This window comes from Xiphophorus hellerii, chromosome 3 (genome assembly GCF_003331165.1).
Source record: "Xiphophorus hellerii strain 12219 chromosome 3, Xiphophorus_hellerii-4.1, whole genome shotgun sequence".
Taxonomy (NCBI): domain Eukaryota; kingdom Metazoa; phylum Chordata; class Actinopteri; order Cyprinodontiformes; family Poeciliidae; genus Xiphophorus; species Xiphophorus hellerii.
The window spans coordinates 839,340-902,057 of NC_045674.1; the positions used below are offsets into that span (position 1 = coordinate 839,340).

A 62,718-nucleotide genomic window follows, 5' to 3' on the forward strand; every position below is an offset into this window, starting at 1 on the left:
CCAATGAGAACTAGCAGTTTGATCAACTATGTGGGCGTCCAGCTCTGTTTCTCCATCAGTGCAGGACGGAGAACGGCATCATGTCGGTTCATCCTGCAGTCAGAGAGCAGCCACAGGTCCAGCAGCAGCTGCAGCAGCAGCAGGTCCAGCAGCAGCAGCAGCTGCAGCAGCAGGTCCAGCAGCAGCAGCTGCAGCAGCAGGTCCAGCAGCAGCAGGTCCAGCAGCAGGTCCAGCTGCAGCAGGTCCAGCAGCAGCAGCAGGTCCAGCAGCAGGTCCAGCAGCAGCAGCAGGTCCAGCAGCAGCAGGTCCAGCAGCAGGTCCAGCTGCAGCAGGTCCAGCAGCAGCAGCAGGTCCAGCTGCAGCAGCAGGTCCAGCTGCAGCAGCAGGTCCAGCAGCAGCAGCAGGTCCAGCAGCAGGCTGCTTTGGCTTCAGCTGTATTCAGGGATCCATTCAATAAGTTTAGTTTATTATGTTGCAAAAGCATAATTGTAGTCGGTGTGATAATTTGTGCAGCATCCAGAATGAGCTCATCAGTTCATCCGTTCCTCTCTGCTGTCTGGGATGATGTTCTGTTTTTGTTCTTGTAATTCTGCATTAGACACAGAGTCAATATTAGTGTGAACCAGGGGTCTCAAACTCCAGTCCTGGAGGCCCGCTGTCCTGCAACGTTTAGATGAGCCTCTGCTGCAGCACCTGAACAGGATAATTAGGTCATTAAGGTTCTGGAGAACCGACCCACACCAGGAGGAGGTGATGAAGCCGTTTCATTCCAGTGTTTTGTACCTGTGGCTCATCTAAAACCTGCAGGACAGCGACTGGAGGCCTGGAGTTTGATGCCCCTGAAGACATAAAGCCTGTTGCTGTTAAGCATTTTTGCTTACGTTTCTAAACTCTGTCAACTTTTATCATGTTGATGTCAACTTTAGAGCAACATGAACTCGTATAACCCTTATCATCCCGGCGTCGCATGAAACCAGTTCGATGTGAAAACTGTTTCCAGGGGAACGTTTACTGTGCCACACCGAGGACGCGGTCGGAAAAATGGATCCTTGCGCGAACATGGAAGTATGACTGAGTATGTTGAGAAAATGAACCAAAAATTTAGCTATAAAAAAATCTCTATTCCCATACAGGCGTTCTGACCTTTGACCCCCAGAATATTCTCAGACTTAATGACTGGGGCCTTTTTCCCTCCTCAGATTTTATTTCAGACAAACAAAAATATCAAATCCCAAGCAGGAGAAATGATCCGAGTTGTTCCTCAGACGGACTCAGTGAACCCTTCAGACTGAAACATGGACGCCGTCTGCTCCCTCCTCTGCTTCGCTAAAAGATCTGATTACTTTCTCAGGCGGTGATGTATGATGAAGGCTTCATTCTTCTGCCCCCTGCTGGTTGTCCTGACAGCTGCGTCCAGCCCTGTGGTTCCACCCTGCAGGTGAACTCGGCCTCCGGTTCGTCACGATGGCGAATTAAGACGGAACAGTTAAATCCTGGCAGCGCTCATCTGGAATCATGCAACTCAGTTTTCTCCAGAATTTCCAGGGAAGCATTCCTCTGAGGTTCTGCTCATCATCATGTGAGCAAACACACTTTTCACTTCTTTTATCCAGAAACCACAGATGTGCTGCGGCTGCCAGCATCCAGCCTCTCTGCCCAGAAACTGCTTGTGATGTTTCCAACTACAACGAAGTGAAAGCAGAATCATCTGGGTGCAGGAGGAAACCTGATCAACGTCTCTGGGATTTACATCCAAAACCTCCTGCAGACAGAACCGACTGATCAGAGGAAGTGAAGCCGCCATGACGCCTCGCTACGGAGCCGTCCAATCAGGACGTTTGGAGCCGTTTCTGTCCAGTCTCATTAACCGCAGGCGGCCCGCTGCAGGATCCCTGGGGGTTCAGAACGGAGCCTAGGCCCAGAAGCCTGGACCCAGGAGCCTGGACCCGCCCAGAAGCCTGGACCCGCCCAGAAGCCTGGGCCCTGCGCCTCCTTCATCCTCCTCCTCCTCCTGTGACCCAGTCTCAGTCCTGCAGCTCTGCGCAGGAGGAAAGCAGCTGGTCCTGATGCAGCATCACGACTGTGAGTAACTTCTGTCTGTGTCAGGATTGGGTTTTTTCTGTTGATTTGAGTTTTCTGTGTGTTTATTTTTGGGATTCTGTGTCTTGAGTCTCCATGTTTCCTGTCTTCCCCTCGATTGTTCCCAGCTGTGTCTCGTTCCTTGATCACCCTCTGTGTATCTAATGCAGTGCTTCTCAATTCCAGTCCTCAGTCCTGCTCTGTATGTTTTAGATGTGCCTCTATACCAGAACAGCTGATTCAAATTATTGCATGACGTCTTCTGCAGCCGCCAAGTTCTGCAGAAGCCTGTGAATCACCCAAAGATTCAAACCAGGTGTGTGGCAGCAGGGAAACACCTAAAACATGCAGGGCAGGGGGGCCTGAGGACCGGAACTGAGAAACCCTGATCTAATGCCACCTGTGTCTCTGTGTCTCTGCCGGGTTCTTGTCGTACCGTTCTGTCAGTTCTGTTCGTGTCGCTTTTGATGTTACCTGTTGCTACCAGTGTGAGCATTTGCCTCCCGCTCCTCTCTGCTGCCTGGATTATTGTGGTTTTTTTGGTTTATTAAATCATAATTTTCACTCTGCAACCTGGGTTCATCGCATTGTCCTCACCACCTCACGCCGCAATTCATGACAGTCTGACCTTTGACCTGCAGGATGAGTTTGTTGTTGAGGGAGAAAGTTGCTTCCATCTGGCAGATAACTGATTGGTTTGCAGGTTTCATTTGATGACCAGTCAGATCAGCGTTTTGTGTCGTTCTTCCTCTCTGCTGGTCACATTGAAATGTTTCCTGTGTTTGGTTTTGGGGCGTTTTATTTCTGCTAATGTGGACTGACTGCAATCAGAAGTCTGATGATCAGGTCCTTCATTCACCTGCTATGAACTTATTGCTTCTCTGGCAGCGTTGCTTACATCATATCCTGAATGCCTGCATCGTATCGGACACATTTATCGGCGCTGATTTCCTGAGCTTTGGGGGATCGGAGATCTGTCGATGCTTCCATGTGAAGCCGATCTCATCCACTGATCTCATCTTCCTCTGCAAAGGGTTAAAGGTCAGCTGCTGTCCTAAGACGTTGGACCGACCCACCGGGTCAGGTCTGAAAGTTTTCAGGTAACATTATTCTGTTACCAACTCAGCAACTTTCTTGCTACATTTAAAAAATCTGCCAATCAGAATCGGCAGGTCAGGCTTTTCACAGATCGGCCAGAAAACTGCGATCGGTGCAGCCATACTGCAGATGGAAAACATGCACACATATTCATGACATCCTATTAAATTCATTTCTCTCAGGTGTAATTACAAGAGCTAAAAATTTTATTTATACCAGGTGAGTCTTTCTCACCTGAGAATGTGGACCGGTACCGGTACCAGGCTGATTCTGAGCCTTCAGATAATTTTAAAAGAAGTTTCACATAACTTAGATGTTGATGTAAAAATAATGTTTGTTTTAGACACAAATTATCTGCAGCTTAGAGCCGCTCATGATGTGTTAATGCAGCCTGATGGAAAACATCTTACAATGTCAAACATTGAGAAGTTTTAATTATTGTCAAACGTCATGAAGCCAAAAAACCTCAGAAACATTTCGGGCCGACCGGGAGAATCAACACAAAGAACCGGACCGGTCATGTCGCTGCCAAGCTAAGTTTCTGTTAGCAGCTCCACGATAATCTTTCTGATGAACATTAGCAAGAGAAAACAAACCTTTATCTTGACTTTTAAAGTCTTACTCCTCCCTTTCTCTCTCTCTGAAGAATAAGTTCTTTGTGTGACATCGTTTTGCTAACTTTTCTTCCACCGGAGCTTTGGAGGTTTGAAGGTTTGGAGGTTTGGATGCAGCTCATGTGAACAGGGAAGCCTGACCTACCACGGCCACCAGGGGGAACCCAAGAACAATTAATTTTTGTCCATATACAGAATGATTTCATTATCAAATATATATTGTAAGAAAATCAAAACTTAATAATGAAGTCGTGTGTTTTTGTTAATATAGTCAGAAAGAAATCATTACTAAAAAAATAAGAATCAGTTCCCCCCAGTGACCCTGAGCCCTAAGTGGCCGCTTGGTTTGCTTATCCCTTGGGCCGGCCCTGCCTCCCAGGCTCTGGCTGCAGGAGACATGGAGCAGCCCAGCATGGAGAGGCAGATGCAGACATTTAGCGTAAATGTTCTTCTTAGTGCTGATTTTACTTTCACCAGGATTAAACGGAGATTCAGGAAGTTCTCTTCCTGATGATGGATGTGGTTTGCTTCATTGCTCTTATTTTGAAAAGATTTTATGTTTTCACTGAACTTTGCTTCCTGTCTGTTTGATAAATCCTGACTTGGTAACAAGTTCATAGAAACTTTAAGATCTAAATTAGAGATGATTAACAACACGATGCAGACACCTCAGTTCAGGAGACACCAAACACCTGGGCCAGGTGACCTGGTGTTTCCCTCCTGATGGTCCGGTCGACCCGGTTCTATTAGAACCAGAACATCTGCTCCATCTTCAGCTGCTGTGGTTCTCTTTCTCTCTGCTCTGAGTCAAACCAACCTGCTGGCTGTCCGACCCGTCAGAACCAGTGTCCAGAAACCACCCACTGAAATCTCCTGAACAGAAACACTGAGGCTCCCTGCAGGACAGAAACATCCTGCTGAGGCGAAGCGGGAAACGCTACGACTAGAAACAGAATTAAAATACCACAACCGCCATGATTTATATAGATGTTTAAAAACAAAGAAATGAGGATTGAAGACAATGGAAACCGAAAGCCGGGTCGTCTAAAGGTCGATGAGCAGAAGATCTCAGATCTGACCAGAAGTTATTTTCTGGTTTTTGATAGAAACTGTTGATCCGTTCTTCAGTCCAGATCCTCACTTACTCTGTTTTCTGCAGGAAGTGAAACCACCAAGCATCCAACATGAAGGGGGCCGTGGTCCTCATCATCATCATCATCACCACCACCGCCGGGTTCTGGGCTGTCTCTGCTCAGCCGACACTTGAAATTAAAAAAGAACTTTCTGGTGAGGAAGATGACCTTTGACCTGATCGACTGTCCTCCAGCGCTGCTCTGAAAGGCCTGCCGGAGCGGTGCCGGCTGGCGGAGGTTTTCCTCGCCGTCAGTTTTCTGTGAAGCTGCTGCTATTTTAAAAATGTCTGAGGAGATTCTCCTCCCGGTCGTGGTGATGTTGTACGCGATATTCCAGCTCCTAAAGCGGAAATCCAAGCTGATTCCAGACATAAACCTAGAGTTGAGCTTTGTTTCTTTAAATCAACCATTTTTCATCACATTGATCTTTCTTTCTAGAGTGTGAAAACGCCACATTGGGGGACATCGTCTTCCTAGTTGACAGCTCCACTAGCATCGGCGAGGAAAACTTTAGGATAGTCCGCACCTTTCTCAGAAATGTCATCCAGAACCTCGACATTGGCCCTGATAAAGTACGGGTCGGCTTGGCGCTGTACGGAGACCGTCCCCAGAAGGAGTTCCTGCTTAAAGACCACATGGACAAGACGGCCATGTTGGACGCAGTGGAGCAAATTGCTTTCCTTCGCGGTGGCACAAAAACGGGCAAGGCCATGGACTTCATCCGGGAGGAATACTTCACACCTGAAGCCGGGAGCAGAGCCAGGAAGCATGTTCCTCAGATCGCTGTGCTCTTGACTGATGGAAACTCCAACGACGATGTGTCCTTACCTGCCAAGCGTCTCCGGGACCTCAACGTCTTTATGTTTGTCATCGGAGTGTCTCAGTACAATTATGATCAGCTGAAGATCATCGCTAACCACCCACCAGAAGACTACATCCTGACCACCGACAGCTTCCAGACTCTGCAGAGTTTAAGAAACACTCTGCTGAAAACCGTGTGCTCCTCCCTGGAGATCCAGAAAATAGGTAAGGTGTCGTCCATCTGAGGGTTCGGTTCATTTCAGCTCCTCTCCCTCCACCATATCTACACTGGAACAAGAAAAGCATCACATCTTTGAAATCTATCAGTTGTCCTAATGAAAACGGACCGGTCATCCTCTGAGCCCAGTTGCTGGGACCCTAATAGAACTGTGGTTGTACCAGCATGATTTTTTGCAGTGAACTTTTCTGAATATACAACCATTTAATTTCCCTTTGGGATTAATGAAATATTTTGGAATTTGAACTGAATTTTCTGGATTTGGTTTTCAGCTGATTTTCTTTCTGTCTTCTTCCAGCATTGGCCAATAAATTTGCAGACATCTTTCTCCTGATGGACAGCACCTTAGGGCCGCGACAGTTCATCTTTTTCAGGAATGAGCTGATCAGATTTATCGACCAGATAGACGCTGGACAGTCAAGCTACCGTGTCGGTTTGGCTCAGTATCGCCAGAATGTACAGACTGAGTTCTATCTAAACGCTCATAAAACTAAACAACAGTACACAAAAGCATTGAAAAGCATCCAACAGCTGCCACAAACTGGCCAAGCACCGAACCTGGGAGATGCTCTCAAGTACGCAGGTCAAAACTTTTTCCTGCCTGAAAATGGCGGCCGTGCAAACCAAGGAGCTCAACAGTTTTTGGTTGTTGTTCTTGGAGAAAAGCCTAAGGAACTCTTATATTTGGCCGGTCAAGATGTCAGATCCCAAGGGGTATCTGTTGTAGGCATGAGTTCGGCTGTGCTGGTGGGTGACATGCTAAGCTTTGCGGACAGTGCCTTTAACACTCTGAGGATCACTCAGCTGAAGGATTTCTTCACCACCCAGGAAGTGGAAACAGCCATTGAAGGTAGGAGCCATCGGCCTGTAACAAAGTATCTCAGGTGAACAGAAATAGTGAACTGAATCAGATCACCAACTCTTCCAACAATAGAGACTGATAACTAGGGCTGTAAGCAAACTCAGTTTTTAAGTCATGGTTCATTGACTTGTCTCTACATTATAATTGTAGAAACAAGCAAGCTAATCTTGCTAGCTAACATCAGTTGGCCACATGTATACGACTTTAAAACAATATACTTATTCTCTACACGTGTGGAACCAAAGCAGGATTTACTGATGATATTGAGTATATTTACACATTCTGTAACACCTCCACTAATGACACACAAGCATCATATAGATAAAATTACCTTTGGACTATCCACTGCTTGTCTCACTGACATGTACATCTCTGTGGTGTAATGTGAGTAAATTACAGGATTTACAATGAATCAATGTCCATTTGATGTTAGTTGATCTGTTTGTGGTAATTTAACAAGCTGTTGATTAAAACTTTGTGAATCTTAAGAAGACAATCTAATAAACTTCCTGCATCGTTTCCACAGACTGTCAGAGAGTCAACACTGCAGACGTTGTCTTCATCATCGATGAGTCAGGAGGCATCGGGAACAACAACTTCCAGCTCATCCGGAGCTTTGTGCAGTCACTTATCGGCAGCCTGAACGTCAATCAGACGGGAGTCAGAGTGGGAATTGTTACCTACAATGAGGCTCCCAAAGTCCACGCTTATCTCAACAGCTTCCAGGACCGAACAGAAGCTCAGCAGTTCATCAAGTTGCTCCCTTACCGCGGCGGTGGCTCCAACACTGGAGCTGCTCTGAGGTTCTCTCTGGAGTCAGTCTTCAAAGGGAGGGGCAAAAGGAAGGATGTGCAGAAGGTAGCTATCGTGGTCACAGACAGTAAATCCCAGGATAGCGTGAAGGAAGCTGTGGCAGAGCTACATCGGTTTCCAGTCAGAGTTTTTGCGATAGGAGTAAATGAGAAGACACCAGACCTGTACAACATGGCGTCTTATCCCATCAACAAGCATGTTTTTGCTGTGGACAATTTCATGCAACTAAAACCCTTGAGGAAAATCATGCAGAAGAGTATCTGCAGTGCCATCATTCAGGGCTCCGTCAACTCCTTTAAAAACAGCGCCGACACCAAGGAAGGTGGGAACTTTCACAATATTTAAGGTCAAGCTTACAGGAAAGTCTGTAGATTCCTGTTGAAATGTCTGTGAAGTAAAAAGTTAGACCATGATAAATAATTTATGATATTTTCTACCTCTAATGGTATCTTACTAAAGCCTCACTGAATTGTGTTCACGTCCTTTAAATTAATACTTTGTTGAAGCACCTTTTTATTTAATTTCATCACTTAGTTTTCTTTGGTAAATATTTTCACACTCTGACTTGCAGAGGTTCTCCAAGTCCGTTTGAGCGGACAAGCCTTGGCATCGCGCTCTGCAGTTGTCTCCACAGTTTTATGACTTGTATCAGATCATGCGTCCCCCCATCCAAATTTTAAATTTTCTTCAGTTGAAGATGTTTTGTAGATTTGTACATCTCTCTAGCAAATGGGGCGCTAAGTTTCTCCAAAGAAATACCTCTAGTCAGGTTCTGTCAGTTGTAGGTAGAGTTAGGGTCGATCTAGTGGCGTCACACAACTCAGTCCACTGACTGAAGGACAGACAAACATCACTGCTTACCACAAACACAAGACAAACACTAACCTGTAGCATTTCTGTTTCCAGCATGCTATCAGAAGGATGAAGCAGACATCATCTTCCTCATTGACGACTCAGACAACATCGATTCCTCTGACCTCTCTGACACAAAGAAGTTCATCACTAACTTTCTTGGAGAATTTCGTGACAGACTCGATCATATTCGCATCGGGCTTGTGAAATACTCCAACTTACCTCAGTTGAAGTTTGACCGGATGGCACTCTCAGGCGTGAGCAAAGCTCTGAATGACGTTAATCATGAGGGGGGTCGGACCAACACAGGGAGAGCGCTCACATTCATGGAAAGATATTTCAAGACGGTACCCTACAGTCAGGGTTCGACGTATCTGATCGTCATCACTGCAGGAGAGTCCGAAGACAGCGTCACACGTCCAGCAGAGAAAATAAGGGCGCAAGGCGTCATGGTCTTTGCTGTTGGAGTAAAGAGGTCAAACAAAGCTCAACTGCAGGAGATCTCTGGTGATCCAGACAGGACCTTTAAAGTCAGAGATTACTATTTCCTTCAGTGGATCAAAAACGATATTCTAACACCAATCTGTGGACCTGCAGGTGAGGAAACTAGCAAAGACATTTCTCTAAAAGTAAATGCACTACATATGGCACATTGTTTTTATCAACATGTTAGATTACATAACTTTAGCGGCTTACCTCCAGTACAAGCTGTTATGGAATATAAAGTCTCAAAAAGGACTTAAACAAACATTTTGATTTACCTTTTGCTTTTCTGTCATATTTAAATATTTCAAATCCTAAAAAAATGTTAATATTGGACAAAGATGAGTAAATACCAATGCTAATCAACGCAGATTTCTGTTATCGTGATTAATATGTCTTAATGCACAGGCTTCCATACTTTTTAGAAATTGCTTTCTTTGCCATAAAAAATAAGAGAATCTGATTTGTGTTCATATTTTCCTTTAAACGGAAAATGTCTAATGACTCAGGAGAACAATAACTTCCATGACTCTGTAGGTCAGTTTCCTCTGTAAAGTCAGATTTTGTTATCCAAGTGCAACATGTGAAACAGAACAAAACTAAAACTTATTCCAGCAGCACTTTATAGGATGAGTTCCAGTTCTAGATTACACGCCCCCTTGTTACATTTAAATAATTAGACTTTAAAATCTTTGTCTTTGTTAATTTTTACCATAAGAGGAAAAATATAATGGTATCTTGTGTGGGAGTATATGCATAAGAGCACTTCTAGCTAATCTTTCAGAGAATGTGATAACTTGATTGAGTTTTCTGTTGCGAGAAGCAGAGAACTGTTTAGCTGGACTCTGCAGTTACATTTGGACCGGATCGTACTAACTGATGTTCTTGTGTTCTGTCTCCAGTTTGTGAGGACGCTCCTAGCGACGTCATCTTCTTAACCGAGAGCTCAGAGAGAATCTCTGCAGGAAACTTTAGGAAAATGAAAGAATTTATGAAATCTGTTGTTACCAAGTCTATTGTGGGCATGAATGACATGCGTGTGGGTGTCATGCAATTCAGCACTAAGACAAAACTAGAGTTTCGTCTGAACCGGTACTTCAGGAAAGATGAAATACTGGGAGCCATCGATAACATGGAGCAGCAAAATGGCGGGGTTGAAACAGGAAAGGCCCTCACCGAAGTTTCACAGTTGTTCAAAGAGACTGAAGGAGGACGTCCTACACTGAGGCAGAACCTGGTGCTGATCACCTTCAACAAAGCAACCGATGAATTCAAAGGTCCAGCAGAGGCTCTGAGGCAAAAAGGAGTGTTAATCTTTTCAATCGGAGTGGTGAACAGTAACTACAGCCAGCTGTACGAAATCAGTAGCTCTTCAGACAAAGTCATCAATGAAGCAAATGTTGATCTAATAAGTGAACTGGACGGCATGTTGGCCTTGAAGTTCTGCGATCCACACAGAGGTGAGATTGAACAATGACTATCTGCTTAAGTATTTAATTTTTTCTATTGTTTATAATTTTTTTAATCTTAGATAAAGAATAAAAGATGGTGAGGATCCCTCTTCAACCACACTGTTTGGATCATTGTTGTTTGACGTAGCTGTCATGAAATGTTTCCAGGAACGACTTGCTGTCTTCAGCCCCATCAGGTTGAAAGCTTGGGTTTCACAGCAGTCATACAAGTTGATGTTGTCTTCACTTTTTCTACTCACAGATTGTAAGAAGATTGAAAAGGCTGATATAATATTCCTGGTGGACGGCTCAGGAAGCATAGAAAACCGCTTCGGAAGCATGCAAGTGTTTATGGAGTCTGTAGTGAGCCGGAGCATAGTCAGTAGGGACTCTACCCGTTTTGGAGCCATTCTTTTCTCCAACGAACCTAAAATCAAGTTTACTCTGGAAACCTACAACTCCAAAGGAGAAATTCGTAATGCTATAAGAGCTCTGGTGCCGCCAAAAGATGACACATACACCAGCGAAGCTTTGGACTATTCATTGCAGTTCTTTAACGAGGAACACGGTGGCAGGAGACGTTTCCGCGTTCCTCAGATTCTCATGGTGATCACAGATGGGGCAGCAACAAACCCTGCTAACCTAGGAAAAAATTCAGATGCATTGCGAGCCAATAACATTACTGTCTTCAGTATAGGTGTAGAGAACGCAAACAAGGATGAGCTGCTGATCATGGCGGGAAATAATCAATCCAATGTCTTCTATGTGGATAAATTTGACCAGCTGGAGACTCTGTACAGACAGATATCTGGAGTCGTCTGCAGTATCACCAAACATCGTAAGTATGGAGAATGAATGTGTGGTGTTCAGATACACAACTTACGCTGTCTACATGTATACATACTAAGAAAAGGTTTTGGATATTCCACTTTCAGGTGAAATTGATGAAAAATATTAAAAGTTCACTCTATATTGACATAGTGGTGGTTCCTTTATCTCAAACACTGCAACCTACAGCAGTGGTGGTCATGTCAATGTCTAATGTGACATTGAGCATCAACTCCAGTTTGACAATGACGTCTCCTGCTGTCCACAACTCGTCTTATTGTCTGCTGAGGCGTGGCGTCCCTCTCTTGTTGAAAGACGGACCTTGGGTCATTAAGGTTTTGGGGTCCAGCGTTACAAGCCTCTACAGCAGTGGCCTCAAACTTCATTCCTCAAGGGGCAGAGTCCTGCAACTTTTACATGTGTCCCTGTACTTGAAATAAGTGGTGAAACTATCTCACTAGCATGTAGTCAGGCTCTACGGAGCTTTGCTAATGAGCTAATATTTGAGTTAGGTGTGCTGAAGCCAAGAGATATGGGGAGTTTTTCAGCCATAATTCGAGAGCACACATTTTCATTTTGAAAGCAGGACTTCATGTCTTTCTTCTCTCGATAGTAGCCTGTGTAGCTACTATCGAGAGAGAAACAACGGCCTCAGCTTTCTGCTCCGAATTACAATAAATATCTGAAAGCAGTGTGCTACTGATTGCTAACAGCCTTCTGATCAACCGTGTTACAACATAGTCACAACATGATATTTGTCTGTTTGTCTAATTTAACCTATTTTAGCTAATCAATCCATCTGGGGTGGCGCAGGTTGCTGCAATCGATAGCAGTCACACAGGCACAACCACTAGAAGAAAACAAGCTTACCAAGTACAACACTTTCATTCTATTGGCTGAGAGGTTGCCAGGCAACTGTACATTTCTGTTCCAAGCAGGAGCAGAAAATGTTTTGCAAGCCAGCAGAGAGGTTTGCAAGCAGAGATTTGATCTGAGCAGAGACGAGTTTTGAGTGTGAGGAGAAAGGTTTGAGAAAGCACAGAGAATATTTGACAGAGAGCAGAAGTTTTGAGTACAAGCATTACAAGTTTTCAGAAGAAAGACATGAAGTCCTGCTTTCAAAATAAAAATGTGTGCTCTCAAATTATGGCAGAAAAAGGGTTGGAGATGGAGAGCTGTGGTCCATGAACATGAAATCAGGCCTGTGTTCTTCATACAAGGGCTCAATGACGGATAAAGTAGGTTTTTCAGGTAGCATGTCACAAAATGTAGGGCGGATTGACAAGACACAACTGTCTTCCCTGTAACACCACCACTAAGGGCTGGTCTGGTGACACCATCTCCACCCATCATTGGTGGCCATCATTTCTGCTCAACATCAATCAACTTTTATTAGCATATAGCGACTGAAGCCCATTGGTCTCAGGTCCAGTGTAAATGTTCCTTGGTCCTGGTGGTGTGGTCCACTTCCCCCTGCAGGTCACCTGGCCTGAAGACCACGCTAATGGAAATGGTCCTGAATGGTCTGAGCCTCTCAAGTCCACTTCCTGCTTTTGGAGCGGTCTCCGGTCCGCTTGGTGTTAAGAAATGTATTCAGTTCACTTCTACCAATACGAGACCAAGGTTTATTGGTGGACCAGAGTTCACTTTTTCGGTCCACATTCACACCTCCCAAACACACCAGGGATGTGTGTTTGGGGACAATGTCACATTGGAAACTCCAGTCTGATGATATGGGGCTGGTTAAATTGGATTCTTGGTTCATTCTGAAATTTCACCTGAAAGCCAAATATCCCTAGGTTTTTCTGGCCAGAGTATGTATATTTGTATGTGAATGTCAAAGCAATGTGTTGTGATAATCTTCTGCTCAGCTGTTCTCACTGTGGATGTGATGTTTTTTCTTTGGCAGCTTGTGAACTGATGGACCTGGTCTTCCTGATTGATCGCTCTGGCAGCATCACCTCCACAAATCACAATATTGTGAAAAACTTCACAGCAGAACTAGTGACCAGGTTGGAAATCAGTGATAAACATACACACGTTGGACTCGGGCAGTTCAGTGCAAATTTCCTACATGAGTTTTACCTTAATAATTACTACTCTGAAAAGGACATAGTTGATCACATAAACAGCATAACATATTCAGGTGGAGAAACCTACCTCGGCAGAGCCCTGACTTCTATCAAGGATTATTTCAGCCCGTTGCGAGGCAGCCGCATCCAGAGAAAAGTGCCCCAGACTCTGGTGGTGCTTTCGGATGGTAATTCTTACGACAATGTGGAAAATCCAGCCAATGAGCTCAGAGCACTTGGCATTGATATATTTGCTGTAGCAATTGGAGATGTTTATCGAACGCAGCTCCTTCAGATCACTGGTGATCCACGAAAAATTGTCGCTGTTGGTGACATAAACAACCTGCCAAACTTCAAGACCAAGGTGGTTGATGCCATCTGCAAGGAGAAGCCTGTTCCCACTATTGTTCCCTCTCCTCTTCCTGTTATTTCTACTGTTTCTCCTTTTCCTCCCCCTGGTAAGTTGATAAAATGTGTTTCTGTCCATCAGATCAATCTGATTGGACAGATGGAAATGTATTCAAACCGTGCCAGAGTTCACTTCTACCAATACGAGACCAAGGTTTATTGGTGGACCAGAGTTCAATTTTTCGGTCCACATTCACACCTCCCAAACACACCAGGGATGTGTGTTTGGGGACAATGTCACATTGGAAACTCCAGTTTGATAAACTGACTTCATCAAACTCAAGTTTGATGAAGTCAGATAATATGGGGCTGGTGTGGATGCACCTTTGGTCTCGTGATGTCAGGATGTAAACAGTAAGACGTGTGCATTCAGACGTTTAGAGAAGAAAGGTCACATTAAGTTCACCCTAAAAGGCTCAATTGGATTCTTGGTTCATTCTGAAATTTCACCTGAAAGCCAAATATCCCTAGGTTTTTCTGGCCAGAGTATGTATATTTGTATGTGAATGTCAAAGCAATGTGTTGTGATAATCTTCTGCTCAGCTGTTCTCACTGTGGATGTGATGTTTTTTCTTTGGCAGCTTGTGAACTGATGGACCTGGTCTTCCTGATTGATCACTCTGGCAGCATCACCTCCACAAATCACAATATTGTGAAAACCTTCACAGCAGAACTAGTGACCAAGTGGGAAATCAGTGATAAACGTACACACGTTGGACTCGGGCAGTTCAGTGCAAATTTCCTACATGAGTTTTACCTTAATAATTACTACTCTGAAAAGGACATAGTTGATCACATAAACAGCATAACACATTCAGGTGGAGAAACCTACCTCGGCAGAGCCCTGACTTCTATCAAGGATTATTTCAGCCCGTTGCGAGGCAGCCGCATCCAGAGAAAAGTGCCCCAGACTCTGGTGGTGCTTTCGGATGGTAATTCTTACGACAATGTGGAAAATCCAGCCAATGAACTCAGAGCACTTGGCATTGATATATTTGCTGTAGCAATTGGAGATGTTTATCGAACGCAGCTCCTTCAGATCACTGGTGATCCACGAAAAATTATCACTGTTGGTGACATAAACAACCTGCCAAACTTCAAGACCAAGGTGGTTGATGCCATCTGCAAGGAGAAGCCTGTTCCCACTATTGTTCCCTCTCCTCCTCCTGTTATTTCTACTGTTTCTCCTTTTCCTCCCCCTGGTAAGTTGATAAAATGTGTTTCTGTCCATCAGATCAATCTGTGTTTACTTGATGGAACTCAAGCTGCCTCCTTTTCTTCCTTTAGCTGAAAATTGCACCATCGACATCGCCGTAGGGTTTGATATTTCTGCAGGTTCCATCAATGTGCCCCTTTTCAGACTGGTTACGCCCCTCCAGGAAATCGTCCATCGCGTTGCTACGGTGAACGACCTGTGTTGCTCGGCTTCTGTCCCGACCCGGATCTCCTTCAGCATCGTAGGTGTCGATGGCCGCTCCTTGTTCGACACAAACTTTGAGGCTTTCAAGGAGGATGTTCTGAGGAACGTCATGGACTTTCCATGGTCCCGGGCCACTTCACTCAACCGTGCCATGCTCAAATATTTCAGGGCCAAGTTTCAGTCCAAGTCCAGAGCAAAGGTCAAGGTGAGGTTATGTCTTCATGTGGTCGGTTCTTCCTAAATCTGAGATTGAGTTCAATCAGCTGCATCATATCTTGAGGACACTGTTGCAGTTATGACTGTTAGCAATGAAAATATAGGATGTGATCTGTTTCAAAGGTACACAGTTCCATCTTAGAACATAATTGCATTTTTTTTTTTTCAAATTTGCAATTATGTAATAAGATGTCCGACAACCATGAAGAAGACTGGACTGACTAGACAGATGTTCAGCAGACAGTCACTGACTCCTCCACAGCAAGCATGGCAAAAGCTGGGCTGACACCTGGACACACTGTGAAGTCGGTCCATATTTCTGGATTAAAATCCTTTTTATTGCTCTAATTTCATATTTTATTTTATTTTTTAGAAACTGTTGGATTTTTACTAAGCTGAAAGCCAGAATCATCAAACCAAACAGAAATAACTAGTGAAATATTTCACTCTGTGGGATGGATCCATATCTATCGTTTGAATTGAATTATTGAAATAAAAATCAGTTCCAATGACATTTCATTTACTTGGAGTGATCTGTATTGTTTATCCAGGTTTCAGAGCTCTTAACACCTTAACTATTCTAATGTGATGGACATTTTCCATCAGGTGCTGCTGATTTTCTCTGATGGACTTAATGAAGACGTGGCGATACTGAAGCAGGAATCTGAGCAGCTAAGAGCCTCTGGTAACACCACCACATATTTCCAGTTTCATTTGAACTTCAGCTGCAGATTTCTGCCGCTTTTCTCCATCTTCTTAACTTTGGGTGATGGTTATAATAGGTAATATCATATATTCAATCATATTGATATGAAAATGATGAAGAATTGAAAGACATGTAATTTAATCAATTGTAGATAAAGAAGAGCCATTGAGCTGCTTATGATCTGCAGCATTTTCCACCGATATCAGTAGTCTGGGTCTTTCTACTGATGTTTTTCTTTTCAGGACATCATCAGCAGTTAAAAAACGACCTTAGATTGTTACATCATCACCTTATTTAACAGAAGGTGGAGCTCCATCTAATGATTGACTCACTGACACTTCAAAGTGAGGAACAATCGTGATTTAAAGTATCAGTACTGAAGCCTTAGCTGTTCGTCTTCTGCAGGAGTCAGCGCCCTGTTCGCCGTGGCCTTGAAGGATGCGGCTGCCGCACAGCTCCAGATGGTCGAGTTTGGACGGGGATACTACTACCAGGCTCCTCTGAGAATCAGAGACCTGAGCATCAGTAGCACCATCCTGCAACAGATGGTGAGTTTAGAAAAAGCTTCTTTAAACCATTTTAAAGGTTTTGTGAATGAGAAAGCACCCAGACGTCTAGTCACGGGAGATGTCACAGGTCTACCTCCCAATCTTCTGCTAAACTGGACAAAGGAATAGTTAGCTCCAACAGACCGGTCCCCAACGATCCAACTTATTAAGGTTGGCAGCTTAATGACGGCACCAGGGAAGCATTACCCTGTTGTGGATCGGTTCGGCAGGTGGAATATGTACGGCAGCAGCTGGTCATTTTCTCACCAAAGATGATGGTTTAAAAAACATAAAGATGGACTACATGACTGCGTCGGACCATCTCCATGTCTGCAGCTACGCTAGTTAGCATTGGTCAGTATCTGTAACGGCAGAGTCATGGAGCTGAGGAGTGAAGGATGGTCCAGTCCAGCTCATAAACGACTGCAGCTCAAACTGCTGATGTACATCCTGGTTGTGATAGAAAGGTTTGTGAATACACGACCTCTTTTTCACCTCAAGGGGTTGCGGACCTGTCCACATCCCTGCCGCTAACTAATAATCATATTTTCCTTGCTTTCACTTGGATGGCCGGGTGAGTCTGTGTGTTGTTTGAGGAAAACATGATTCTGGGAAAGGAGACTGAGATTGTTTTACCTATTTGTTTTTGCCAGCTTATTCCTGGCTTCTTGTTCAAGTCAAGCTAATGTGTCTGTGATTGTAACACACCTGGTTGGAGCTGAGAGACAGCAGTATTTACAAAAGTTGGAAAAAGCTAGCTTAGAAACTAGGCCTGTCGCGATAAACGATAAATCGATTAATCGTACGATAAATTAAAACTATCGACGTCATTTCAATTATCGGCATTATCGTCTCTCCCGGCCTTTTTCTCTTTCTGTTAATGACACCGAATGAAAAAAGGCTCAACTCCGGTGCTCTCCACTGATCCTCCCTTCCTCATTTCCTTAGTGTAAAGCCCAGCGCACACTACACGATCTTAGAGCTGTCGGCCGATTGTCGGCCCATTTTCAAAACCTGACAGATCACACATGAGCCGACAGAAATCCTAGGTATAACGGTTCGATCGGGTTCATTCCTGCCGTGTGGTGTCCAACAATGGGCACAAAATAATGGCTACAAGTCCAGTGAACTAATTTTAAAACCAGGTATTAATCAACAGAGGTGTGACCAAGTCACTGTGTTGCAAGTCTCAAGTAAGTCTCAAGTCTCTGTCCTCAAGTCCGAGTCAAGTCTCAAGTAAAGACAGGCAAAAGTCGAGTCAAGTCTCAAGTCAGGAACCTTTAATTTCAAGTCATTTCGAGTCGTTTTTATTTTATTTTTTTAATAATTTGCAATTATACATAAAATTCAAATATTAGACCATTTGTTCTTTTTAAAATATGTATTTGAGGTTCATTTGTGATCCTCTTATTCATCTGGTATTCTTCAAATCTGTCAGAAGTAAACAGATGTCAGAAAATAAATTACAGCCTTTCATGAATTACATTTGACTTCAGTTTACTCCTTCTATTCATAAATAAACATCAACACTACAACAATCATAGTTTTCAAAAAATAAAATAAGTATAAATGAAGTTATCACAAGTAAACTCAGGAAGGCCTGGTGCATTTATTTTTCTGCTTTTATTTCTAAGTATGTTAGTTTCAGTCCTCCGTAAATATGGGACAGATATTCTAAACACAAAATTTATTTGGGACAGTCACTGTATTTGGTCTTTTTTTTTTTTTTTCCCAGCAAAGCTATACTACTTGGAAATGGGTTCTGTGCGACATGTGACAGTCACGCCGGTCATTAAGTCAAAAACAGTTGACTTAATGCACTGACTGCAGTAAACAATATATTGTCAATATAATTTCCCAACGTAGATGTCTTCAAATACACCAACCATCCTTAGATGATACTAGACCCGGCTCATCATCATGATGGGACAGAGAGACTCTGTTCCCTGTGTTCAGGTCCAGAATCTGCTTTCTGTTCCGGAGCCCCGCTCACTATCCACCGGCTTCCTGAGCTAACACGGTGCACATTATTTGTGGAGGCATTTGAAGGACCGGATTTATGGTAAATCATCACCAATTTAACCCGGAGTACACATGCTAACACGAAGTTAGCTAAAGTCAACTATCTTACAGCAAAAGAAAAGCGCCACCTACCGATCTTTGTGAAGCTTCAAATGCCGGACAAAGTTGGACGTCGTGGCATCTCCATCCGATATTCTCTTCTTGCATGTTTTACAAGTTGCAGTTCGTTTTTTAGTCGAAAGTTCATAACCTACATAGCCTAAAGAAATTACTCGCGGAAGCATATTCGAGCGGTTATTTCGTATTTCGTTCCCTGAGCTCTGTAGCTTTGCCGCGTTTTTTTAAACGTCCAAATCCTGTTAATTTGATTGGTTGTGCTGCAGCTACGTACACACACATACATAAGGAGAGAGGAAAACCATAGTGACGGTCTGCGCATATTGATACGGAATGAGTGAAATTAATTAATGACGCCACTTTATAAATAATGTGTTTTAAATTTTAAGACTTTGAGTAAAAAATATCAAGTCTTTTCAAGTAAACAGCTTCAAGTCGAGTCAAGTCCCAAGTCAATGGCATGAAAGTCAAAGTCAAGTCCGAGTCTTTGAGCATTTTTTCAAGTCAAGTCTCAAGTCGTGATTTTAACGACTCGAGTCTGACTCGAGTCCAAGTCATGTGACTCGAGTCCCCACCTCTGTTAATCAATGCTTTACTACAATCTACCTGCAATGCATGTGGCTAGTGTCAGCAAAGTCCTGACTGAATGAAAATCATTATAAACTATTTACGTCATGTTAACGAAGAACAGCTGAAAAGTTACCGGGTTTATCAACTGCGGTAGCAATTTCGCTCCAACTCCTCCTCTTGTCATTTCTATATTCTTTGCATGTTGAATAAATATTAATGTTGTTTCCAAGGCGGCTGGACTTCGGGTTGCGCCGTGTCAGCTGTTTGGGATTCCCCTCCGTAATTTCCCCTCAGAAAACACGGAGGAGAATCCGCGCTTTCTGATTGGCTGCCTGTCACATTCAACAGGCTGCGTTAACTCTCCCAGTCGGGGAAAAATCCTGATTTAGATCGGAGGCAACGACTATCTACCATAACACACCACACAATCTTAGAAAGACCAATGTTTTAAGATTGTTGTAAGGGGGAAAATAGGAGCAAAAAATCATGTAGTGTGAATTATTGCATCAGGTAGTTGATGTGCCCATCTTCTCTATTTAAATCTAATTATTACTGAAGGGCAACATAATATACAGACTTCATAATCTGCACTCTTTTGGTTGAATGCAGTATTTATTTCCACTTTGGCTTTATGTTGTTTAGTTTTTATCAAGTACATTTTTTGTTAATGGAGACTGAGAATCCATTTTGTTTTTGGTTGTTTTGTTTATTTAGTTTATCAGCTCCAGTGTTAAATATTCTTTTGAAAATAAAGTGTATCTATCTTTGGCAGGAAATCACATGCATTATTACGTCATTTCCATTAAATCAGTGTAAAAAGGTCTTCAGACAATATTATCGTTTATCGCAATAATTTTTTGAGACAATTAATCGCTCAGCAAAATTTGCTATCGTGACAGGCCTATTAGAAACCGACCCATCCCTCCTTCCTCCTGAAGTGTTGATCAAATTGCCGATTTGGCCTAAATTCCCACCACATGAGGCGTTTTCCCTTACACTGGAGCAGATTCAAAAACGGACGAATGTTTTTTCCATACATGCTAGGCTACATGACGGTGAGGCATTGTCTCCATGGTTACTACCTCGGTACCTTCTCCATAATACAAGATTTGATTGCATCTTTCTAATCATACTCACTTATAAAGTATATGAACGTTAGTCTTCTTACCTTGTAAAGGCTGACAGTCATTATGATTGACGGCTGCTATCCATCGCCGCTGCATCTTCCCTCATTAAAAGAGATAAAATAACAAGTTTGGTTTTCACCCTTACCTGTTAGAGCAGCCCCCTCACCAGCTGAGCATTTTAGTAAAATGAACTAAATAAAAGCGACGTCAGGTGACCAGCTGTGTGGTTTTCACAAGCTTCACATGATCACATGGGTTGTTTTGGCGTCCATCATGGCGGAGTGGGCGGCGTTCTGAAGAGCCTGACGTCAAGTGCAAAGGGTCATTATGTCTTATTAATAACTAAAGATGCTGTTAGCTGGCGTTGCTACCATAAAAGCTAACATGTCTTTACACCATTAAACCAGGAAACTGTTTTGCACAGGACAGGATTGAGATAAAAGTTTTGCTGGATTGCTATTGTTGAATTTAGATTTTTGTATCTTCTGTATGACTTCTTGCAGAGCTCTGTAGCGGATCGGGTTTGCTGCAACGTTTCGTGTAAATGTTCGGGACCTCCGGGCCCTCGTGGTCCTCCTGGGCAACCTGGAACAAAGGTGAGAGGAAAACTTTTCTCTGTTTCCAGAACTACAGCAATGTTTCGATTGCATGTTCACTGTCAGGTCCAACAGGCTCACTGAGTCGACCTCATTCCTCATCTTACCTGTGTTTTGGACAATGGTCTCAGCAGTAACTTTGTCCGGTAACTTTAGGTAAGTAGGGAAAAGCTGATGCAAACCTTTGTGGTAGTTCAGACGATAGCTGTGTCTAGGAGAGAGGCAGGGTTAAACAGTGAAACACTGGGTCAGCCCCAACAGCAGCACCTTCACCAGCAAAATCAATCCAAACACATGATATACATAAACCAGGGTTTGGATATTTCATATCCACGTAACGGGGAAAGGCTCATATAAATGACAGAAGAAATATTTTCTATCACAACACCCAATTTCAGCAGCTAGATGAAAAAACATACATGCTTGCTAAACACAGATAACCAAAGAAACACAAAGCAATGAGAGTCAAAAGACCTGAGCTCCATCTTCTTAAGAAGCTACCGTTCGAATGTAAAGCTCAAACTTTGCTCTTTCCAACAATATCAGTGTCTGTATGCAAAACTCGCTGAACCAGCAGCTGGCGAAGAGGAAAGACGAAGCTCATTTCATGAAGCCCAAAGCATAAAGAGAGTCCTACCTTTCGTTTTTTAGGGTTTTATTCCAGGTTGCAGAAAATATTTCCACTTGGCTCCTAAAATAAAAACTAAAGACTAAAATAAAAATACAAAAATAAGATATAATAGTCTAAAAATACTACGATTATTAGGCAGAAGAAACAAGTTTTCAATATCAAACTTTCCATAAAATAATACTTTGGTCATGTGTACCTGACAGAACAGGGTAATGTAATTACAACATGTCATGTTTTCTGTCTCATTGATCTGCAAACGACACAAAAGGCTCAACGGACAGAAAACGACACTACAACAAATCTAATACATTTAAAATGTGTTTGTTCTTTCTTCATCAAAGTTACTTTATTAGATAGAATATTCAGAAATTGTACTCAAGTAAGAGTAGGAATAGTTTATAATAATATTACTCAAAGCAGAGCAGGAAAACTACACAAATGTAACTGGATCTAGTTACAACTCACCTGTGAACACAGAAAACAACTTTAGTAACCTTTTTAACAAGCCTAATGTGACATATTATAAACCAGTCATAACTTAGTTATCATCTAGATCCACCAATATTACTTGACTTATTTAATTGGAAGAAAGTGTGAAAATGTTTTTTACCTTTTGCTGGCTGGTCGCTGACCCACAGGTATAAACCGCCGTTAGCACGCGTGTGCGCTCACGGTGCGTTTAAAGATGGCTCGGGAAAACACGTTACAGCATCTTAACAGCGGTTTGGGGAACCGGGAGTCCAGACACAGGAAGTACACTGACCCCACCGTCTGTGACCGAACGGTGAACGTTACGCCTGTCTGACTCCGCCCACTGCCACTGCGAGGAACCTGCAGCTGAGTTTCACTGCTTCAGGGGTTCCCAACATCAAAACGCTGCAGTTTCTGCCTCTGAGCTTCTCTGTGTTTCTCAACAGGGCTCGCCTGGTCTGAAGGGCCACGGCGGCTATCCTGGAGACGAAGGCTATCATGTAAGTACGGATCTGCTCTGACACTATGCTGCTTTCAAATACTGCTGTTCTTTTGGTTTAAATGAACTGTTCAGTTTGATGGCTCACCCGGTTCGGCTGCTGCAGGGCGGGCGAGGGCCTCCGGGTCTGACGGGGACTCAGGGGACCCAGGGATGTCCGGGAACCAGAGGACCGAAGGTACGGCGGGAAAAAGCTGCAGCAACCTGGGAAACTCTCTCTGCTGATTTAGGGTTTAGTTACTAAAGTATTCACACCCTTTCTCACGTTACAAGGTTGACTTCCAGGACTTTATGTGACGGACCGACACTAAATTAGAGATCTGATATTAATCTCTCAGTTGGTTCTTATATTGAAAAAAAATCTAGATCGGGTATCAATGAGTCTGATTCATAAGGACAGATCTATTCAGTCTAGTTCTATGCTCTATGTTGTGATCGAGTTTTTTAAAAATTATTATTTATGTTAAAACGATGTACAGCATTTGAGATATACATATATATATATAGCACCGCGCTGCACTTTTTTGTTCTGTCATTTGAGGGACAGCATTAAAAAAAATGCTGTCTATACTATTATAATGGGTATACTAATTCCCGTTATAATTTGACAGGTACTATTTTTACCTGTCAAATTATAATCATATTAACATTAGACTATTTAGCTGCATTTTTCGGTTTAGTTGATATTCACAGAGCTGAACTGTGAATCCAGATCTCATCACACATAAAGCAGATGAACACATCTAACTTTTTCTCCGTAGTGACAAAAGCCACTGACTGTGTCCCAATAACTTATAATAACTGAAACAATAAAACCTTAAAATAATGTATAAACCAAACACTGAAGGTAGATTTTAGTTAGAAAAATGAGTTAAAAGAAAAATACTATTCTGTGCTGCTGCTACAGGTTTAGCATTGAGATACCATTTTAGGCTCGAATAGCTTCGCTGATAGGCTAACTGTTTTTAGCGCAACTTGAACATAAGAACAGACTTTCCCAGCGTCCAATCAGATTGTTGTTTTTTTGAAACAGAAATTTACGTCTTTGTCGTCCACAGCAGCAGGCGTTGCTGTGCATCAGATTTACAGGCGTTCCAGAAACAATGAGGGCTCAGGAGTTTTGCATGCAAAAAAACAAATAAAAAACGTGAATTAATGGGTCAAAATCTGTGGAATTAACCAATCAAAATGAATGTGTTAAAGTTTCAGCCTCAGTTGGAAGTTTTATGGAGTTTCAGACGTAAAATTGAAAACTTTCAGACATAAAACAACAGCTAATTGTTGACTAAATAAGACTGTAGGCTTTTCAAAACGTGAACTGTGTTCATATTAACACAGCCTTCCTGAGGCTGAGATACTGAGAACTTTGATTACTTTTCTCTCTCTGCGGTGTTTACACTGCAGAGACTTGTACACTGCCAGCACTGTACAAGTTTAAGTGTGGAATAAATTAGGCTGTGGTTTGTGAAATCTAAAACTGACTCCAGCTCCTTTCCTTGGGCTGCCAACAAAATGCTGGATGAAAGAAAAACGTAACGGAACCAAAAACAAGCAGCTTGTTCGCTCACTGAGCCAACAGCTAAACTAAAACCATCGCTTAAAGATTTTCCCACAAACCCTTCAAACCCATAACCCCATTTCATAGATTATATGGGGGCGACAATAGCACTAACTTATTAAAATCTATTATTTTTACAGATTATATTGATAAATGAGCCATTTCCTCCTATTGGCATGAAATTAGACAATGGGAAAACTTGGCTTGACATCAACAGATTATTATTAGATGTTAAATCAACTAAGTGGAAATTGAAAAGAAATTGATGAGGAAATGACATTACGTTTATGAATGTATTTATTTATAAGGATTTAGATGCAATTTACTATCCACTTATACTTTCCTACATATCCTAATATTTAGTTTTTGGATCTGTTTTGTCACGTTTCTGTATTGTTGCTAACAAATTATTTGATGACTGACTCAATAGATTAACAATTAATTAATCAAAACAATCCCTTAGCAGCATCAATGCTAGCGCGGCTGCTAGCTACATCGCGCTAGCATGCTATTACGCTAGCAGCAGTTAGCATCGTTTCCTTGAGCAACGGCATCGTTCTGAAGCAGCTCAAAACATAAATACAAAGGCATTTACCTTTTATATGCTTCTTAAGGTCTGTTACTGGTTAATAACTCAGCATTAACCGCTTTATTACACAGATTTACTCTCTTATTGTCCCACTTCTGCTGCGATGTGCGCCATTTTATTTACACTCTAAACAGATTTATGCAGCATTCAAGGCCCGTCGTAAAAATGTAAACGGTCTGTTTTAGTCTGCTTAAAACTAGGTTTTGTATGAAATGTGTATTACATTTTAAATTGCAAAAACAAATTCTCATTTCATCTGCTGTAACAGATTTATCATATTCAGTTCAAACGGAGCTGCATCTGTATTTCAGAGTTAACCTACTGACAGGAATGTATTAATTTAAACTATTTTCTGGTATGTGGAGATGTGAGCTAAACATTTAGCTTTATGCAGCTGCTCCCAGTTTCCTGTTTATTCATTGCACTTTGAGCGAGCGTGGTTCTTATGGATGTCTTGTTTCCTTTGGCAGGGATCTCACGGCTTCTCTGGAGACAGGGCGAGTCACTGAACTCTGCTGGAATGAGTGAAATTATGCATTTAGCGTTTATGATAACAATTCATAGAATGCATGTAAAGTGTAGGATTTGAGGATGGCTGACTGTTTCTCTGCTGCAGGGTGAAGATGGAGAAGATGGACTGAATGGAGTGGATGGAGAACAGGTAGGAACTGATGTTTCTCCATCAATTCACACTTTATTTGTTTATTCATTCATAAATTAACTTATTTTACTAATTAAAGTTGTGTAACACACAGGGATATATTTCATGCTTTTATTTATGTTAATTTGGTGATTATATCTCACTTAAATCCATAATTTAGTTTCTTATGCATTCAGGATATGACATCAGACCAATGACTAAATGAGACCTTTGTGCCACTGACACCTTCCACTCAGAGGACAAGGTTCAGTCGTTGGCTGTTCACAGTGTGCCAAGGATAATAATGGAAGGTTTAGTGGAAGAAAAACTTTTCTCTGGGATAAAGGCAATCGGCAAATGTTATTTATTCCACCTTTTAGTAGCAGTAACGCACTGTCTCTAGTAGTTTTGGCCTCCAGCAGGAAGCTGGGGGCGGGATCTTGGTGTGTGTCGTCACGCTGCAACGTGTCGATAGCAGCTTCACTTCAGAGAGCGATCAGGATATCAGCTAACTGTCAGCTTTATCACAGAGGAAAGTTTTCCACTTCGTCTTAAAAGTAGACGCAGCGTCTGCTTCCTGGATTAAAACTTCCAATCCTCTCATGAAGTTTTTGTTGGCTCTAGTGGCCTTTGTTTGAAAGTAGTTCGACAGGAAACAGGGTAATGAGAGGGGGGGACGACATGCGGCAAATGTCACCAGGCCGGGAATCGAGCCTGTGAACACCGCCACGAGGACTGAGGCCTCAATCCGTGGGTCATGCTTTGCCCCTGCACCACCACAGAACCCAATCCTCTCACGAAGTTAACCTGTCCTAAAACAACGAGTGTCACGATAGAGACTAGCATGACTCTTTAGCTCTTCTGTTTTGAAACCACAGTGAACTGAAGGTGGCGCTGTGTGTGACCTGAAAGGGAGATGATTTCAGATATTATCTCAGTCCTGAACTCCTGCTGCTGCAGAGCCAGAAACTGTTGATGTGAAGCTGCAGCAGCAAGATGGAGATCTTACCGCCATAAACTGAGCTGTCTTTTTCTTCTTCTTCTTCTTCTCAGGGAAAGGAGGGAGGGGATGGGATGAAAGGACAGAAAGGAGATCCTGGAAGCCAGGTAAAAACCCATGATGTCCATCTAAATGCTTTTATTCTCCAACCACAGTCTGACATTTCAGGCTTCAGATTCTGAGAAGCCTTTTGTTGATTATGGGCTCTACAGACTAACCTGTCATCCTCAGGGAATCCCAGGGATCAGAGGCGAGGAAGGACTGAAAGGAGACCGAGGCCTGAGAGGAGATCCGGTAAGTTTCCTGCTGGTTTCTTTAAGGTGTTAAATATGAAGCCACATTCCCACTCTGCTTCCAGCGTGTTGCTGTTATCAACCCGGGTCAGCAGCAGCCCAGACATTTACTCTGTCGGTGGGAGTTGATCCGGCGCCACAACAAGCAGCTCAGAGTCCAGCAGTGCAATCAGAAAATGTTTGGCCTGAAACTAAAACTAAACATCATGATCTTCACTGCACCAACAAAATCAGTGAAAAGGTGTTTCACTTGGCCTTCTTCCTCTGCTGTCCATTAGCACAGGCAGGCTAGTGTTAGTATTGGCTAGGCTAACATCTAGCATGGCTGGTCACCCCTAAAGGACGATTCCATCTCATTTTTCACATGAATTTGCTCTAATTTAAAAAATTTAAATACTTAGGCTCTACAAACTTGGACTAGATTATTCTACACTAAAATCAGAATTTTTGAAACGTAGGTTGTGATTTATTTACTTGAGCTGTGAACTTAAAGGACTTTTTGACTTTCACAATTCAAATCAAAGTGTCACAATCAAAATCTAGCTTTTAAAAGCCAATTCAGCCACATGTAGTACAGCATGTTTATGTTTGGTGCCATGTTTTATTACAGTAAAGTCAGTGCATTTAATGTATTCACAGATATTGTATGACAACCATTTTCCTTAATAAAGTTTAATTTAAAGAAAAAGAGTCAGTCTGATAAAGTGGATAACCAGTGTAGGCATGCTAGCTGTTAGCTTATATGAGCCTAGCGCCAGTCTATCCAATGCTAACATTAGCCTTTCCATGCTAATTAACAGTAGAAGGAAACTATCCACTGGGTGACCAGCCTAAGTATGCTAATGCTAAACTATCCAATGCTATTGCTAACTTATCCAGTGCTAATGCTAACCTGTTCAATACTAGCCTTCCTCTATCTGTGCTAAAGGACAGCAGAGGAAGTAGGCCATCCAATGGGTGACCATTATTGGCATGCTAGCTGCTAGCCTCTTCAGAGCTAATGCAGTGACAGTTAAATTACAGTTTTATTTAGTTTGTTTCTTTTGTGCCAGCTTCCAAAGCTACAGTCAAAGTTTTCAGTTAAACTTCATGTCACATAAACCTCAGTACCATAAACACCTTCTGTTAAAATCTAAAAATATAATTTTGGTTTACCTGAAATACCACTAACCCGTTTATACTTATAAGCTTCAAAATAAAATCATTTAATTTGTTCAATATTACATCTCAACTTGTCTCTATAAATGTACTGAAAATCACCTTCCTCTTATAACCTCTCAAAGTGTCTAGTCCAAGTATATTTGTTGGATAAGTCCAAACAGAAAATGTTTTTTGTTCATCTATAAACTGACACGACAAAATGTGTTTATATGTGTTTATAATGCTGATTGTGTTTTTATTCATTCTTCAAATGTGAGATGTTCATCCACCATAAATCCCAAATATTTCTATTTTCTAGTAATAGACAAATAAAAGCCCCAAAGCAAAATGTAAATGAATAAGTTCAGTTTTATCACAATTTATCTTTAACCTCATTTTGTTCGACAGAAATGAGCAATATTTACCATTTTCTGAAGATCAGGTTGATTCTCGATGTCACCTGCATACAGTCGTTCCTTCCTTACCTGAAGCTACCAGGTCGTTTATTCACAACACAAAGACATCAGCTGGCACCACATGGTGAACACAAGATTCTGGATTTTAATAAAGAGCTTTAACAGAGTTTAAAGTTTCTCATTAATTCCTGCTTTTAACTGTAAATGCAACATTTCCCAAACTATAATATTACTGAACTATAAATTGGGTCGTATTAACAGTTAGATGAGCTGGTTTGTTAATAAATAAGCAGAGAGAAGCTGGAGTAACGCAGACTGCTCATCTCCATGCTGCTCTTCAGCTTTATCTGCTGCTGACGGTCCAGAACCCGGGAACCCGTCCAGAACCCGGGAACCCGTTACACAAGGTCAAATTCCCTCTGAAAATCTATAAAACACACAAAAATAAACTTTCCTTGTTGCTTCCTGCTAAAAATATATATATTATCTGCCTTTATATGACAAGACAGTAAATAGTTGCGGAACATTCATTAAAACGCCGCAGTACGGTTTATAAACACAGCTGAGGAGGCTAACGCAGGCGGGACGCTTTCCTTCTTACTGCCTGACAGATTCATATTTCATCCTGACTGAAGCGACTCAGGAGCTCAGATGTGTAAATCCTCTCTGGACAAATGTAAATGTTTGGACTCTAAAGGAGATTTAAGCCTGAATTAGTCTGAAAACTGATTCTTTACATCAACAAAACCTGAATCTCAGATGTAGGGCTGCCAGATGTTTCAGAGCAGACGCTTCCTGAATCCAGAGTCACTGAACATCTGCAGCGTTTGCTTTATTTACCAGGGCGAGCCGGGGCGCAACAACAGGGCATCAGGACCCAAAGGAGAACCTGGCAACCAGGGGGACCCGGTAAGAAACGTCTCATTATCAGCCCAACATTCAGGTCAAAGGTTCAGTGGAAGGATAACCTCTGAAAGCTTATGCTGAAAGCCAGAGATGCTCTGTGGGGAGAGGAATCTGTGAATCCTTCAGGTAGATCCTGTTTGGTCTGAATGCGTGTTGTAAGGGTTGCCATGTTTTCAGTCGGGCTTGGCTCTCGATCTTCTGGAAACTTCCTGCAGAAACCTGGAGCAGCTGTAAATTTCCCAGCCAATTATTCTGACTCAGGCTGAAAACGTTCTGCTGCTGTGAAACTGGAGAAATGAGGACTGTGTGGTTCAGGGAACTCATTACAGACATAATGGGAAGCAAACTGGACTCACACAGGCCTCAGTGGCACTGGACAGTTTATTCTGGTTATTTATGGATCCCAGTTAAACACAACAGAGTCTCCCATAAAATCACAGGAACAAAACAGAAACAAATAAAGATCTGATAAACATCAGCTGATCCAAATCTGGGACAATGGTTCCAATCGGACAGACGGACGGCCTGTTCAGCAGCGGTTCATCAAATATCCACTAATTTCATGTTTTTCATTGTTTTGCTGAAACCTGAATAAAAATGAATCAAATCTAGAAACAGCCTGTGATTGGTGGCGCCTGTTGCCGTGGCAACGTTTACCGTAGCGCTATCAGCCTGTGATTGGTGGCGCCTGTTGGCACCACAGTGAAAACATAAAGAAAGCTGTTTCTGTGTGACAGAGAGCAGCGATCTGGTTTTATTTTCCCATCCTGCCCGGTAACGGATCCCTATTGGCCGATCAGGATCCTCCGTGAGGAAGAGATTATTTAACATCCTGTTTGTAATCTGTCCCTCAGCTGCTTGGACTGAACAAACTCTTTCATGTTTCACTGGCAGAACATGAGTTGATACGACTTCTTTATTAAAACACAGACTTCCTGCTTATTAATAATGAAGTCGGCCATCTTTAACCGTTCTCAGCAGAGCAGATTTGTTTGCCCCGGTCAGCTGGAAGGGATTGAGTTTCCCTGGATTAACATCATGATCTAATCTGAGGCATGAAGTGGATCTGAAGGCGAGTCGTTCTCAGGCGAACGTCGTCCTCTTTACTCCAGAAACGTCTCTGAGCTTCTGTCTCCGCTGTTTCCTGGAGGGACATTAGGAACCAGAACCAGGTCATCGTTACCGGGTTCTGGTTTCCAGCAGCTGGGCCTCTGGTCCGGATCCAGAGGTTTTACACATCTGGTCGTTGTTCTCATCCGGCTGCGTTTCCATCCCCAGGGAACGCCTGGACGGCAGGGACGTCCCGGGACGGACGGAGAGGACGGGAACCCAGTGAGTCTCTAACACCGCAGAACACGGCGGGAACCGAACCCAACGCTGACCCGCTTAGGCTGAGTGTCTGTTAAAGTTACATTATTAATTAAATATTGATTTAATTATTATGTTCTTCAGTGCAGCCAGATATCCATTAACCAATCACTGTAGCGCTTCAATACTTCCTCTCAGCTTCTGATTGGTTAGACAGCACAGCAAGTCTGGTTCAGTCCAATCATAACAACCAGAGCAGTGTTAGCTCCGCCCACTGCACATGAGGAATCATGTCTGACTGCAGATAATCATCACAACACAGAGAAAAGTGTCAAATTATTGTTTAATATTTAGTTTCCCATTTTAAATTATTTAATTTAATGACAATTGTTTAATCATTTATTGATGTATTTATTAAGTTGTGTTTATTTTGGAACAAAAGGAAGTCAACCTATCGTCTTACGCTAAATTTAGCATGTTAGCATTATCTTCCATTAAATTCCATGTTGGTGTAGTGCTTTAGCATTAGCAGAGCTAACTGTTTGGCAGTGCTAACCTCTGAGTGCTAGTATCTTAAAAGAGTAATTTATCAGTCGATGCTGTGAGCAGGAAGGATGTCCAGTAGCAGTCAGTGTTTCAGTGAATCTGAAGCAGCTTCTGACTGAAGACTGTTGCTGCATAACATTCTCATTAGCCATCGTGACATGCTAACAGTTAGCATGTCTCTGCTAATCCACCTCCTTTGTTTTTGCTGCTCCTCTTTAAATCTCTAAAGGGGAGATGAAGGTTCACCTTCCTCCTCTTCTCTCTGCATCCATGAAACCTCCTTCCCAACTGCTCTGGATTTGGGGACAGAGGTCAGGTGCTATTTGAGCTTTTAAAGATGTTAAAGCTAGCCGCACCCAAGTTTAAAAACGACACCTTGTTGCCATGGTTACCACAGCACCAGAAGGACTAGCGGTTCGAACAGAAACCGTAAAGTCTCAGGTTGCTACGTCAGTAGATGACGAGTTGCTCTCTGCGCCGCAGGGTCGGGACGGGAGGCGAGGCGCCAGCGGCTCCACGGTAGGACAACAAACAAACCGCCGCCATGTCGACTGTTGAGCTGCGCTCAGCGTGTGACCTGCTCTCTGCAGGGCGCACCTGGAGACAAAGGGAGACGAGGATCACCAGGTGTGCCTGGAGCTTCAGGTCCAAAGGTAGGAACGACCCCCATCTCATCTTTAGCTGCCAGGCTGCTAATTGCTAACGCTTCCTGCTAACACTTCCTGCTAACTACTAAAACTTCCTGCCAACTCCTAACACTTCCTGCTAATTGCTAATGCTTCCTGCTAACTGCTAACACTTCCTGCTAATTGCTAACGCTTCCTGCTAACTGCTAACACTTCCTGCTAATTGCTAATGCTTCCTGCTAACTCCTAACACTTCCTGCTAATTGCTAACGCTTCCTGCTAACTGCTAACACTTCCTGCTAACTGCTAATGCTTCCTGCTAACTCCTAACGCTTCCTGCTAACTGCTAACACTTCCTGCTAACTGCTAACACTTCCTGCTAATTGCTAACGCTTCCTGCTAACTCCTAACACTTCCTGCTAACTGCTAATGCTTCCTGCTAACTGCTAATGCTTCCTGCTAATTGTTAACACTTCCTGCTAACACTTCCTGCTAACTCCTAACGCTTCCTGCTAACTGCTAACACTTCCTGCTAACTGCTAATGCTTCCTGCTAATTGTTAACACTTCCTGCTAACTGCCAGCGCTAACTGCTAACGCTCATCTCCCAGCAGCTGTTTGGAGACTTTTTGTTGGCCTAATTCAGTTAGCTTTATTTAGTTTTTACAGTGTGTTTGCTTGTTATTATTAGTTATCATTAGCTAGATATCATTCAGTTCTCGTTTGGTTCTTGTTAGTCATTTTTGGTTTATTTTTAGGTGCAGAATTCAAAAAGTGATTCTGTTTACATCGATTGGGCCATGATTATTGGTGCCGATTTCCTTCATTTTGATCGGTGATTGGCCGATTTTACATGTGAAGCCGATCTTATCCACCAACGTTATCAACATCAGCAAAGGTCTGAAAATCAACCACTGAGATTTTCTTTTCTCCTGGGAGAGAGGCGTGACTGACAGACCAGATCATGTCTGAACGTTTATTTATTTTTATATATTTTTAGGTATAATCGTATATTCTTAGAGTAAAAGAAATAAAATGTAACTAATGATGAATAAATATTTATTTTCATAAGTTTCATATTATTTATAATTAATCCAGGGCTAAAAGATTCTAGCACAGCTTAATAAAGGAACATTTCAATACTTTACTGCTTTTTAAACACTGCAGGATAAAAACTGATGTTGAAAAACTTTTGATTCATAACAGATTTCATGTTTCATGTTGTATCTTCAGAAACTAGGACCCTAATCCTGAAGCCACTGCAGCCAAAACCTTTTCAGTTTCACAGCGACTGATCAGAAACATCTGTTCAGACTCAAATTCAAAGTCTAGTTTCAGTAAAATCCACATCAATAAAGTTTCTTTCCTGGTGCAACTAATTAGCATCATAACCAGTAAACTGTACAAACAAGAGAATCCCATTGGATAAGCAACCAGTTAAAACTAGTAGCCTGAATCCAGGTCATTCGGGACCCTTCAAACTAAAACGTTTCCACATGCTGCCATTCAGGAGGCGCGATTCCAGAACCAGTGGAAATATCTGACCTGGATCCCAACGGAGGAGGGGGACATTCCTGAGCTCTGAGGGTTTAAAGAAAAGCACCAACCTGCTGCAGCAACGCTTACGTCTCAGCTGTGGCTTCGGTCTGACACAGAAATGATTCCTGGAGAGGGAAATCTGTTCAAACAGCAACATTTTGTTAGCAAAAATCCCTGGAGTTTGAGAAAGCATCAGTTTCTAGAGTTCACTCTGAAAACAGACAGAAAATGAACAAAACTCAAATCATGAAATGATAAAAACTGAGAAATCAAAAAGCTGAATCATTTGGAAATAACTTAATTCTTGTGACTGGTTTAAAACGTAAGTGGAGTTTTTAGGCTGAAACAGGAAGAAGAAATAAACATTATTAATAGTCGCCCCGTTGTTGCAAATTCAGCAAAAAAATGGTTTTGCCCGAAATCAGAATCGGTAAGCTTTTTAAAACATCGGTAATCAGCGATCGGCCAGAAAACTGCAATCGGTTCACCAGTAGTCAGAACGAAAACTCAGCAAAAGACTAAAATAAAAAACCCCAATGTTTTCATTTGTTATTGAACAATCAGCCGACTCCGCAGTTTCAGGTTCAGTTTGAATCCAGCAGGAGAACAGCAGCGTGTAGAACGGCTCAGAGCAGAGAAACTGAGGGTTCTGGTTCTGGTACAGGTTCTGGTTCCGGTTCAGGTTCTGGTTTTGATTCTGGTTCTGGTTCTGCAGGGACCCAGAGGGGACAGAGGCCCGCAGGGACCCAAAGGGACGCCGGGGTTTCCTGGACGGCAGGTAAGAATCAGTTCATGTTCATAGTTCGCACATTGGTTCAGTTTCCTGACCTTTAACCTTCAACCTTCTAACTGAGGCCGAGCTTTAGGCTCTGACCTCTAACCCTGGGTTGTCAGGGTCAGATTTAAGGTTCTGGTTCTGGTGATTCCCTGCAGGGTGACCCGGGACGCGCTGGAGGACCGGGAGACGGCGGACGACTTGGTGCCAATGGACAGAAGGTAGGCAGCATCATGACCGGGTCAGAACATCAGATGGTTCTGGTTCTGTCTTGACCTGAGCTGAGCTGAGCTTTAGCTGCGGTTCCCATGGAAACAGGAGGATAAATTCCTGATCTGATCTGTTTCAGGGCCAGCCGGGAGAGCCGGGCCCCCAGGGGGCAGTGGGGCCGCGGGGGCCCCTGGGGCCACCGGTAAGCAGCCAGGCCTGCAGCTGCGTCACTCAGGCAGCTGCAGCATTCAGCTCCAAGCTGCGTATTTAGCTGGCAACCAAATTATTTAGTTTGAGTACTTAGTCCATGTAGAACAGTCCAACTCCAGTCCTGGAGGCCCGGAGCCCTGAAACCTTTAGATGAGCCTCTGCTGCTGCAGCTGGACAGAATGATCAGGTCATTAAGGTTCTGGAGAACCGGTCCACACCAGGAGGTCATGAAGCCGTTTCATTCCAGGGTTTTGTACCTGAGGCTCATCTAAAACCTGCAGGACAGCGACTGGAGTTTGACTCCCTGATGTAGAAGAACCAGCTTTTCAAACTAAATATTTAGCTTTTTAGGTTTTTGAGGCTAAATAATTAGCTTTCTTACTCAATATTTAGTTTACTAAAGAAATATTTATATTCAGCTAAATTTTTAGTTTGAAGCAAAAATATTTACCTTGCTAATTACTTAGCTTTCCAGCTAAATATTTAGTTTATGGCTAAATAGTTAGCCTGCTGACTAAATCTTTAGTTAAGAGCTAAATATTTATTTTGGGGTCAAATAGATAGCTAGCTAACGAAATATTTATTTTGCTAATGAGTTATTTAGCTTGCTAGCTGAATATTTAGCCAGAGGCTAAATGCTTAGCTAACTAAACATTTAGTTTGAAACTGTGACAAACTGACTCCTGTGGTTCAATTGAATTAATTGACTGAAAACTGGATCCCGTTTTTCTCTGATTGTTGTTATTTTGTAGTTCCACAAACAGCCTCCAGTCCGGGTCCGGTTCAACCAGAACCCCGATGATTTCTGGCCTCATTTTCTTCAGGAATCTTATTTGTAATCTTTCACATCGACGTCGGGTTGTCTGGGTTCTGGTTGGGTCAGAACCGGACGCCCGAGGAGGGAAGTCTGCAGAGTTCAAACCTGCAGCTTTTTCTGGTTTCTGTTAGTGAAATAAATGTAGGAGAAGTTAAAGTGCTCTGGGATGGTCTGCAGAACCTGCCGGGTTTCTGCTGCGTTCAGGTGTGGCAGTGGGCGGGTTTCCTGCTCCACCTGTCTGTGTTTTCAGGGTGAGGAAGGGCGAGACGGCGCAGGACCCCCAGGAGCCGCAGGGGCAAAGGTAAGCTCCAGTTCAGAGGTCACCCTCAAGTTTTCTACCAGATCAGCTGATTTCACCTTTTATAATCCTCAGGGGTCTGATGGTTTCCCTGGTTACCCCGGTCCGTCGGTGAGTCTGGTCCCGACCAGGTGTACCGTTCAGGAGGCCCGGCGGGTCACAGTGTTCTGTGTGTTCAGGGTCCGAAGGGAGAGAAAGGAACCAAAGGATTTCCGGGTGGGAGAGGGAGCCGAGGTCGCGAGGTCAGTGAGTTCTCCACCGTTCTCAGAGGAAACCTGAGATTTGGCTTTAAAAATTGCCGACCCATTTGGCTTCACAGGGAAACTCGGGCAGAACCGGAGAGCTCGGCGAGCCCGGAGAGCCCGGATTCCCCGGACGCAGAGTGAGTCCGAACTTCCCTCGCCAGTCTGGACGTTACCGTGGGAAACCGAACTCTTACCTTTGACCTTCCTGTTTGCAGGGACGGCCAGGTGTTCCTGGAAACGCAGAACAAACTGTAAATCCACCTGAAATCCTGCAGCTGCTGTCAGGCTGATATCTAAACGTCTTGGTGTCGTTTCAGGAGTGCGAGTTGATCACCTACATCAGGGACCAGTGTGGTAGGTGGACCAGAACGGACCTAAAACCAGGATAACCTGTAAAACCTTCCTCTCTCACCTCCTCCTCCTCTTCCTCCACAGCTTGTTGCCACGGTACGTATCTCTGCCGGTTGTCAGCCAGAACAGCAGCGGTGAGTAAAAACGTTTCTCCTCTGAGGAAATTCAGCTTCTCGGTTTCATTATTTTCATCTAAAGGCAAAAACAGAAAAACTACAATAATCCGTCTTTTCTATTGAAGGAAACAGCGAGTCGCTGCATGTGAACCAGAACCAGAACTCCTTCCTCTCCTTCCTATTTTCCGCTACGATTTCACTTCTCTCTCTTCTTCACTTCCTTATTTTCATTTTCCCTCCTTCCTTTTTACTTCTCATTTCCTTCTGTCCTTACTGCTTTGATTTATATCTTTCCCTAATTCCTCCTCCATGTCCTTCCTTCCTTCCTTCATTCATTCATTCATTCATTCATTCATTCCTTTTTGATCCCTTCACTCCTTCCAGGGTTTGTATTTGTTAGTAAGCATATTATAATATTTTTAGGTATAATCGTATATTCGTATATAATCGTAAGCTAACACCACACCGGCTCCCTTTACCCAGCATTTTCCTCGCCAATGTCTGTTCTCTGGCTAATAAAATGGACGAGTTACGACTGTCCATCACGAGTGACAGACGGATTATGGACTCAAATGTCATGTTTTTCACCGAAACATGGCTAAACAGCAGCTGCCCGGACAATGCTATCCAGCTAAGTGGACGCCACACACACCGAGCCACACACACATTACAACATTCCAACATCCTCACTGAATAATGTGCAGTGAGTCTGGGTGAATGGCTCTGTAGACCCGGTTCTGTTAGAACCAGAACTCCACCATCTGCTCCACCTCCAGCTGCTGTGGTTCTGAGTCAAACCAACCTGTTCCCCTCCTGGCCTGTGGGGGCGCTGCACCAAGAACCACTGAAGGAAACGACACAAAAACCTCTGAAGACACTGAGAGCAACTTCCTGTTTCACCAGATGGAAACAAGATGGAGGCGTCAGATTTTTCTCTTTAGTCTTTGGCTAAAGACCAGGAGCCATTTCTGCTGCTAATGCTAGGCTAGCACGTTAGCTTTGGTTGGATTTACCCAGTATGCCCTGTGCTGTAGTCCACTTCCTGCTTTTGGAGCGGTCTCCAGTCCGCTTGGCGTTCACATTCAAACCGAACCCAGACCGAGGTTTGGAGGACCAGAGGTCAGAGGTCGGTTAGTGTTCACACCTCATCAACCGAACCGGACTTTGACTAGACAGACGGACTGGAGTTAGGGTAAAGCGGACTGAACAGGGCTGGTGTGAATGAACTGGTCAGTTCTCTGGGTTTCTGGGGCAGAACCCCGTCTGGTCCGTCTTTCTCCTCATCGTTTGTTCGTCTTCCGCAGGATGTTCTGCTGTGGTTCTGGTCCTCCAGACGGTTCCTCCAGTGTGGTTCTGTTGGGTCTAAGGTTCGTCTCCCTCCCTCAGATCCGCCCCGCTGCCCCGCCGTCCCCACTGAGCTGGTCTTCGCCCTGGACATGTCTGAGGACGTGACGGCGGCGGACTTCGAGGACCAGCGGCGGGCCGTCCTCTCCCTGCTGCAGGACGTCAACATGGCGGAGAGCAACTGTCCGGCCGGCGCGCGGGTGTCGGTGGTGGCGTTCAGCCGGCACAGCCGCTACCTGATCCGCCTGCAGGAGCGCCGCAGCAGGACGCGGCTGCTGGAGGCGGTGCAGAACCTGGCCCGGGAGCGCACTGCCGAGCGCCGCCACCTCGGCGCCGCCATGCGGTTCGTGGGCCGGAACGTCTTCAAGCGGGTCCGGCCCGGGAAGACGACCCGGAAGGTGGCCGTGTTCTTCGCCGGCGGCCAGACGCAGGACCCCGACGACGTTCTGACCGCCGTGATGGAGCTCCGGGCGCAGAACGTCGCTTCCGCCGTCATCGCTCTGAGGAACGTGCCCAGGATCAGCCGGGCCCTGGAGGTGGGTCAGGTTCTGGTAGGGTCGGCACCTTTCAGGAATCAAAACAAGGGACGCCCACCACTGGTGGGACGTCCGCTGCAGTCAGAGACATTATTCTACAGCAGGGTTTTAAAAAGTGAGCAGCGTTCAGGCGTAGAGGTCGGTTAGAGAATCCAAAACTTTAGTCTAGTCAGAGTAACTCCTTAAACACCTTTAATTAACCTTTAAACTACCGAGTAACTATCATAACACCTGATTTAATATTCAGAATGTGTCCTCACACAGCCGAGAGTATGAAAGTTATGTGAACATTCTGGTGTTATAAAGAGTTTTACCAAAATATTTATAGAAATAAGGAGTTGGGTTTAGAGGGAAGTCAGTGTGTTTCCATGGCAACACTTAGAAAACAATGAAACAAAAACACATCAATATTTCATCATTTGATATTAGTGATCCAAAGAGCCACTTGCAGAGGTCCGTGTTGCAGAACCCTGGCAGATGGAAAGTTTGGTTCTGTTTCCTTACAGCGCTATAACTTTTAATTCATTCTTAAAGTAAAATTAAAATCCACCACTGAGTATTAACATAAGAGATTTGAATTCATAAAATATATCAACATTTCAAAATAAAGAATTAAAGTAGGAAATATGTATGTGTTAATCTATTTGTATGATTTGTTCTTTAAATGAGCATTTGTATTATTTTGGCTGATATTATTATACATTAAATGATCAAACTGATTATTGTACTAAAAGCTCAAACTGAATCAATAATAAAATGTTCTGGACCATTTCAGCCTCCGGAGATGATTGAGGTCCGTCTCCAGGCAACCAGAACAGCTTCGGTTCGGTCCGGTTCGGTCCGGTCCGGTCCGTTTCTGTAGCCACGACAATTTAGCTGACCGTAATATTTCCTGTGTTTTATTTTGGCCATTATTGTTGATATGTGTGAAATACGGAACAAATACGCAACGTTTCCATATTTAACGGGACGGTTGGCAACTGATCAGGTTCAGCGATGACCTTTGAACCCTTCCCAGGTCACTGCTGATGTGTTTCCATCCTGGTGTTTTCACACAAACTTGTTTCCTCCAGTAACCAGATTAAACCTGAGATGAATCTGTTGAGCTTCTGCTAATCCGCTAGCAGTTGAGCTAATTTAGCTTTTTCTAACTTTGAAAACGTTTAGCACACTTAGCTTCCTCTAAAGTAATTTTTCTAAAGTGCTAATTCACGTGTCTGTTTTGTGTCGACGTTTAGGATTTTTTAATAAATTAGATGTTTATATTCATGCTCTTATTTTGAAGTCTGTTTACGCAGCAGTTCTGTTTCCTCTCCTCGCTGTGTCTTTATGTTCAGCCAGCAGCTTTAATGAAAAAAGAAACATTTTAAATGACCCAAACTCAAATGACCAAAATAAAAAATCTATAGGATAATTACCTAAATGTGTCGTATTTTTTAAACTACAAATAAATACACAAATAATTCATTAAATTGTGAAATATTTATATTTATAATAAAATAAAATCAAAATGTTTTATTGTGTGAATGAATTCATCATTTAATCTGGAATCTGATCTATAAATCAAGATCAAGTCTATAATCTCAGATCTAGGTTTTTATTGCAGATGTTTGTGTTTTATGGTTAGCGCCGCTAAAGCTAACATGATCTCACATCTGTTCTTTAATCTGCACATTGCTTCACACGTCATGTTTATATTTACAGCTTTAAACAGTAAAATCTGCTTCATTTTCCTACTCGAATAAATCAAGAGAGAAATCGGCCCCGTCCAGCTGCTGTTGCTTTTTTCTGTCGCTCTTCGTTCTGTGGGCTCTGCTTTGGTTCTTCTTGGCGGATCAGAGAATCTGTTTGAACAGATTTACGGTTTCCTCTGCGCAGCAGCTCATTAATGTCAGAGCTGATGAATGTGGATGTTTAAACACTTGAACTTTTTCCTGTTTCTGTCTGAAGCCGTTGGATGTTTAGGAGAGTTTGGGTTTTGTTTCAGACGTCAGCAGCAGATAACTGCAGCTCCTGTTTCCTCCTGTCAGGCTGACGACTCGGGAAACTCTGTGTTCGCTCTGCTGAGGAGACAGCAGGACCTGGACCGGATCAGGACGTGTGTCCTCTGCTCCGGTGAGACGCCACAGCCTGAAACTCACATTTCAACTTTATTACAGATAATAAACATGGCCGCCGTAGAACCAGCTCCCTCCTCTTCATCACTCCACCTTCTTCCTCCTCTCATCTTCCTCCTCTTCTGTGTCCTCGGCCTTCAGTTACGGTTCGCTTTACCCTCATTACGTCACAAGATGGCGCCGGCGTCACTGAAAACAGAAACGTTGTGCAGCTTTAGTAATCTGACAAATATTTATGATTAAGTCTTTAGTTTAGATGTTCGTGTTTGTAAAAGATGTTTTATCGTGTCGGTGACATTTTAAGCTGAACAAACTGAAGTCAGATTTTGGGCCGCAGACTCCGCCTGTTAGCTTTCATCCTGTTGAAGCGTGCGCTCCGTCCCTGCAGACCCCTGCAGACGCTCCTCAGAATGCTCCTTCATCCTGGACCCGCCGGCCCCCCTGCAGGCCGAACTGGACCTGGCTCTGGTTCTGGACGGCTCCAGGGAGGTCCAGGCGGACCAGTACGCCGGCGCTCAGCTGCTGCTGGCCTCTGTGGTGGAGCAGCTGGCCGTCAGCGCTCAGCCCCGCCGGCCCGGCGCCCAGGCCCGGGTGGCGGTGCTGCAGGGCGACAGGCTGGAGTTCGGCCCGCACACCTACCAGAACCGGGACGGGATGAAGACCCACCTGCAGACGGCGCGGCAGCGGAGCGGCTCCTCGGCGCTGGACCTGACGCTGGACTTGGCCCTGAAGGAGGCGCTGCCGCCGCAGGCCGGCCAGCCGCGCAGGAAGAGGGCGCTGCTGGCCGTGGTGGCGGCTCGGACGGCCCGGCGGGACGGCGCCGCGCTGCGCCGCGCCGCCCTCAGGGCCCACTGCGACGGCGTGGCCGTGTTCGTGGTGGCGGTGGGCGGACGCTACGACCGAACGCAGGTGGAGGAGCTGGCCGGCCTCCCGGTCCGGCAGCACCTGGTCCATGTCGGCCGGCTGCAGGCCGAGGAGCGCGGCTACGTCCTGCGCTTCTTCAGGGTCTTCCTGTCCGCCCTCAACAGTAAGAGCCAAAAACAGCAGAAGAAGAGTCAGGATGAGCCCGGCGCTTTAACGCTGGTTTCTCTGTTCCAGGAGGTTTGAACGTTTATCCTCCTCCGTCTCTCAGAGAGACCTGCAGCCAGCGGACCGAGGCAGACGACCTGCTGACCGGGTAACTTCCTCTTCATCCTCAGCAGCAGGATGAAGAACCACCAACATGTTCATGACAGAAAAACAAAAACCTGTTTTTATGTTCAGAGTTAGAAAACGTTTTCTGCTTCCACATCCATGATGGAGGATAAAGAAAACTAAATTAATATGAGAATTAAGTCAAAGTGACATCAGGATGACATCACACGTTTTAATAACATGAGAATAAAATCATAATAATCACAGAATAAAGTTGTGGCTTTATGAGGACTCCACCAGATTCCTGTCAGAGTGACACCTCCTGTTGCTGCTGTCCAGTCTTTGGTTTTGATGAGCTGGTCCCAGTCCTCCCAGTGTTCCCAATGTGAGCTTCGTGTGTCTGTCTCCAGAGAGACGGCGTCGGCTGATGACCCCCAGGCTGGAAGGTCAAGTCAGCAGGAAGAGGTCATCCCTGCTGCGTGGAGAGATCAAAGTTCAGCCTCAAGATCAGCAGGTACTGAGCATTCTCAGAAACACTGAACCCGTCCAGAACCGATTTCTGATCTTAAACAAATTATAATTTAGGAACCAAAGTTAAATTAAAAACATCACAATAAATTTGAACAAATAGTGATAAAAAGTTTTCCATTATCTATAGAAAACACAATAATAGATAAAACGTTATTTGACGGGTTGTGAATAAGACTGTCAACACCGTCAAACATGTCACAACGCCGTCATAAACATGTCATAACATGTCATAAACATGTCATAACACCGTCATAAACATGTCATAAACATGTCATAACACTGTCATAAACATGTCATAAACATGTCATAACACCGTCATAAACATGTCATAACACCGTCATAAACATGAGTAAGTCTTCATGAATATTTATGACTGTTAATATAAATATTTATGACTGTTGTCATATTTATGACTGTCGTCATAAATATTTATGACATGTTTATGACGGTGTTATGACAGTCTTATTCAAAACCCATCAAATAAAGTTTTACCCAGAAAGGTTTAAAAAATCCCACAAAGCAGATCAATAATTTTAAAAACAGAAACTTTTAACAAACATCTTACATGAATAGAAGTAAAAAAAACTCAAATCTGTAGATATGAGACATTTTTGCTGAATGGATGTAATAATTATTAAACAGTGAATGAAAATTAATTCTTTTCATGTTTAGCAGCATTGCTTGTTGGTTTGTAAAGTGGGTTCCCTCCAGAGGCTGACCTCTGACCTCTGTGCAGACGTCTGTCTCCTTGCTAAGAACAGCGGCGGCTGCAGGAAGCCGTCCGTTCTCTGGTACCACGACGCCCGGACCGGCCGCTGCGCCCTCTTCTTGTACAACGGTTGCGGCGGCAACCAGAACCGCTTCCGGACCCGCGAGCGGTGCGAGGAAATGTGCGTGACGAAGAGCTAAGGTTCCGGTCGGGTTCCGGTCAGGTTGTGATCGGGTTCTGGTTGGGTGTTATCACCAGACCAGAACCACAAGAAGGCGGTTCTGTTTTCACTGCAGCTCCAAACATTACAGATTCCATCCTGTGTAATTTAGATATAAAATACTTTAACTATACCTAAAGTCCACGTTTTAATGTCTAGAAAATTTGACCCAAAGAATTTTTGTTTCTGTTTTCTGGAATAATTATTTTAGCAATCGATCAATTTTTCCTCTTTTTTTTTCTTGTGTTTAAAATTCTGCAGATTTTCCATTCAGCTAAACGATTTTAGCATTAAAAGATTAAATAAGGAACTCGATTCGTTTTTGAGAAAGAAAATAAACGTAGCTGTGAATTTGAGTTGGGTGAATTTTAAAAAATGCCAGTATTGAGTAAAACATCTTGACAAAGTTGTTTTTATCTTAAATTTTTAATGTTTTTATGTATTTTGTACGGTTTGTTGGTTTTTTTCATCAAATTGCCTCTTTAGAGTCTGTTTGCTCCAGTTAACAATAAATCGATTACTGAATTGGTAATAATCGATTCATCGTTTCAGCCAGAGTTGATTGTTGGACTGTTCAGTTTGTGTTGATCATAGTTTGGTTTTAAAAGATGTTTCTTCCGTATTTCTGAAACAGGAAATCGATCTGTTTCAGTTTTTTGTATCTGAAGCACATAACGTCCCAAAAGTTTTCATACCTCTTGAACTTTCCTCCGTTTTGTTTTGAAGCAACCAGATTCAGCAGGTTTTACATGATAACCAACACAACGTAATGCTAACTGTGAAATAATAAAAAATAAGAACAAAACTCAAGGCTTTCAGTGTGTTTTTATTTCTAAAAGTCTGAAAAGTGTGGAGTGCCGTCATTAGTCCAGCAGCAGCCAATCAGGTGAACGGCGTTTCAGTGAGTTGCTGCTCATAAATAAAAACTCTAAAAGTTTTGTGTTGTCGTTTGGAGTTAAAATGTTTTATAGAAACGTGAAAACACATTAAAGCAAATAAGCAGATTTTATCCATGTGTTGTTTTCACCTCAGTTAAGCTCCGCGGCGCCCCCTGCAGCCCAGATGTCACCAGATTCTGCCTCATGAACCTGGGTCACATGTTTAGATAATTTGATCCAAATCAAAATGGAATTAGACTGAACGAGTCCTTTCTTGGTTTGACAGCATATAAAACCAGATTCGGGCTGAACATGAGAACCAGTCCAACCGTCACTGATGCTCTTTTACGCATGCGTCCAGATTATTCATAAAATCAACAGTCTAACATTTTTATTTTTTTGATTAAAATACTACTTGATCAGATGACCTATTTTCATAAACAATGTTATAATTCTCAATGAGTAATTGCTATAATTTAGTTAAATAAGTAGAATATTGTGTAATTCAGGCGTCTCAATCTCCAGTCCTCCAGTCGCTGTCCTGCAGTTTTTAGATGAGCCACAGGTACAAAACACTGGAATGAAACGGCTTCATCACCTCCTCCTGGTGTGGGTCGGTTCTCCAGAACCTTAATGACCTAATTATTCTGTTCAGGTGCTGCAGCAGAGGCTCATCTAAACGTTGCAGGACAGCGGGCCTCCAGGACTGGAGTTTGACACCCCTGGACTAGACTGTTAGCCAGTAGCTACAGTCAATCTGCCCCCTGGTGGACAAAAAAGTAGTTTTTATAATGATCTCAGATTAGATTAGATTAATTAAACGTGTTATCAGACTGAACAATATGTCTGCCCTGTGGGAAACATTTATTTATTCTGCTCTTTCCTCAGGCTTCATTACTGAACACGCCACATTTACTAGATTTTTTTAATTGGCAGTCTAGCAAAAAACCTTTTATCTTTATTTTTTGTTATTCTGTTTAAATTATACTCTGACTACACAGAATTGTATTTTTTAGTGGCCCTAATCCTCTTCCGTACGTAACATCTGTCGATGCTACGGTAGGAAAATCAGACGAGAAGCAGTTTCAGTTCCAGTGTGGACAGAATGGGCTTCAGTCCAGTTCAGTTTTATTTAATGAAGGACGTTAAATGATGCTACATGTGGGGAAATCAGAAACTGTTGTTTTGTGCCGAGGTTTTCTAACCTCGGCACAAAATTAATTTCTTGGTTGTAGCTTTATTTAAAGACGATAATATCAAAAGTTAAACATTCCTGTCGTATACACAGACACCTGCCCTGAATTTCTGCGACTATAAACAAGAAAAACATAAAAAGCTAATTCTCAGGCGTGCCGTGGTGGCGTAGCGGTTAGCGCGACCCGTATTTGGAGGCCTTCAGTCCTCGACGCGGCCGTCGCGGGTTCGACTCCTTCCCTGTTTCCTGTCAGCCTACTATCATTTAAGGGACACTAGAGCCACAAAAGACCCTGGAGGGGTAAAAAAAAAAAGCTAATTCTCCATAACATTGTAGTTCAGTATAAATCAGTTGTTTTTGTTTTAGCCAATGTTTCGTCTGCGAATCGAAAACTCTAAGCTCAGTTTTGTTTTCCTGCAGGTGGGGTCTCTGTGTGCAGGTGAGGTTTTCTGGTTCCTGTCGGAGCTGGGGAACCGGACGGGCTCAGGGCAGCGTGGGGAATCTGGCTCGCTAGAGAACCGGCTCTTTGGGCTCCGATCACTAAAAAGAGTCGGATCTTCAGATGTTGTTTGTCCTTAATTTATTATCCAACAGAAAAATGTTGCAAAATGAATGAGAGCTCAAAGTCGGAAACGACTATTCAGCAGCTCTTCTTCTGTCCGTTTAAAGTGAAATGTACATTTTGAGTTTTAAAATACCGTATGAGTTTGTTATTGGCTTTACAGATTTACCTGCAGAAAATTGATGGAGCTTTTAATTCAGAAATCTTCCCATTTGGTCTGAAACTTGTGTTAAAAACTTATGGGGCCCAACCTTTGGGCCCCATAAGTATATAAAAAAAAAACAAAAGATAGATTGCAAAACAAATTACAGTCAATGAAATCTGTTTTTCATCTGCAGGTTTAGGATGTATTTTATCACAAGTTTCCATCTTGTGAAACTTGATGGAAGTTTCACAAGATGGAAACTTCACGAGATGGAAACTTCCATCTTGTGAAGTTTCCATCTTGTGGAAACACACAATTTCTACAATTTGTAGAAATTGTAGAATTTCTACAATGTAGAAATTCTACAATTTCTACATTGTAGAAATGGACCTTAGTTAGAAAAGTCAAATCTTTCAACCCAAATGGCTGAAAGTCAAACACGCTGCAGCGTTTGAGGCCTGCTGCTTCTACGGGATGCCTGAAAAGTCGAGATATAAAAAAAATCCAATCTCCTTTAACTTTCCCAGTTTCTGTGTCTGAGTTGTGAACTTTGAACTGCAGCTGCTTCTGATGCAACAGTTTAGTATTTTATAGTTAATTATGTTTATTTAATGACTGAAAGTTATGAGGACTTCAGATCTCTGCAGTAATGAATCTGGTTTGAAATGTGTTTCTGATCTTGAGGAGCTGAATAAATGACTGATCCTGTTTTCCAGCAGTTTCTGCACGTTGTTTTTCTTTCTCCGTCTCTTCCAGGTCGTGACGCTGGATCTCCGTAAACCTGCTGACTCAGACTCTTGATCCGACTGTGAACCTGAACTCTAGGAGCTCCAGAGAGGCTTTCATCCAATCAGAGCGCTGCTCAGCCTGTCACCCCGCCCCCTCAGCTGTGGCCAAGGAGCTGCGGCTCCACCTGAGCGGCCAGGTGAGGAGGAGGAGGAGGGATGAAGATGTCCTGTTGGCTCGGTGACTCAGCAGGTGTTCGGGTTTATAAGCAGCAGATCTGCGGTGAAGCACACAGAGACGATGGCCGGGCTGCTCTGCACGGTGTGGATCCTGCTCTGTGGCGCCGCTCTGCTGGACGGGAGGGCTTCAGGTGAGCACACCCGTCTGTCTGGTTCTGGTTCATCAGGTTGGTTTGTTCGCAAAGAAAGAAACCAGTTGAATGATCGTGTTTAAATTACAGTTTTTTAATCTATAAAAATGAGCTGAATTTCCATCATATTTATGTTTTTTATCTGATCAGCAGCAACATATTTATCCTGTCTCCAGTTTTCATCCAAACATCCCTGATTTCAGAGAGAAACCGGCTTCTTCAGCTTCTGATTGGCTGGAATATTGACGGTCATTGTATGGAGCTACATCAGAGCCTTAAAGTTTGTTCAAAACAACAAGAAAAAGAAACTGAAAAAATAAAACAGTGAATCTGAAAAGTAGTTTTGAACATTTTTTCAGTTTAACATCCTTTTTTCCACTTTCAAATCTTTATTTTCATTTAAAAATATATATTTCAGTTTCACATCTTTTTTGTTTCAGTTTTATTTTTTTTCCTTTTGACCAAACTTTATGGCCCTAATTTAGCTCCGTACCAGTGAGCTTGCTCAGAACAAAACTGTGTTTTCAGCCGCAGGTTCTGGTTTATCTGCTCGGGTTCGGTCATGATCAGTAAGTTGAGTGGATCCAGCATGTCGGTGCTTTTCGCTGTCAGAGTACCAGCTGGAGTCGGAGGCGCTGAGCAGATGTGAGATACTGCGGAGCGTTGCCGTGGGAACCAAACAGGAAGAGGTTCCTCACTGTTTGGAGGACGGCAGCTTCAGGTATCTGCAGCTCAACATCTTCATCTCTTCCCGCTTCTCTGGGTGAAATACATGAGATGACATTTTAAAAAATTGTTTAAAGTTAACAGCTTTAATTTTCACCCATATTTCCACCATGTTTGTCATTCATTTATAAATGTCACCGAATTTTAAATCAATTATTAAAATTGAGTTAGTAAGCTAAATATGTAGCTTCGAGCTAAATGTTTAGCTTGTACATTCAAAAGTTAGCTTGCTGACAAAATAGCATAAAGTTAAAATTTTCACTTTCAAACTAAATATTTAGTTGTTAGCTCCATATTTTTGTGTCGAACTAAATATTTACCTCTTAGCTAGACATTTAGCTTGCTAACTCAATATTTAGCTCTAGCCTAAATGTTTAGCTATCAAGTTAAATATTACATTTCTGCACTCAACATTTAGCTTGGTCGTTAATGTTTAATCAGGTAAAGATTTAGCTTGCTAACTTCATATTTACATATTCAGCATATTTCAAGCTAAAAAGCTAAATATTTAGTTAGAAACTGTCACGTCCATAAATTAAATAACATGGAGAAAATTAGACTGAAAATGATCCTTTTTTTCTCTTATTCAGGCTAAATGACCCAAATTATTGCTGGTAATTTTACAGGCGTCACCAAGCAGAACTTCTGCATATTTAAAAAACAGATTTGAGTTTTTATTCTGCTCAGATGTTTAATAACTTTCATCCAGTTTCTGTTTGGTTTTAACGGTGTGAGCTTTCCTCCCTCCAGGTCCGTGCAGTGCGGTGGGCGGAGTCAGGAGTGCTGGTGTGTTGACTCTGAAGGTCAGGAGGTCACCGGGACTCGAACCAACAACTCCATTCCTCACTGTGAGTAAAAACCCACAAAATGACAATTATAATGTTTCTTGTTGCATTTTGATTCACTTCAGGAAACTCAAAGTCTTGGTTCAAGAGGCAGGATGAATCTGAGCTTTGGTTGAAATGTTTTAACATAAAAGTCCAGATGAAATGAAACATGAACTCAACAGCTGATCGAAGCCTTTAAAAGGTTAAAGTCTGATGTTTAAGGTATTAAAGGTTGCGGGTTCGATCCCGGACAGGCCCCCAAATATCACGTCAAAACAACAATAATTCAGAAACAAAACAACTGGCTTCAGTTTTGTGAATTTCATAAAAAACATCCTAAGATTGAGCTGGTTTGGTTTTGTTGCTATGGCAACAGGAAAGGAGCTAAACCTGAGGTAGCGCTGCTCCCTCTGATCTGATGACGCGACGCTTAGCTCTTTAGTTTGACTTTCTGGAGGAAGATTCTGAAGCTGTCCGGTTCCAGGTCCGACCCCCTGCCAGCTGCAGTCGCTGCTGCGGTGCGCCCCCTCTGGTCTGTTTGAGCCGGTGCAGTGCGACTCCAGGGGCCGCTGTTGGTGCGTGGACCGGGACGGCGTGGAGCTGTACGGCACCAGACAGGCCGGCAGGCCGCGCCGCTGTGCGTATCCACAACAGAACCCTTCATCCTGCTGCGGCCCTGACTCACTGCAACCTTTGACCTTTAGGTCCCAGCAGCTGCGAGGTGAGGTCCAGGCGTCTGCTTCACTCCTCGGCCTCCTCGCCGCCTCAGTGCGCCGCGGACGGCAGCTTCCTGCCCGTTCAGTGTAAATTCATCAACACGACCGACAGAACGGAGCTGGACCTGCTGCTGGCCTTCAGCAGGTAACGGCTCACCTGGACGTCCTCACCTGTCCTCCCTGTCCTCACCTGGACGTCCTCACCTGTCCTCCCTGTCCTCACCTGGACGTCCTCACCTGTCCTCCCTGTCCTCACCTGGTTACTACCCAACCCTGCCTGTCTGTCCTCACCCAGAGTTTGTAGTAACTAGTTACATTTACCAGAGTAACTTTTTTGAAAAATGTACTTTTATGATTATTTTTGCTATGCTGTACTTTTTACTTTTACTTGAGTAAAATTTCTGTATTTTTTTCCCCTGAATGAAAAACAATCAGAAAATCCACCAGACTCAGATTCACACCTGCAGTTTGTGTTCAAGTTTTTTACTGGAAACATCTCATTTTGCCTGATTTTGTTATTTTTTGTTACTTTTATGAGTTATTGTCATTTTCACCTTTTAGAAACATAACTTTCCACTTAACTTTGTATTTTGGTTCATCTGATGACCTATTTTAAATATTAAATGGTAACTGATAATTGGATCAGTAACTCGGTACTCAGTCGACTTTTTACCAAATACTTTTTTACTCTTGAGTAATTTCTGGGACGGATACTTTTTCCTTTTACTGAGTGAAAGCCTGTTGCTGCTTAGAGTAGTTCTGGGTTACCTGCCTACCTGTCCGTCCTCACCTGAGTGTCTGCAGAGTTCAATCTTCTGCTTTTTGCTCCAGCTCTCCAGAAGCGTTTGACACCTTCAGGAATTTCAGGAAGTTTTTCCCGCTCGTCTCCTCGTACTGCTTCTGCTCAGACGGCCGCGGCAGGGAGCTGCAGGGGACAGGTGAGCCGACCCGGGTTCTGGTTCTGGACCCAGGTTCAACCATTTAGCTCCTTCCATTTTCAATATTTGGTTATCAAGCTAAGTATTGAGCTGGAGGCTCAGTATTTGCTCTGGACAGTGACGCTGTTTCTCCAGGAGTTTCTGTTCGTCTGAGCGGGTCTGTGGGGCCCAGATGGGCGGAACCTGGACCCGGTTGGATGTTCCAGCAGGACGTCTGTGGCTCCAGGGCGTCCAGATAGGAAAAGTTTAGAGGACGTAATGATGCAGGTGTGACTTCCTGTCCAGGTGTGGAGCTGCTCATGTCTGAGGTGTACGACTCGGCGTTCTCCGGTTCCCGCTCGGCTCGCTCCTTCGCTCAGACCAACATCTACAGAGTCCTGCAGAGGAGGATGCTGGGAGTTCGTCTCGCCCTCACCGGACACTTCAGATGTAAACAGACTTAAAAATATCCACATGAACTTTGTGCTGGAATTAACTTTTTGTTAGAACTGGTCTGAACCAGTGTGAACCAGTTTGAACTGGTTTTGAACCAGTTTTTACTTGTCAGAACCGGTTCTGACCCAGTTCCAGCAGGTCTCAGATCTGTCCTGCCCCCACCAGGTCCGACTCCCTGTGAGGAGGAGCGCCGGGCGGCCCTGGACTCGTCCAGCGTCTTCGTCCCGTCCTGTGAAGCTGGCGGCCGGTTCAGCCCGAAGCAGTGCCAGCAGGGGGCGCTGTGCTGGTGCGTGGACCCCACAGGGAGGCAGCTTACTGGGCCGCGGCGGCCCGGAGACGGCCTGGTCTGTGGTGAGGATGAGCCGCGTCGGTTTGGTCGGCTGCTGCTCTCGGTCCAAACGGAGAACTGATTCTCCTCTAACTCCGCCTCCAGGTTCTGGTCCAGCCGACTGCCCCGCCCGGCGCCGTCTGGCTCTGTCCCGGCTGTTCTCGGGTCCGGTCCGCCCCCCTCGGGCGTCCTCTGGTTCAGCAGTTTCCTGTGTGTCCCTCCTGCGTCCTCTCAGGGTTCTGGGGTATTCGGACCCGACCTCCTTCCTGGCCCAGCTGGTCGAAGTTCTGCAGGGTCTCTTTCCCTCGGTGGGCGGAGCTCTGGAGGCGCTGACCCGCTCCCCGGCCCGGCGCCTCCAGGAGAACCTGTTTGGAGGGAAGTTCCTGCAGAACGCGGCGGCCTTTAACTACACCGGGGTCCTGGGACCTCGAGGAGCCGTGGGTTTGGACCAGCTGTCCGCTCAGAGCCTGCAGGAGAACCGGGACCTGGTCCGGTCCGTGAGCCGGGCCCTGGAAGATCCCGCCTTCCTGTCCGCTCTGAGGCAAACACTGATGGGTCTCAGTGGCGCCCCCTCTGGGTCCCTGCAGCAGGTCTGACATCAGAACCTGTTAAAACCCAAACAAGCCGCTAAACACCAACATTTAACAAAAAGAGTTCTGACTGCAATGAGTCCAATACATCAGCTCTGACCCAAAGCGTGCTGATCACTGGTTGCCATGGCGATTCCCCCTTTCGGTACAGTACATCATATAGAACGGGTCAGACCCTTTTGGGTTTGTGAGAGAGGAAATACTATTTGTTGATTTTGTGAGAGGATTGTTGGCGCCTCTCTGGGTCAAACGGACCCGACTCCCAACCTTCCCTTTAATGCGAAGCACAAAGTTGGACCAAATAGGACTTGGGAAGGGAAGCTGTTTGGACAGATAAGAACAATTTGTGATGATTTGGTTCATTCAGCAATTCTGAAGTGGAGCAGATGTTGAGGTCAAGAGGTCCTGAATATTTTCTAGGGAGTCCAACACTCAGTCCAGTGGCTGCCAGGATCCGTAAATCCAGGGCAGTTTTGCTATTGGTCGAAACTTTCCCACTCACATCGGTACAGATGAGATTGTATAAAAATGGTGATGTTAAGAATATGGGAGATTTTTGGTTTTTGTACTGATGAAGCTGTAAGACGAATCCGTGGAAGAATGTAAGAAATCTTTGTGGCCAGCAGCAAGAATCACGTCTCTGTTCGTTATTTCTTTATATTTATCTATATATTTAAGAGTTTAGCCACCTTTCAATTCTCCAACAGGTTCATACATCTGCTAATCCGCTGCTAGCAGAGCTAACTTTCAGCTGAGCGCTTTTGCTAACTTTGAAAATGTTTAGCGCTCTTAGCTTTCCCTAAATTAAAATTTAAGCATAAATTTTAGCATCTTTGTTGAAGTTTTAAAGTTATCGGCTGTTGAGAGTTTTTCAAGTAGTGAGACGTTTATTTTGATGCTCTTGTTTTGAAGAGTTTAATCAGTAGTTCCGCTTCCTTTCCTCTCTCATGTTGTGTTATCTGCATATAGTGGATATCAATGTAGTTTAAGCTAGCGATTTAGCATTAGCTTCAGCTAATTACCAGGCTGCTGTAGCTCTTTAGCTTTTTAGCTTTTTAGCTCTTTAGCGTTAGTGAAACTGTTCAGATTAGCGCCGTAGTGTTAGGCACAGCTAATACATCAGCTCTGACCCAAAGCGTGTTGATCACTGGTTGCCATGGCGTTTCCCTCCTTTCCTCAACAGTAAACGCCAGGCAGTGTGATTTGTTGGGCAGTTGGGTCAGAACCTTAAACTCGGGTTCCACTGAGCAGACTTCAGGAGTAACTAACCGTCCCGTTTCAGGTTCTGGATGAAGTTCTGAGGTCCTGCTCTGAGGAAGAGGACGACTCTTCGTCCCTCTTCGTCCCCCGCTGCTCGCCCAGCGGAGGCTACCAGCCGGTCCAGTGTCGGGACGCAGAGTGCTGGTGCGTCGACCCGCAGGGTCAGGAGGCGCCGGGGTCCCGGACCGCCGGCCGGCCGGCGCGCTGCCCGACCAGCTGCGAGACGGCGAGAGCCACGGCCATGAAGGTGAAATCCAACATGGCCGCCGGAGCCGAGATCCACATTCCGGCGTGTTCAGAGGACGGAGACTTCCTGCCGCTTCAGTGCATCGGAGATCGCTGCTTCTGCGTGGACGGCGAGGGGAGGAAGATGGCTGCGGGGCCAACAGGGGGCGCTGTCACATGTCAGACCTGTTTATTTACCATGAAGGAACAGTAACTTTCATTCATTCATTCATTTCTTCTTCAGTGAATCAGTAAAGATGAACGAATCTGTTGTTTCAGGTCCAGAGAATAAAACGCTGGAGCTTCAGTCGTCTGCAGGTGAGAGCAGAGACTTTTAACCTGGAAATACCTCACTTCCTGTCTGAACACACCTCACTTCCTGTAGATTCTGCTCCATCAGAATGTAGGTGACCTCTCCTTCACCTTTGACCTTCCAGGTCGCTGCTCCCAGGCTCTCGCTGAGGTCACAGCGTTCAGACAGGAAGTGGACAGCCTCGTCTTCCTCTCTAACTCCACCCACTTCCCTGTGGGATACGGCTTTCTATTGGCCGAAGGTCTGAGTCTGAGCCAATCAGAGGAGGAGCTGCGGCTCAGCCAATCAGAGGAGCTGAAGGTGTCGGAGAGGTTTCTGAGTCGTTCCAGATCTGCGCTGCGATTGGCTGCTTCCTCCAGTGAGTCTCAGAGAAAATTCAACCTGAAATATCAGATTAAACTGCAGAAAGTTTGAGTTCCTTTGGAGAAACAGTTTGGAGAAATATTTTATGGTTTTATTCAGTTCGTCAACAAAAACAACAAGACAAAGAAAAGAATAGTTCCATAGTTTATAGGAAAAAAACCCTAAATAAAGGATAAAATAAAAACTGAAGGAATAACTTTATCACTACCACAACAAACACACATCGGAAGTGAATATGAATTAGTGACATCACTGATGACATCATCGGCTCTTCCTCAGCTCTTCTGATGCTGCTTCCTCCTCATCGTCGCTCCTACCAGCTCTTCACTCCACAGTGTGACGCCGCCGGAAACTGGAGGCTCACGCAGTGTTACCACAGCACAGGTCACACACACACACACCCAGAGGTCACACACACAAACCCTGAGGTCACACACACACACACCCAGAGGTCACACACACACACCCAGAGGTCACACACACACACACCCAGAGGTCACACACACACACCCAGAGGTCACACACACACACACACACACACCCAGAGGTCACACACACACACCCAGAGGTCACACACACACCCCCAGAGGTCACACACACACACCCAGAGGTCACACACACACACCCAGAGGTCACACACACACACACCCAGAGGTCACACACACACACACACACACACCCAGAGGTCACACACACAGGTCAGACCTGGGAATCAGAGTCGTTAACGTCGGTGTGTGTGTTTGTGTGTGACCTGTGTGTGTGGATGTGTTTGTGTGTGTGTTCAGGTCAGTGCTGGTGTGTGGATGAAGAAGGAGAGTTCATCCCCGGGTCTCTGCGCCGCTCGCTCCGTCTGCCGCGCTGTAAGAAAGTTTTCACACCCGGAAGTGGATCGGTTCGTCTTCCTGTCGGTTCTTCCTGATTAAAACTTTTTCCTGCTGAAGGTCGGAGTCGCTGCCAGAGAGCGGAGGCTCACTCTCTGCTCTCTGATTGGATGAAAGCCTCTGACATCACCACCGCCTCGCCTTACCACCCACAGTGTGAGCAGGTAACACACACACACACACCCACACACACACACACACAGAGCTCACTGTGGGTCAGCGTTGGCCAAACTGTGGTCCAGGGGCCATTTGCAGTCCTCAAGATGATTTTGTGGCCTTCAAATAAATTTCTTCCAATATTAGAGTTTCCAAAGAAAACACTTCAAAAATTAAAATGTGAAAAAATAAATGCATTTCAAATATTAAGCTCTGCAAAATCAAAAGATGTTTTGAGTGAGTTACAATGTGTTTAGCCTACATTCATACATTTCTATTATTGCTTTTACATTTTATTGTATCGATTTATTTTTTCAATTTTTCTTCACATTTTCTATTTTCAAATACAATTCAAAGACTTTTTTATTTCATTTTTTCAAATGTGATTTTTAAAAATGTTTTTTCAAACGATTGTTCTTTTCAAATTTTTTTATTTTATTTATTTTTATTTTTCGGATACTTTTCAAATAATTTTATTTTACATTTTACAATTTCTTATTATTTTTTACATTTTATTAAAAAAAAAAACATTTATATGTTGTTTGACTATTTTTTCACATTTTACTACTTCCAATTATTTTGTTAGATTTTACTTAATTTTTTAAAATCGGACCAAGTTTTCCAAATTGGTTCTTTTCTATTTGCGTTTTGCAGTTAAGACTCTGACTTCCTCTGAAAGGAGCTAAGACACATTTTTCTTTGTCTGTGTGAACATCAGCAGTGGAAGCATCTTGACAATATTTTGAAGAACAAATGATTGATTAAATAAAGACAATTTGGGATTTACAAAAATCCAGAAAATCATAGCGCAGAAACAAAATCTGTGACCTGAAGATAAACCGCTGTCAGATCTCTGGAATCAAAAGTTAAACTGTATTTTGATTTTTCTCCTAACTGTATTATAACCTGCATTTCTGTATTTGCTGCCATGCGTCGTTTTGTTCTTCTCTCCTGTTTTAATAAAGGTTGAATTGTTTTCCTGTTTTCAGGATGGCCGTTTCTCTGTGCTGCAGACAGGGGGCGCCGCAGGCTGGTGTGTGAACCCGCTGACAGGAGAGACGCTCCAGTCGGCGTCCCGGAGCGCCGCTGGAGAGCTGACCTGTAAACACACACACACACCTACACACGCACACACACACAGGCGCAGTGTGCTGCCTGCGGTGCGTTCAGGGTGGCTCTGTAAACTCGGCGTTGCCTTCAGGTCCCAGCTGGTGCGAGCTGCAGCAGCTCCGCTGTCGCCCCGACGGCTCCTTCGACCCACTGCAGTGTGATGTCACTTCCTGTTGGTGTGTTTCCGAGGACGGACAGGAAGTGGCCGGGACCCGATCGCCACGACAAACGGGACGCACGCCATCATGTGACCGTGAGTCTGAGCCCGGGCCGCCCCCTGCTGGACGAGGGTGGAACTGCAGCTCCGGCTCCTGATTGGTCCAAATGTTTGCTCTTTGTTTGCAGGTCCTCTTTGTCCCGCCCCCAACATTACCCATGGTGCACTGGTGTGCCGTCCAGCAGCTGATGGTCAGCAGAGCTGTGACCTTGACTGTCACCATGGTTACCAGAACTCACTTCCTGTTAGCAGCTTCCTGTGTGGCGTTGAGAGTCGCCAATGGGAAGAAGACAGACCTTTGAGTGGAGCCTGTCAGAGTGAGTCAGTCAGTCAGTCAGTGAATCAGTCAGTCAGTCAGTCAGTCAGTCAGTCAGTGAATCAGTGAATCAGTCAGTCAGTGAATCAGTCAGTCAGTCAGTCAGTGAATCAGTCAGTCAGTCAGTCAGTGAATCAGTCAGTCAGTCAGTCAGTCAGTCAGTCAGTGAATCAGTCAGTCAGTGAATCAGTCAGTCAGGTTTTATGTTGTTTTCTTTTTTTGGTAATGTGATATTTACCAATATAAATTTAATCTGGTTTAATTTTAAATGAACTGAATAATCTAGTGTAATTTGGTTTAATCTGAAATCTGTGTGCGTGTCTCTGTGGGCGTGTGTGTCTGTGTGTGTGTGTGTCTGTGTGTGTGTGTGTCTGTGTGGGGGTGTGTGTGTGCGTGGGTGTGTGTCTGTGTGTGTGTATCTCTGTGTGTGTGGGGGTGTGTGTGGGTGTGTGTGTCTGTGGGTGTGTGTGTGTGTGTGTGTGTGTATCTCTGTGTGTGTGGGTGTGTGTCTCTGTGTCTGTGTGTGTGTGGGGGGGTGTGTATGTGTGTGTGTGTCTGTGGGTGTGTGTGTGTGTGTGTGTGTGTATCTCTGTGTGTGTGGGTGTGTGTCTCTGTGTCTGTGTGTGTGTGTGTGTATCTCTGTGTCTGTGGGTGTGTGTCTCTGTGTCTGTGTGTCTGTGTCTGTGTGTGTGTGTGTGTGTGTGTGTGTGTGTATCTCTGTGTGTGTGGGGGTGTGTCTGTGGGTGTGTGTCTCTGTGTCTGTGTGTCTGTGTCTGTGTGTCTGTGTCTGTGTGTGTGTGGGGGTGTGTCTGTGTGTGTGGGTGTGTGTCTCTGTGTCTGTGTCTGTGTGTGTGTGTGTGTGTGTGTGTGTATCTCTGTGTGTGTGTATCTCTGTGTGTGTGGGGGTGTGTCTGTGGGTGTGTGTCTCTGTGTCTGTGTGTCTGTGTGTCTGTGTCTGTGTCTGTGTGTGTGTGTCTGTGTGTGTGTGTGTGTGTGTCTCAGTCTCCCAGCCCCTCCAGTCTTTCTCTTCCTCTCAGATCTGGTCTCTCTCCGTCTCTTGCTCTCGGATCAGCAGTTTGTCGTCTCTGCTGTTCAGCCTCCTGGCCAGCAGGGGGCTCTGCTCTGCTCAGGTGAGCTGGACCTGGTGCAGTTGGGTGGCCCGGTTGGTTCTGACCCGGTTCTGACCCGGCTCGTTTCCTGTCTCAGCTCCCGTCGGGCCGGTCCCTGGCGCTGTGCGGCGACTCGGCGGTGGGTCTGCGGTGTGACGCCAGCGACTCGGTGAGGCTCACGCTGCGCTGGACCGCCGACCTCTCTGACCTCACGACCTCTGACCTCCCTCACCTCCATCACATGGGCGAGTATTCCCTAAACAGAGACTCAAATTTCAGCTTCTCTGTCACTAAGCAGATATCAGTGGAAACTTCCTAGATTTTTAAATAAAACTTCAAATTGACAGATTTCTGATGAGCAACAAATATCATGTCATTCAGTTCAGAAACAGAAACTCATAAATTTAAATCCAAACTCAGAGTAGTTATAATAAGTAAAGGTTGCTTTAATTATTATAGAGCAAAACTTCAATATTCTGCTAATGTAGAAAAAACTTCCATTAAATAATAAATTGGATTAAAGTCACATGTGAATCATGTTGTTCACATGGTAAGTATTAACAATGGTGTTCACATCGCTCCGTATTTGTTCTCCGTTTTGCTGATTTTACAGATTCCCTGGATTCAAAGTCAAATCTTTTTTCTAGAAATGTTGTTTGTATTTAGCAGATCTATTTTCATAATTCTGGTGTGTTAAATGTTACGGTTTTTAGAAGACAGCTGCATTGGAACATGTGCAATGTGTCTCAGATGAGCTTCATTTCATGTAAAATGGATTTATTGATTTATTGGTTAAATGATCCTGTTTTTATTTTTTCCATCAGCAATATTCCTAAATGAATCCAAACTTCTGGAAGGAGTTCAGGGAATTCTGGGTAATCTCCGCTCCTTGCTGACCTCTGACCCCGAACTGGTTTTGGTGGCGCTGCCAACCTTTGGCTGTTCCCATGGTTACCGGCTGTCCAGCGACGGCGCAGGCTGCGGTGAGTGAGGCGGTTTGTCCCTGCGGGCCTCCGTCCGTCCGTCCGGCCGCAGACTCACGGCTCCATTGTTTCGTTTCCAGTCGTTTGTCCCGCCGGCAGCTTCCACCAGCAGGGGGCGTGTCTGCTCTGCCCTCAGGGAACCTATCAGGAGCTAGAGGGGCGGGACTTCTGCACCAGGTGTGTCAGAGGCTCCTCCCCTGCAGGTGCTTCAGCAGCCAATCAGTGTGAGTCTCTGAAGGAAAACTTATAAACTCGCTTCCTGTTTTATTGATGCTGCGGTGTTATTCACCTGTTCTCAGGTGAGTCAGTAACCTCTTTCCTCACCTGTCTGCCTCTCAGGTGAGACGGACTGCGAGAGGCGGGGCCTGCGCTGCACACAGCGAGGCGACTTCCTGCCGGCTCAGCCCAACTTCCTGTCTGGGGGCTGGAGGTGTGTCAGCAGCGAGGGGGCGGAGCTTGAGTGGACGAGCAGGGAAGAGCGTCTGGCGGATGAGGAGTGCTCAGGTGAGGCGGCCGGCAGCCAATCAGAGCGCAGCTCTCCGAGGTTCTGACCTGGTTTCTGTCATTCAGTTCTCAGCCTGTTCCAGGCGGTTCCCGGGTCGGACCTGATGGTCGGGACTGGAGACACGGATGTACTCAGGACCATGACCTCTGACCTCTCTGCATGTCTCCATGGTAACCATATACTTACTTTGCCTCTGAGCTTTTTTCCCCCTGATTTTCAGGCTTGGTTCTGGTTTGGGTCGGGTTTGGTTTTGGTTTGGTTCTGGTTTGGGTTGTGAAAGTCCTGTTTGTCTCAGCATGTGCAGCGGAGCCGTCCTGCCACCATGTGGCGCTGTTCGACAGGCGGACCCGCTGTGACCTGTACAGCTCTCTGAACGTTGTCTGCAGCGCCTCCCAGCAGGTAAGCAGGCTTTGGGTCAAAGGTCAGCCCATCAGAGCCCAAATGTTGCTCCAGCTGTGTGTGTGTCTGCAGGCCAGGGGGTTTCTGGGTAATGCTCGGGCCGAGTGGTTCCACAAGCTACGCTGCTCTCTGAGGGTGAGGGGCGGAGCTTCAGATCTGCTCGTCCTCAGGAAGAACGGTGAGCAACTAACAGTTACCATGACAACCAGAACCACTAAATATTTAGTTTGGAGGTAAGTACTTAGCTTGCTGTTTATTTACCTCCAACCTAAATATTTAGTTGGTAAACTGAATATTTACATCTGAGCTAAATAGTTAGCTTGCTATTTAACTATTTAGTTTCTAGCTTTCTCGCTAAAAGGTTAGCCTCATGCTAAGTAGTTAGCTTGCTATTTAACTATTTAGTTTCTAGCTTTCTCGCTAAAAGGTTAGCCTCATGCTAAGTAGTTAGCTTGCTATTTAACTATTTAGTTTCTAGCTTTCTCGCTAAAAGGTTAGCCTCATGCTAAGTAGTTAGCTTGCTATTTAACTATTTAGTTTCTAGCTTTCTCGCTAAAAGGTTAGCCTCATGCTAAGTAGTTAGCTTGCTATTTAGCTATTCAGTTTCTAACTTTCTCGCAAAAGGTTAGCCTCAGGCTAAGTAGCTAGCTTGCTATTTAACTATTTAGTTTCTAGCTTTCTCGCTAAAAGGTTAGCCTCATGCTAAGTAATTAGCTTGCTATTTAACTATTTAGTTTCTAACTTTCTCGCTAAAAGGTTAGCCTCATGCTAAGTAGTTAGCTTGGTAAACATTGATTTTGAAACTGTGACATTTATAAATGTATGAATAACACGGTAAAAATATTTTTTGTTTTCAGGCGGATTAATAGAAATGATTAAGTTGTGACTATCTTTTCAAACGGCCTCCATTGGTTGGCCTGTTGTGAGTTTACCTGTGAGTGTCCTCTGTTCCAGGGGCGGAGCTTCAGCAGCAGAGTTTTGTGAGGATGAGGATGAGGAAGGCGGTCTCAGGTGTGTTCAGGACTCAGGTGTTCTCCTCCAGGAACACGTCTCTGTCCGACGCGCGCCGGTTCTGCCAGGACGGCTGCAGCCACGATGCCTGCTGCCACGGGTTCATCCTCAACCAGAACGTCCTGGATGGAGGTGGGTTGCCGTGGAAACGGAGCCTCACCTGGGCCTTTCTGGATGTTGACCAGCTGTGTGACCCATGAAGGCTCCCTGCTGTGTGGCTGGCTCAGAGCGCCGTCGGTTCTGATGTGTGAGGACGAGGACTGGGACGTGATTGGCCAGGGACCGGCCAATAGGATCTGTGGGGCGGGGCTTAGCTACAGCGAGCAGCAGCGCAGCTTCGAGCTCGACTTTGGCGGAGAAAAGTTCACCATCAGTAAGAAAGCGACTCAGCTCGGTTTGACCGGCCCGGTCCAAACCCAGACTGAATGTTCTGGTTCTGTTCAGCTGACGACGCTCTGCCTGGCGACAGCAGGACCAGGAAGGACTACCAGGCCGCCATTATCAGCTTCCAGGCCGTCTACCTGAACACAGGTACGCCTCGGTCCTGGACCGACCCGTTTGCTCTAGTTCTGCTCGGCTCACCTGGTTCTGTTGTCTCAGCTGCAGCCGCCGGTGGTTCTGGATCAGCGTCCTGCGGTGCAGCAGAGGTTCCGGCTCCTCTGAACGGTTCGATCCGCTCTGATGATGACGATGGGTTTCCTGATGAATGTTGTGATGAAGACGCTGGTTCTGTCCGCAGCGTCCGTCCAGCTGAGGTTCCAGTCTCTGTCCAGCGCCGACGTCCTGGTGGACCCGCAGAGGAAGCAGCCCGTTCTCTCCTTCTGGCTCAGCAAAAACGACTACAGCTCCCAGAATGCCCTGCTCTGGTGCCTCACACGTATGCAGCTTTCTGTTTTGACAGACGTGTGGTTTCTCTCCTCTGTGGGAACTGATTCCAGCTTTCACTTCGATTGCAGGATGTTTGATTTTAAATCGTAACTAACAGCTGTGTGAAAGCTTAGCCCCGCCCCCAAACAAGCCCTGAAAAAGGTCAAAGTGGGCGGGGTTAGCGGAGGGTGGGGCTGTTGCCAAATTAGCAACTTTTCAGACCCATTAGTGAATTTTCCAAAAGGCAATCAACAGATTTGTAACCTTTTTGTGATATTAGACTTTCAGTGAGCTGGTTTTATCGCTGAATGCCATTACCGTTGTAACTACTAGTAAAATACAACTGCAGTACCGCCGGTCAACTCAAAGAGGGCAGCACTGAGACGGCTTTAGGCTAAATATTGCAGAAGTAAACAAGTTTTCACAAAAAGGTTAACATTTACACAGAAACATAAAGATAGCACCATAAATATAAGGGCTTTAGCTACTCTTTAATGACGATGTAGAAAAAGGACAGAGTGAGCCCTCTGGCTGTGTAGATGCTCTGTGAAATGAAACTGGTGAGTCGGAGAGATTTCCTAAAATAATCATCTCCAGCTGCAGAGGTTTGTTTCCTTCGTGTCTGAACTAGCCGTGATGGTTTTGTGTTTCAGGTTGTGATGAAGAGGAGCGGTGTTCTGTCGCCGACCTCAGAGACGCCGAGTCGGACCGTTTCTTCCTCTGCTCTTTGTATCCGGACACCAGAGTCTGCGGCGGCTACGACCGGCCAATAAAACGCTCCTGTCGCCCCCTGCTGGACAGAGCGACCAACAACACCTACAGCAAGAAGGGTGAGGAAGAGGCTCTGGGATCCGAGTCTGAATGAAGGACACAATGACGGTTCTGGTTCTGTTTTAGTGGATCTGAACGGACCGGTCCAGAGTTTTTATGAGCGGGTTCCCTTCCAGAAGATGGTTTCATACTCTGTGAGGAACCGGGCCACGCTGGGACAGAACCAGCTGCTGCCTGACGGGTAAGACCAGAACCAGAACACCAACGGGTCGGGACAGTTTGACCTCAGCACATTCAGGACAACATGGTGGACATGAGGAGACAAGATGAGACAAATTCAGACACAACAAAACACATTCACACAATCTGAGACAAAGTGAGACAGTCGTGGTCCACAAAGACATGATACACAACAACACACAAAATAAAATAAAACGTTAGAAAAGATTTGCATACCAATGTTTCCACAGAGCTGACTGGGATCTTAGCGCGCCGACAGAAGGAAGTTAAAACATTACAATAAGACTGGAGCTGAAACGACACATAAACTTGTATATCAAATTTCTCATGAGTGTCTGGAATATTCTGACATGTTACTAAATATCTCACTGCACAGCTGGACCTGCTTTCCTCAGCTTCTGCATGCTAGCTTTTTAAATTTACACCACACAGGAGATGTGTAGAGAGATGTACAATAAGCTTTGAACAGATAGTAAGGAATCAGGAAACGGCCCCTGGATCACGAACCCAGAGAAACACATTGCAAGCAGCACAGACACTTTTCACTGGCAGATATCAGATGTTCTGCTGCAATGCTATCAGAACCTGTTGCCTTATTCTCACACGATTACGCTACAGCCTGTTGGACTTCATTAGGGGTTATTATAACCGCATCACTCTTAGCAATGTTTCCCATTCCAGAATAAGACACAATGAGGACAAATGAGACCCAGAGAGACATCGCAGGA

At 44.4% G+C, this 62,718-nt stretch overlaps 2 protein-coding genes across 7 annotated transcripts in view; both read left to right on the forward strand.

The window, feature by feature from the left end:
• The first annotated feature begins 765 nt into the window (after window positions 1-765).
• Window positions 766-43,638, forward strand: LOC116716864 (collagen alpha-6(VI) chain-like). 5 transcript variants are annotated; one of them, XM_032557805.1, is made up of 40 exons: window positions 768-2,082; window positions 4,951-5,078; window positions 5,363-5,950; window positions 6,262-6,813; window positions 7,352-7,960; window positions 8,545-9,087; window positions 9,876-10,433; window positions 10,687-11,262; window positions 13,162-13,782; window positions 14,314-14,934; window positions 15,020-15,357; window positions 15,975-16,053; window positions 16,480-16,622; window positions 20,962-21,054; window positions 22,603-22,656; window positions 22,762-22,833; window positions 25,273-25,299; window positions 25,419-25,463; window positions 26,496-26,549; window positions 26,674-26,736; window positions 29,135-29,200; window positions 30,476-30,529; window positions 31,535-31,570; window positions 31,642-31,704; window positions 33,931-33,993; window positions 34,149-34,211; window positions 34,340-34,402; window positions 35,478-35,528; window positions 35,601-35,636; window positions 35,705-35,767; window positions 35,845-35,907; window positions 35,986-36,021; window positions 36,088-36,124; window positions 36,206-36,217; window positions 37,624-38,117; window positions 40,148-40,232; window positions 40,623-41,261; window positions 41,333-41,411; window positions 41,779-41,882; window positions 42,572-42,683. In XM_032557805.1, exons 2-40 carry the CDS (start codon window positions 4,976-4,978, stop codon window positions 42,592-42,594), a joined length of 7,869 nt encoding a protein of 2,622 aa, XP_032413696.1. In that variant the 5' UTR covers window positions 768-2,082; window positions 4,951-4,975; the 3' UTR covers window positions 42,595-42,683. The 5 variants fall into 5 exon arrangements, with proteins under 5 accessions (XP_032413699.1, XP_032413696.1, XP_032413697.1 ...); XM_032557806.1 differs by having other exon boundaries at window positions 42,575-42,668; XM_032557804.1 differs by having other exon boundaries at window positions 770-2,082; window positions 42,636-43,638.
• Window positions 43,639-45,962: 2,324 nt separating this feature from the next.
• tg (thyroglobulin) overlaps window positions 45,963-62,718 on the forward strand; it is a 23,062-nt gene continuing 6,306 nt past the window's right edge. For both annotated transcript variants that reach the window (XM_032557809.1, XM_032557810.1), the window contains exons 1-33: window positions 45,963-46,704; window positions 47,317-47,425; window positions 48,181-48,278; window positions 48,742-48,894; window positions 48,962-49,118; window positions 49,805-49,911; window positions 50,197-50,340; window positions 50,512-50,697; window positions 50,780-51,264; window positions 52,547-52,928; window positions 53,029-53,067; window positions 53,187-53,420; window positions 53,705-53,809; window positions 54,211-54,285; window positions 54,367-54,470; window positions 55,452-55,563; window positions 55,664-55,825; window positions 55,918-56,106; window positions 57,108-57,235; window positions 57,312-57,459; window positions 58,039-58,197; window positions 58,278-58,421; window positions 58,537-58,701; window positions 58,768-58,872; window positions 58,998-59,101; window positions 59,174-59,279; window positions 60,056-60,244; window positions 60,315-60,485; window positions 60,557-60,643; window positions 60,713-60,778; window positions 60,852-60,989; window positions 61,633-61,809; window positions 61,877-61,991. In XM_032557809.1, coding sequence (XP_032413700.1) covers window positions 46,635-46,704; window positions 47,317-47,425; window positions 48,181-48,278; window positions 48,742-48,894; window positions 48,962-49,118; window positions 49,805-49,911; window positions 50,197-50,340; window positions 50,512-50,697; window positions 50,780-51,264; window positions 52,547-52,928; window positions 53,029-53,067; window positions 53,187-53,420; window positions 53,705-53,809; window positions 54,211-54,285; window positions 54,367-54,470; window positions 55,452-55,563; window positions 55,664-55,825; window positions 55,918-56,106; window positions 57,108-57,235; window positions 57,312-57,459; window positions 58,039-58,197; window positions 58,278-58,421; window positions 58,537-58,701; window positions 58,768-58,872; window positions 58,998-59,101; window positions 59,174-59,279; window positions 60,056-60,244; window positions 60,315-60,485; window positions 60,557-60,643; window positions 60,713-60,778; window positions 60,852-60,989; window positions 61,633-61,809; window positions 61,877-61,991 — 4,913 coding nt within the window. In that variant the 5' untranslated portion in view covers window positions 45,963-46,634. The remainder of the gene's footprint in view (window positions 46,705-47,316; window positions 47,426-48,180; window positions 48,279-48,741; window positions 48,895-48,961; window positions 49,119-49,804; window positions 49,912-50,196; window positions 50,341-50,511; window positions 50,698-50,779; window positions 51,265-52,546; window positions 52,929-53,028; window positions 53,068-53,186; window positions 53,421-53,704; window positions 53,810-54,210; window positions 54,286-54,366; window positions 54,471-55,451; window positions 55,564-55,663; window positions 55,826-55,917; window positions 56,107-57,107; window positions 57,236-57,311; window positions 57,460-58,038; window positions 58,198-58,277; window positions 58,422-58,536; window positions 58,702-58,767; window positions 58,873-58,997; window positions 59,102-59,173; window positions 59,280-60,055; window positions 60,245-60,314; window positions 60,486-60,556; window positions 60,644-60,712; window positions 60,779-60,851; window positions 60,990-61,632; window positions 61,810-61,876; window positions 61,992-62,718) is intronic.

What these genes read in the sequence shown, in the direction of transcription:
- LOC116716864 (XM_032557804.1), top strand. Translation starts at nt 4,976, where the DNA reads ATGAAGGGGGCCGTGGTCCTCATCATCATCATCATCACCACCACCGCC. An exon ending in GCACCATCCTGCAACAGATG is followed by an intron (nt 16,623 to 20,961) that starts GTGAGTTTAGAA and finishes GACTTCTTGCAG; the next exon opens with AGCTCTGTAGCGGATCGGGT. An exon ending in GGATCAGCCGGGCCCTGGAG is followed by an intron (nt 38,118 to 40,147) that starts GTGGGTCAGGTT and finishes TCCTCCTGTCAG; the next exon opens with GCTGACGACTCGGGAAACTC.